Genomic DNA, 53837 nt, shown 5'->3' on the forward strand with positions numbered 1-53837 from the left:
CGAGCAGCTGTCTCAAAGGGTCCATTTGATTTCTCCATAGCAACGCTGCCAGATGAAGTTTCTTTTTAATGCTCATTACTCTGTATAAAAATGTTTACTGTGGGTTATCCGGCATGCTGGTTCAAATTACTATGACTGTAAATTCAAGGATTCAGTGATCGGCCAAAGATCTTTTCATATGCAATAATACAGTTTATTGAAAAAAATTTTTAAATATACAATGTGTTGTTGAGATATCATGGTTTCATTAAAATTAAATGAGAAAAGTCATCACAGCGTACATTCGCTGGCCACTTCATTAGGTTTACGTGTCTAACTGCTTATTAATGCAAATATATAATTAGCCAATCACATGGCAGCACTTTATTTAGGCATGTTGACATGGTTGACAGCCCCCTGAACTTCAAACCGAGCATCAGATTGGGTATGAAAGGTGATTTAAGTGACTCTGAACCGGACGGGTTGCTCTGAGTATTTCAGAAACGGCTGCTACTGGGATTTACTCACACAACCACCTTTAGGGCTTAGTTTGAATGGTCTGAAAAAGAAAATATTCAGTGAGCAACAATAAGTCAAATAACCACTGGTTACAAATAAGGTATGCAGAAGAGAATCTCAGAATTCACAATATGTCAAACCTTGAAGCAGACGGGCTACAGCAGCAGAAACCCACACCAGGTGCCACTTGTGGGGAATATTTTCTTGGCTCATTCTGGGCCCCTTGGTAAACACCACAGCCTACGTGAGTATTGTTACGGACCATGTCAAACCCTTTATGACCACAGTGTACCCATCTTTTTCTTCCAGCAGGATGACACATCGTTCTCACTCTAGGAGTAACTAATGAAGTGTCCAGAGAGTGATTTTTCTTTTTTGCTAAATGATTGTGTTAGATACTTGTAGTTCAAAAACATATATCCTTAGCTTGTGGCTTTATAAAAAATGTGAATACTTATACAAAAGTCATGCAAACAAAACATAACATTAATATTCAAACAGTGGTGATTCTCCGGACATTCTTGCAGTCATCCTCTGGGGGACACATGTTGGCCTGGCTCTCACTTTGTGTAGAAAAGCTGCTGGAGGACACGACATCAGGGACCTGATGAAACCGTCAAAGTTTAGGTTTTACTGAACAAAACTACAACATTTTTGAGCAGAGTAGAAGAACAACAGGTACCTGTGATGTGAAAACACCAAGAAGAAAACTACTGCCTTAAACTAATAGGAACCAGTCATTCATTAATGACCAACAGGAGAGATATAAACAGCAAGACAACTTGCAAGTCTTCTGAGGTGCAATTACAGTATTGACAAGACCAAGCTGGAGGATACATTTGAAGGGTCTGGTCTATACATCTGTAGATCATCATTTATGATACATTATGACAATGAGGGTGATGACAGATGTCCTGTTAACTAAAAATAGTGTCATTATTACTGGTTAATGCAGTAATCTGTTGAGATTAATCTGCATGATGGGAGGCCAGCAGAGGTGCAAGAGTGCATTTCCCTTATGCTCTTTGTAACAGGGAAGGATGTGACATGACGTCCAGCTGCAGAATGACTGGCCGAATTATTCAGCTCCAGTTCATCTCTGTTTCTCTGACTCCTATCCCTCCCACCTTCTCTGTTTCTATCTTACCTTGCGAAAGCTGACAAAGTCCATCTGTCTACGAGTTTCCCAGAATAGCTCACTGTTAACTGCATCTGCAGAGTGAAAAACAGCTTTTTAGCTTCATCTAACCTAACAGCTCCTTCAAGCGGCAACAGCATACTTCGGACCTGAAGGAGACCTCAGTAGGAGAGAGCAGGATTTAGGAGGTTTAATGGCTCAGAGGTTTGGAATGGGTAGCACACAATCGTGGTGTTTTACACCCAGATATGACAAATTATGGTTGCCTGAAGATGCACTGGAGCCACCTACTGTAGTTATGAATTATTAAGGGGTTAAAACCTAATTGACATTTTAAGAAACACGCGTTAAGCTATTTTCAAATACCTTACATACCCAAAGACTTATTTGTAATTTATGTGTATTTATGTAAAGTCATGGTAAAAAAAAAAAAGTACTTATATTCTAAAGCTTTATTCCTGCCTAGCAAATGTAGAAGGCAGGACAAGTAGAAGATCACAGAGAAGATTCATGGATGCAGTGAAGGAGGACATGTAGAGGGTTAGTGTGACAGAAGAGCATAGTAGGGATGGGAGCGAGGGAGACGATCTTCTAAAGGAAGCAACTGAAAAAAATATATACAGAACAAGCATAATGCCATGAAACACAGCATATCAGCACAAACACCTGATTCCAACTGTTGAGCATAGTGGTGGAGGGTGGGTAAATTGGCTTTTTGCAGCAACAGGAGCTGGGCATCCTCTGGTCATCGAGTCAACCATGAAAGTATTCTAGACTCATATGTGAGGCCATCTGTCCGATATCTAAAGCTTGGCCATTATTGACTCATCAATAGGACAGTGATTACAACTGTTGCAGTCAAAGTCCAAATCTCAGTGATTGAAATGTCACGGTGGGACACAAACCTCAATGAACAGAAGTGTTAGGTTTTGTATTGTTGATTGTCATTTATGCTTAGAAATATTTAACCATATATGCTTAGAGGTGTATAATCAATTGTGTAGTGATAGGACTGTGATCTTTAACAGGCTGCAAAGGCTTGGTGTGTATTCCACACTAGAATGCACACCCACATCCTGGGAGCACGAGAGAGGTCGTACCTTCTCTTCTTGTTTTATGGTAGGATTAACGTAGCTACGTCTGTTCTAGTCTAAGTGCTTTTTGTTTAGATGAACTGTTGGATTTTCCAGACCAGCAGGTTAAGGAAGTCGTTTATGGGGTCACACTCTGACCCCACACACACACACACACACACACACACACACACACACACACACACACACACACACACACACACACACACACACACACACACACAGTATTCTTTGTTCACATGTATACCTATGTAAGATGCTATATGTTAATGACCCTATGCATATTCATGTAACCACAATAAAAGGAGTGCTATGGGGAGCCTGGCTGAGAGTCTGATGGAGGTCAGGTGGTGGGACGACGCTTGGCTCCAGCCAGATCTCCCTCATGCATGAGTAAACATGAAGAACCTTGCCTACTTGTGTCTTGCTTTGTAGTGTAATTATATTGTCTTCAACGTTCCAGCGGATGGGTTCAAGCTGCGAACCTATCAGGAAGCACTGTTGTACAGAAGAGTGGGACAAAATTCTTCCACAGCGTGAAACACTGATAAGGTCACAGAGGAAAAGATAAGATTTTGTTTTTGCTGCTAAACTTGTTTATACAAGCTAGGAGTTCATGGTTTATTCATTAACTGCAAAGCGCCCGGGTCCTGCAGCTGCAAAACAAACTCAAATCATCACCACTCCACCATCGTGCTCAACAGTTAGTTTGAGGTGTTTGTGCTGATATCTTTAGCAAATAATGGGGTCTACTTAGTATTTCATGCACTGCTATTGTTTTATTGTTAAATAAATAATGACATCATGTAAATGTCATGTTTTATAGGTCATCTGAGGTTGCTTTGACCTAATTTTAAGACCAGAGCCAGATCCTTTTTTTCCCCGGGGAGCAAAACCTTTGATTTTTTTGTTTGTTTGTTTTAACGGTCTATTGTAAAAAGCCAGTGTGATTGATTTATCTTGTTTTTCTTCCTCTTCCACCACAAATCATGTATAACTTACATTACACATGATCATTTTGCAAACCATGCAGCTGTGCTTTTGAATTCTGCATGAATATCTTCTTCTACTGGCTTACTCCCCACATGGCTCACAAATTCTAATGTTACCTACATTTTGTAATTCTGTACAGCAAACATGAAAAGCTACATTGTTATTGTGGAAAAAGCCAAAGCAGCCAAATCACTCTGCAATAAAACTGCACTGCTAAGTGATCATAATCTGACTTTGACAGAAGAAATTAAAAACTTTATCATATTATAGATTTATTTTGAATTAGTCACGCACGTTTCAAAACGTCTATTATGTGAAAATGAAACCTGCTCAGGCGCCAGTGCTGTAATTTACCGGGAAAGGTCAATACAGAAATTGATCACTGAACACAGCACATTACGCTGAAACATCTCCGGAAGGCAACACAAACACTGAAGTCGTTTAGATCAGTGCGACTGTAAACATATCCAAATGGTAACGACCTGCTGGTCACTCTCACCTGTGGGGCTCTCACTAGAGTATCCCAGGTTAACTTTCCCTTCCGGCGCATCAGCATCGACGCTTCTACTAAACACCGATTGGTCAAACCTGCAATAGAAATGATAACGATTAGCGGAGGTATGGCAGAGTCACATCATCAGAGGCTGTTGTGAAAAGACAATTTTCTTCTCCCAGCTAAGCTGCAGTATATTACAGGCCTCTGTGCTGTTTTCATTATAAAGTACTTGCACATCATTCTTCACTTTATTTTACTATCAGACTGAAGTACTCAACTCTGAATGTGTATTTCAGCTATATGGAAAACAAATGTTGAATAAGTTAGCTTCCTAAAAGAGCTAATGACAGTCCGAATCATGTTAAATTACTACCAAAATAATTACTTTTTAAAGGTGGAATTTCAAATTTGTGCCTTCAATTTTATTTTATAATGATAATCAATGAAAACCTCTTCATTCCCAGAAATAAGCTGCATGAATTCTTAACAGCTAATGTAAAATATAAATGGAGCTCAGTGCACCCAGGACTGTGCTGTAGGTCTCTGATTACAGAAGCTGCTTCCTCCACAAAAAAGTCCCACAGTAGATCTAAGGGTTAGAAATCTCTGTATATAACAAAAGAGCTCTTAAATCTCACCTTAGTACCTCCTGCGGGCTTGTTTCTGAAAAGCAAAAAAGAGAGAGAGAGAGAGAGAGAGAGAGAGAGAGGCATCGAGTTTACTGTAATGAGCTATCAGCTGCTAACTTTATTATTCTCACTGCATTGACCACAGAAACATTATGCTTGCTCATTGCATCTACATCAATATGAAAGCTGTAAATGTCCTGCTGTTTATTAGTTTGGGTTCTGCACTAATATCACAGCCTCCAGCCAGTCTACAATTTAGCACTGAAAGCTGGAGCTAATGAGTTTTGTAACATGGCTTCATGGTTTCCTTTGCCAAAGGTCCTCCTGGCCATGGCGAGAACAACACCAGCGTAACAATGGTACAGATGGCACTTGCCTCGGGAGAGATATAAATGCTTCACTTTCCCTTTATAGGCAGAGAACCAGTCTTTGTCATTATATTTTAAATCCCTGCTGTCACGCTGGCCAACGTCTTTGAGAGCTAGATCCCTTACATTTCTCCCCCATAATTCCAAAGCATACATTAGTCCCTACTGAGGTGGATTACTCAGAGAAGAGCTCAGCAACTCGAAAGCATGCCACATCCCGTAACATTAGAAGCACCCTTATGAATTAACTCAAGGATGTTTCAAAGAATGGAGCAAGGACAATGACGGAGGAGGTATCAGACGTTTCAGGTACTGAATCAACTGCCAAAAGAGAAAGGTCACACCTGCTTTATAATAATCCCCTGGCTCCAAACCATGGCCACGATTTGCAGTGGTCCAGAATCAGTCACAGGGATTACACTGACTTAAAATGTGTGACTCAGGGCCACTTTTTTCTTATCGCACACAAACAGACCTCTTCTGCCTCCTAGAGTGAGCTTCCCCTCGGAGATGGCCTTTGTTATCTGTAGTCTTTAATTACTGTATGCTTGGTGAGTTTTTTCCTTAAGAGTTGTGTGATTAGATTGATAAACCTTTCTTGTTTGTACAGTAAATATGAAACAAAGAGCACAGTCAGTCAGAATAGCTTAACACATAAAAAGGTGTCTCTATTCAAAAGTAGAAAATCCACCTAAAAAGCACATTTTATCCAGTTTGCCTACAATAACCTGAGAATCAAACATAGAAGATGTAACATTTAATGAATTCTTTGAATTGTTCTTTTTCCAAGATAGAGTGATTGTACAAAATAAATATTTAATGACATTAAATAACACGATTTTCTATAATCCACACAGAGCCAAAGTATACATACAGGCTCAAATATATAAATACATTCCCTTTTAATAAGTGGTGCTGAAGGTTTTGCAATGTCTTTAAGCTTGACAAGACCTCTTGTCAGTAATCAATTTGAGCACATCTGGTAGTTTCTTTTAATAGCATGCAGCAGACTGACCAATGCTCGATGCTTTTGGGAAGATCTCTGAGATCCATTGTTGAACACTGAAGACTCCAAGATCATCAGTTTAAACAACTCGAGGTAAAGATTTTTAAGCTGTGTCACCATGTTGGTGAAGTCTGGAAGTAGACCCAAGCTGTCACCCTCAGATGAGAGGAAATGTGTTAGGATGTTCAGGAACAACCACAAGGCTTAAGCCTGTCATGAACTGGAAACTGCTGGAAAACCAGTAACACTGTCCACAGCGAAGCAAGTTTAACATCACCATGGACTGAGAGGGTGCTGGCCAAGAAAGAAGCCCAAAATCAGCACCTTCAAACCTGCCTGAAATTTGCACCTTTCCACATGAATAAGACAAGTTTTATGATCAGACAAGGCAAAGACTGAGTTATTTGGCTACAATAACAAGAGGTAAGTTTGGAGCAGTAAAGGTGAGGCTTTCAAACCTAAGAATACTGTACCAAGTGTCAAGCATGGTGGTAGCATCATGTTCGAGGGCTGTTTTGCTGCCAGTGGTACTGGTACATTGCACAGTGAATGGAATAATGAAAGAGCAGGACTTACTTAGCTTCACTTTGAATTAACAGCTAAACAGGTGAAACTTTAACACAGTTTTGTGTTATGCAGGAAAATGATGCCAAACGCATCAGAACTGGTTTTGGAATAGATGAAGCAGACTAACATTAAGCTTCTGGAATTAGCTTCCCAAAGTCCTGACATCAACCCCCTTGAAAATTTGTGTACAATGCTTAAAAGCTAGTTTGTTTTTTTTGTTTGTTTTTTTTTTTGGGGGGGGGGGGGGGGGGGGTTGCCAAATTTAAATAAACTCCACCAATCCACCAGTTTTGCCAAGAGAAGAGTCAAATATTCAGCCTGAATTATGCCAAAAGCATGTTGATAGCTGAGGGATGTTAAATAAATATTAGTGGGGGTTTATGTACACTTGTAAAAATCGTGTTTTTAAAAGTCTTTATAGATGTATGCAGCACAGTCATTGTACTCTGGAAAAACAACAGTTCAAAGAAGTCATTAAAGGCCCCAAAGTACCATGACATTCATGCCCATAATGAGTGTACTGTATGTTAATTTCTGACCACAGCTGCAGACTTAGCCTTTAGGTTGGCTGTTTTCTGTGTTTCCAGGAATTCTCTAAGCAAATAAATATCCCAATGACATTTCGTGGCTGTGTGTTACTGTGCGAGTCCCTTTGTTTATGTGTGCAGACATGTACCTGAATAGTTGGCGATTCTGCTGATATAAATGTAAGAACGCTTCACTGTGTAAGGGATGTTCTTATAAGAAATACTACCTACCTACTACCTACACTAATCCAACTAAAATCACACTTAGTCTTCCCACTCTGCAGCCATGCACACACACTTCTATAACCTTTCCTGCTGCTGTTTCCTTTCTGCTGAGAACAAATGTTCTGCTTTTGTCAGAAAGAATACTGTGTACCCTTGTTGAAGGCCACCATGGGGCAGTGCCGAGTCACAGCATGCATCCACCCGTCTTCTTCATTATACTTTACTCACAGTTTCTGTGCTGGAAAAGTGTGATGTATGTTCACGGACAGCAGTTTAAGGTAAAGTGCCTACTTGCTTGTCTCCTTTGTCTGTAGCAGAGGACAGTGCAGATGCAGAGCAGGAGGAGCACCAGAAAACCAGAGAGGGAGGCAGTTATCGCCAGTGGGACTGTGCAGTAGCCTCTTTCCTCCAACACCTCGGCGACTGAGGAGAGAAGGTCACATTGTTTAGTAAAGAAAACGAAAGCAGTGTTTCTGTTTTGTCTGCTTTTTCACATTGCAGCTCATCTGCAGATTTGCAGACTTGGTGGATAGAAAACTGTTTAATTTCCTGGTTTAATTTGTAGTACAGTCATGAGGGTGTGTGCAGAGGGAAGCTGCTCTGAGTGAAGAAATTGTTGCAACAGCGAGAACAAATTGAAAATGCTAAGATTCTAAATGCGTTTGTATTTTTAAGATTTGGGCCTCGGAGAGAGGTTTGTAACATCAGCACCCTGTGATGCAGACTCATCCAGCACTGACTTGGCAGCCCTTTTTCTGTACCGCTCTCCACATCTAAAATATCGCTCAGTGATGATTCACATGCTTCCCAATAGAGAGAAGGGGACAGATATAAAAAAAAAAAACATGGAGAACAAAGTGAGGAACACAATGAGTGAAAGATTAAAAAAAGAAACAAAAAGACATGTAAAGAGAACGAAAGCAAGACAGAACAAAAAGAGGCTTGACAGACAACTCTCACTGTGCATGTGTGCATGTGTGCGTGTGTGTGTTTGTATCAGCGAATGAGTGACATGCAGAGAAAGAGCCGAACTGGCATCAAGTGAACAGGTAAAATTGTTTTGAATCTTTAAGTAATTTGTGAGTTTTTATTCAATTATTTAATGTGTTTTAGTGGCAAGATAAACTATACAGACTAAACACAGAGGCATTAATACATTCAAGCACACAAGCAATTAAACACTATGAATTGGCTCTAAAATGTTTGTGGTCACTTTATAATAGCTAAGTTGTAAAAGTGCAGTCACTGAACATTTTGACAATAAACTGTATTTGAATAAAACTGTTTCCTGTAGCCTAAATTATGGCTTTGTACCCGAATAGAACTAAAGATTTTTTGATAGGGTTAATAACATGTCTACTAACTATTTCATGTACAAATTATTGCTGAGAGTTACTCCAAGAACGTCCTTAGTGGCTCTTCATCAGAATGTTTATTTATTTGATTAAATGAAAAGCAGTCACTTTGTATTTTTAACACCTAAAATTCAATGTTATGCCATGATCCTGCCTAACATCCTGCCTAACAACATAAAAGTCTCCAAAAAGCTATGGAACATAATATAAATGCAAACTCTTATATTGCACTCTAAACACAGTAGATGTGAAATGGCAGGAAGAATCAGTGCTCTGTTGCAGTATGCAGAGTACAGATGGAAAATTATCATAGTACAAAAAAACACACTGCCTTTGCAGACTGATGATCAAACACAGAGATAGAGGTCACTGAAAAATGACAAATACTGAACGTTGCTGCTCATAGACATTCAGTGTCACCTAAAGGTAGTAACTGAGAAGTAAGATACCACAGCACTTACATGATTACATCCTACTACAAGTAAATGAAACTTTTAACTTACAAATACATTAATGCAGTTGACACAAATTATGCAGGTTAAGGCGTAAAAAGGTAAGTGAGGTTACCAGGCTGAAAATCTGTATTTTCTGTTTGTGCACACAGTCCAGTAAAGACTCTCTTAGATGTGTTTTTTCAGGCTTGCTACTTCTTCTTTTGTCCTTCACCTCCAGAGATGCTCGTGTGGGAAATTCCCACCCAGTAGATCAGCAGTTTCTGAAATACTCAGATCAAACCATTTTGCACCCGCAGCCATGCCACGTTCAAAGTCACTTCAATCACCTTTTCTTTTCTGATGCTAAGTTTGACCCTTCTAGAATTATACATTCTTAAATCAGCATCAGACTATCCGGTCTTTAAGCAATGACGTGATGAATCCTGCTTTCGGGCCCAAACTACTCTGCGTTTTTCTTATGAAAAGTTTTTCCAGCAATAAAAGCTGCCGCTTTAAGTTTCGTTCCGTGTACGAGTCATGTGTGTTTGGGTCCTACAACCTGCCTGCCACAGCACACCATGACAGAAGTCAAATTTTAAAACCTCATTAATATTTTTGCATAAGTCTCCATCTATGATTAAAGATTTGTTTCTTTCAAATGTTTGTAAGGGCCCCTCACGGTTCTCCAAATACTTCCACAAGTCCAGTAAGTGTTCTTAACATAACATTTTGATGTTATTATTTTTAAGAGAATTTGAACTTATTCTAACTGTTAACATAACAACAGTGACTGAAACCGGTATATAAAACTAGAGAATGCGTTTCCTGTAGAAAATGCAGTGTGAATGGTTTGAGTTGAATTTTTATAATTGCTGAAAACAAAAAAAACTTGTTTAATGGGCTGAAATACGCCAAATCATTCACCTGACAGCCAAAGTGCAGAACTGAAATTCACACAGAAGAATCTGGAAACTAGCTGAAAGGCTTGAAAATGTACATAAGAGAAACATGTCTAATAGCAAAAGAAAATTTAGAGCTAGAACACATGAATGGATATTGAAAGCTCATATTCTTTACATCACTGGAAGAGTGGAATTAATATTTTAAATGTCTAAACTCAACAATCTCAGATGAAAAAAAAAACAGAATATTTTCAGAATATGTGGTGGGTGTGTGTGTGTGTGTGTGTGTGTGTGTGTGTGTGTGTGTGTGTGTGTGTGTGTGTGTGTGTGTGTTATTTAATGTAACTCACCCACTTTTAGACTGATTGTGCTCTTCAGTGGTTGGGGGAGGGCAGAAACAGAGGCCAGACAGTCCACGTGAGAACTTTTTGCTGCCAGCACACTGAGCTTGCTGGTCAAGGTGAAGAGGCTCTCCTTCGACTCTCCACTGCTGATGTTGTATTCACTTGGACTCACCTCCGCACCGTTCCCCCAAGACAGAGAGGACCATTATTATTTATAGTTTAACATGCTTATTAATTTTAATGTTTACAGTCTTGTTTGTTCAGTAAGCACCCTGAATATAACCTGTTTTAAGGGACATTTCACCAGTGAATGTGTGCTGTACAGACAGATTTGTGCCCACTTCAGAAGAAATTGGAGAAACTGAGCAGTTGGAAGGTGACCAGTGTGTCTGAGATTTGTCATCAGAGGAGGCAACTGCACTGTCTCATTCCCTCCCTCAATGGAGGGAGTGTGTAATTAGTTTAGTTTGTCTGTCTTTTTGGATTTATGTTTTTTCAGATGTTGGGTTTCAGATTCAGATCGGGACATGGAAACCTATATTGGCTAAGCATTTGACCTTGGCCTTGCTGAGTGCTCATGTATAGAAAATAAAGATATAGATTTCGAGGCCACATTTTACTACACCAAGTGTGTAAAATGCTATTGCAGGCTCACATTTTACATTTCCCACATTGTTATTCATTTATTATCCCACAACACTTCATTCCAGGCCATTTTCTTTTCCAGATATACTGCTGTTATACTCATTGCCAAAGCCTCTGGCCTCTTACAGTGACATGTTGTGTAGAAAAGGACCTAAATGTGAACTTCAAAGGCAGAACTTGACAAAAAATAAAAACAACCTTTATTCAGCTGGAGTATAAGTCCATAAAACTCTAAAACAGAAAAGAAACTGCTAAATCCAAAGAAGCACAACAAGGCTAGGAGTAAAGGTGGTCAGAAAAAGGGAGACAGAGACTATAAATACACAGAGGGGTGAATGGGGCAGAGTGAGACACAGCTGAAACTAAATCAGACAACAAGACATGGGGACGTCAGACAAAAACACAGCACCAGAGACAAACAACTATCAAAATGACAGAATATAAACAACTTGACAACAGCATACAGGAAACACAGGGGTAAATAAATTGAAAATTCAAGAAGTCCTCCTCATTGTTCCCACATTTCTGTTCATTCAGAGCATGCGCGTCTTTCCACTGGAAAGTCAGAGGATCCGTAAGCTGGAATTCAGATCTCAGTCAGTAAGTTTGGTTTGCAAGAATCATCAGTTGAAGAACTAGAAAATGACAAATAACCTGGTAGGCCAAGGAGCGTGATTCCTTTTATAGACTAGAAAATGTAATCACATAGTGTCTGATCAGTCGAACACAGGGATGGCTGTGTTGTGGCTTGGCATTTATTGATTTATTCACTGCAGACAAAAGCAACAGGATGAGGGCAGATGTATCTCGCAGCATTTGTGTTGTCGGGTTCAGCCAAATGCATCAGAACTCACTGCACAACATTTCATCAGTCAGCACTTCCTAAAGACACGCTGTAGAGCTCTTTAAGGTGAAAGAGGGGAATATCCCTGATTGAGTCCATTATCTGGTCTCATGCACAAGGTATGCAGATATTTATGGGTCAAACATTTCAGGAAGTCACTGAGTGCAAAGGATTTTACAGAAGAAATCTAATCTGATGAGTTTCTTTGATTTAATTTGCCCCTTTTGAAATTCTACATTTGAGGCACTATGTGTTTGTGATGTTAACTACATAAACCTACCTGAATTTAAGTCTTTATATTTTAGAGACAGCCAAAACAGACTTTTTGGGGGAAAATGGCAATATTTTTTATTTCCTTTGTTCCTTCTGATTGCCTGGAGTTCTGGTTACGGTCATCACCAATGATAACGTAGACCTCAGAGGGTTAATGTAGTAGCTACGATTTTATTACTCAAGAAATAGAATAAAGTACTTAACAGTCCCTTTATAGTACCAGATATACTGGCTGCACTGCCTGAGGGCATAGCAGGATATACTACAGGCTGAATAGTAAGAAAAACAAGTTTTAGCTCCGGTGTTTGTTAAAGATAGTGATGATCTTGTCTGATTGATTTTATGTATTTACCTTGTTATTATTCACCTCCCATTTCAGAACAGGCTCAGGGTACCATCCTGCTGCTTCACATTCAAACAGGACTGAATCTCGCTGAAAAGCCAACCTGTTATTCCCAAGGATTTTCACACTGCCCTTTTCTGAAATAAGAAAACAGTCAGTCATAAACCTGAATGATGTACTCTTTGCCTTATTTCTGTTTCACATACGTTTAGTAGATGTCCTTATGTATAAATGTAAGTGAGTGGGTAGGAATCTTTCAGCGCCATCATCAGTCTCCTCTGAAATCCTTCTGTTTGGATGCACGCGTCTCTGCTATCACCTCTTCAGCTGGGCTGTTCACTTACAAAAGATGGATTTCATTCGTCCCAGGTGATTGATCACATGTCTCCAATTCTCAATTGCCTGACGAATGCTTCTCCTTTTCTTTCCCCTTCATCTCCTTCCCTGCCAGCCAAATAAGCCACTTAAAGCCCCGGGAGATACAGTATCTCATATGTGAAGTCTGTTGTCAGGCAGAATGAAAGGTGGTGGAGGCAACACACAATTGCTACAGACAGAAAGATAATTGCAGGAACTTGGGTGCTTTGTCTGAGCGAATGGCATGTCTGTGTTGATTCAGGTTCAAATCCTCACATATTTTATACACATTATTGGCTGTCCCCTTCCTCTAGGAGCATTTATTTGATGCCTGATTTGGTGGCATGAGCACCATACGCACTCCTGTTCTTTAAACCACCCGTTCTGATGGTGGAGTTCCGGTTTTACACAATCTCAGCACCGCCAACTAAAGGTTAGCAGGCAACCAGCAGCCTCATTTGTACTGATTGATGAGCAGCTTCTGGCGATCGTGGCTGATTGATACAACCGAACAGAAAAAGAAAGGCATCGGCACACAAAGCCCCGCCCTACGTGATCCCTGAAATAAGGTTTCATATGGTTTGTTAATCACTGTAGGGAGACTGGTAGTGTGAAGCAGGGGGCTCTCGGCTAAATGTAATTTTAGTGATTTTTCAGCAGGGATCCTCGGGAGACTAAATTGCTGTTCTAAAGGAAGCTTTTTATCATTTGTATGTGTCTACGCGCAGATTTGAAGTGTGCCTGTGCAATTTGTCTTAAATGAACAGTACACACTCTATGCGTGTTTATAAGCTTACTCCAATGAGAATATCTGCTACGCCTCTACAGACCAATTACCACAAGCATTTTCTATCTTCTCTGATTTATCATGTCTCCTTTTCTACAGCCTCGCCTTCACTTCAGTCCCCGTTCGTAGTCAACAGCGCATGCAACCACACTAAGTTGCTTGAGTGAAGGGTTTGCGTAGATGCGCTGCATTTGTGATTTACCAAGCATAAGAACTAAGCACAGAAAGAGCAGGGAGAGGGTGTAGTTATATTTGTATCATCTTCATTTGGGACAATTTGAGAGTGGAAGATAAAGGGGGGGGGGGGGGGGGGGGGAACAGAGTCAAGCAGCTTCGCTGTAAGTCTGCGTCTCTCTTCCAGCCGTACTTTTGAGACCACAGCACACAAATCACATGCAGAGTTGCTGACTGTTAACTGGGCGTGCCAGGGTGCACAATTAATTCAAAGGTTATGTCAGGCCCTAGTGATCCTCTGCATCCAGACTGGAGGGCCTGATTCACCACACACTGCTGTTAATGGCTGCATATGTCAGTGGGGATTTGTGGCACTGGCAGCAATGGGGGCTCTCTCCATGATATATTGGAGGCATTGGGTCATTGGTTTCGTTTCCTGTCGCATTGTGCAGAGATGTTGGGGGGGGGTTAGTTCTTTTTTTTTAGCTGTGCTCTCAGTTCAAGTGCACGCACTTTAGACGCAAATAAACTGAAGCACGTATTGAAGAATTCCCTGAGTTGCCATTTTGTTTGATGCAAGCTACTTCCATGTGAGCTAAAATTGTGACATCAGCAGCTCAGAGGGACCACTGAAACCTCAAATCAAACATGACCATCACAACAGTCGCCAATTTGAACTCTGGTTGTAGACTTAGCAACATCCAAATTTCTGGTAACACATCAAGCTAACAAATACTTCAAAACGCTTGAATTTTGGATAAAAAGATCCATCCTATCACTGGGCAAAAGGCAGGGTACAAACTGGACATGTCAGACACACTCATTATCCTATCACACTCCAACAACCAGAAGACATCTGTCCAACTGTTAGCTGCCTGGGGAACTGGGTCGCCGTGCATATATGGCCATTCCATCAAAGTGAATGCAAAGATTTCAAATAAAATGTGAAGCTACAATTTGTTGCCTTTTAAATAATACATAACTTTATTCATAAAGTACCAAATGACATTATCAGTATCCTCGATGTGCTTTCTATTGTAGGGTAAAGACCCTACAATAATACAGAGGACCCACCAACAATCAGAAGACCCCCCCATGAGCCATGACTTGGTGACAGTGGGAATGAAAAACGGCTTTTAAACAGGAAAAAAAACCTCAAGCGAAACCAGAGATTAACAATAACTTTAAAATACCAGCATTATTACAGAAGAACCTTCTGTTTTAAACACCAGGATGCGACTCTAGCAACTGTTAAAGTTAATACTCACTGGGTAGTATTTGTAGCTCTCATGTGCTCTGGTTCTCGAAAACTGACATTTGGGTTGTGTCACTGAAATAGTTTGCACTATTTGTGGCCTTACAATACATATTTGTTTAAATCTGGGGTGAGAACAAATATAGTATCCTCTGCAATCTTCCATTCATCTAAAAGGGGGGAAAAAAGCCCCTTCTGCAACCAGCCTTATAGCCCATTTGTGTAGACGTTAAAATGTTTGTGATTGGTCTGGCTAAAAATTACAGTAACTTGCTAGATGTATTTTTCCCAAGGTAAATGGTAAAAGGAAAATCCCACTTGAAAACATTTTGGATGATACTGCAGTACTTTTTTCGAATAAAATGACAACTCCATCAGGACTACCTTGATGCATGCTTAACCATCCAGGTAAGGAAATACCACGCAGTTGATTCTGTTCTGGACGTTGCGTTTTCAGCGGGAGAAATGTTTCATCACTCATCCAGTCTCAGTATCACTGAGTGATGAACTGTTTCTCCCAATGAAAACGCAACATCCAGAAGAACAGAATCGGCTTTCTGGGGTATCAGAACTACTGTTAAAATCACAAGCTTTACACCGTCTCTGTCATCACCACACCCAGGCCTCCTAAGCCTTTTGCCTCCTTACCATGGGAACAAAAAGAAGCCTGCAAGTTAAAAAGTCTCAGCTTTTCTTAATTAACTGACTCCCATTCAGTGTAAAGAGACATTTAATCACTCGGATGTATATTTATTGTGCTTCACTAGATCCCTGCATTGCAACAGTTAAAGACAATGCAGGGAATGGAAATGAAAAGATAGTAAGTGCATTAGTGATGTAAGTTAATGTCACCCTAATTGATTTGATCCTTTCAGCAGCTTGATAGTACTGTGATTGATTTTGATCTTTAATTTATAGTTATTTCGCTAGAAAATAATCATCCATCCATCCATTAAATTTATCTAATCATCATTCCCAGAAATAAAACTGCTTTCTGTGCACACCACATAAGATGTTTTGTGATCCATTCGATCTATCTTTGCTGTAGTTTTTTGATCTACAAAAATGACCGATGCTTGTCTTGTCCTAAATCTAAAGTTCTCAGCAAACATGCCTCGCTCTGGCATGGTATACATCCATGCTGTGGATGTATGCTATGCCATACAGTATACAGTAAATGAGGGATGAAGAGGAAATGAGATTGGTTGTAGCTGCAGCCTGTAAATCCTGCGCTGCTGCTGCCTGTTCTGACTGGCATGGAGTGTCCAAGCGTTTCCATCTTGTATTTATGTCTGGGGGCCAATCAGTTCATATCCCCGACACCGCCCACGCTGCCATTAACACAGAGTAATGCAGAGACCATCGAACATGCCTGAGCAACTTCACTCCACCACGTTGGCCCTAATGATTCCCCACCCTTGCTATTGATCTCTTGGGCGCTTGTTCAGCTGCTTTTACGGTAAAGTGAAAACGTGCAATCTTCAGTCTCCCATTTCAAAGCAAACTAAACCAAAAAAAGAGTCTTAATTAAGGCGCGATAGTTGGAAGGCAAAATTCTTTTGCTGTTGTGTTTGAGGCAAAGGTTTTTAAAAGCCTTCACCATCTGCTTTGTGTGTGTGTGTGTGTGTGTGAGTACTTGCAGTTTCTAGTTCACAAGAAACTGAGTATCCTTGAGGGAAAATGGCTTCACAAAAGCCTTTGAAATTCTCTGCAATGGAAAAAAAAAAACCTACCTTGCTACTATCTTGCTTCAGTGAATCTAGGTAACACATACACTAAGATGCATGCATGCACCCATAAATGCACCTACATAGACTCTCCCACAGACAAACGTACGCACGCACACACACGAATGTACAGACCTTGTACAAACAGCCTCGCTGTTTTCCTATCAACGCCCTGGAGATCACAGGTCACTTCTCCCTGGTCGTGTCTCTCTGTGTTATTCAGGACAAGCATCCATCCGTCGTTCTTTTTTTCAGCCATCAGACTCATATTCGTGTTGGGGGATTGCAGGACACCATGTTTATTAGAGATAGTGAGTGCTACCTCACCATTCAGCAGCCAAATCATAGCAGTCCACTGGCTGTTAGAAGGAGTGCAGGTAAATCTGGCCTTTTCCCCTCTCAGGACCGTCAGGTTTTCTGGGAATAGTTTTATTTGAGCTTCAACTGCAAAAAACCAGCATAAACAAAACATTGTCTGTAATTTATTTGTTTATTTTACATCAAGTTTGATCTAGAAATCTGTCTGAAATTATCTTTGAGATAAGTCAAACAAAACAATTCTCCAGAGCATCACTTCTTACCACTGCTGAAGTACTTTTAAAGAAATATTTGAACATTTTGGGAAACAAACTTACTGGCTGTCTTGCTGAGAGTTACATGAGAAAATCTATCGTACTCAAACAGCAAGCAGCCGTGTAGCATAGCTTAACATAAGGGCTAAATTCATGGGGGAGCAAGTAGCTTCACTCAGTCCAAGAGCAAGAAAAATTGTCTGCCAAAATATCTAAAGCATCACACACTGTGTATCATGAAATCCAAGAAATCGCTTTACTTTTTTTGCCTGATGCATATTGGCTGCTTCAAAACCAGAGTTCACATACAGCATGATCACCCACTGGTAGTTCATTATTTAAAATGGAGTCATGAATTAGTCAACTAAAAAATATATTTTTCTTTTTTCATTTCATATTCAGGGGATAAACACAAGTTCAAGATGAAGACATTAAAACATTAAAGAATAAACAAAATAACCAGAAATGTGTCCATTCAGGTTGTCTGAAGAACAAAATCAAGTGTGACTCAAAATTACACAATGATTTCAAAGAAATTGTTGTGGTTTTTTTTACACTCATGCTTTTCGATTTATTAACTGTAATGTCTTACCAGCAGCATCTCAAAGCATTTAGACATTCAGACATGGTCAAGATGACCTGTTGAAGTTCAAACTGAGCATCAAAATATGGAGGAAAGTTGCTTTAAGGGACCTTGAATGTGGGATTGTTGTTGGCGTTAGAAAAGCTGGTCTGGGTATTTCAGAAGCTAATTATCAGCTGGGACTTTCCCACACAAGTATCTCTAGGTTTACAAAGATTGGTCTGGAGAAGACAAAATGTTAGCTAAGAACAGAAAACTGAGGCTACAATTCATATCGGCATACAAAAACTGGACAATAAAAGATTGGCAAAAACTTTGCCTGCTCTGATTTATCCGCGATCTTGTTCTTTTGGTCGTTACCCAAAGCTCATGACCATACAGTAGGTAAGGGTAGGGACGTAGATCGACGGGTAAATCGAGAACTTGGCTTTTACGCTCAGCTCTCTCTTCAGCACAACGGACCGGTACTGTGTCTGCATCACTGCAGCCACAGCACCAATCCGTCTGCCGATCGCCCGCTCCCTTCTCCCCTCACTCATGAACAAGATCCAGAGATACTAAAACTCTTCCACTTGGGGCAGGAACTCGTCTCGGACCTAGAGTTGAGGACGATGGCCCCAGACTTGGAGTTGCTGATTCTCATTCCCTCCCCTTCACACTCAGCTGTGAACTGCTGAAGTTCCACCACCTGATGAAGCCAACAGAACCACATCATCTGCAAAAAGCAGAGGAGATTCTGAGACTGCCCAAGTGGAAGCCTGCCGCTACTTGGCTACGCATAGAAATTCTGTCCATAAAAATCATGAACATTTCAGTGACACAGGGCAGCCAAGACGATTGGCCTACTTCTTCAGCCTGATGGCTCCCTTCACCCCACCATCTGATTGACAGGCAACAAACACCTTGCGATCACAGCTCAGCGCAGCATCTTCAGCAATTGAGGTGCTGAACATGGTGCATTTGGACTCAATGCTCTCACCTCCAGTGTCCCTCAGCTGGAGGTGAGAGCAAGCCAGGGGAATACTACAATACCCACCCCAGCCTCTCACCACGGGCAACTCCAGGAGACTAGTTGCAGAGCCCAAGCTGTGCATTAAGGTGAGCCCGACGATATCTACCTGGTACTTCTCAACCACACGCACTAACTCAGGCTCCTTCTCCACCAGAGAGCTGACGTTCGATGTCCCAATCATTAGTCTCAGTAGGCCTCAGTAGTCCTATCCCAGGCATGGTGAACTGTTCCCTAGATTTTTCACTCATAGGGGTCTTTTGAATCACTCTTTGTCTGGTCCCTCACCCATGAACCAATTTGCCATTGGAGACACTACCAGGGTGAAAAAGACCCCTGATAAAATAGCCCCTGGGATCCCTGGGACACACAAACCCCTCCACCATGATAAAGTACCGATTCAAGAAGATAAAATTGCTAAAAAATGCAACATGTAAAGAGAATGAGTGCGAGACAGTAAGAGACAACACAACTCCCTGATTTTGTTTGTCACTTTGGCAAATTCTTCTTATTAATAAGTTTAACAGTTCACATGTCGACATGTAAACAGTGGACAAAATAGAGATACACTGAGTTAGGAAGAAAGAGGGACACTGAAAAGATATGGTTAAAGGAAGAGGGGTTTTGGATGGTTTCTTTGTCAGTGTGATAGTTACAAAAGTCAGACATTACCCTCCAAAAATAATTGAGCTTTCACCTCAATTTAACACATCATTGGACCAGTGAGAAACGTTTGGGGCATTCACCAAAGAAGAGGGTCTCATGCTAATAGAGATGTAGCCAAAATCTTTCATTGTTTGTCAGGGAATGAGGTCCGGTCCATTGGGACTCACAATAAGAAAACACTGGAGTAACACATTTTAACAATAACTACATATAAAAACCAACAATGATGAGATAAGTGGGACAAAAATAGATGAACACATTCAAGATGAACAAATGTTAGGGCGCGTTTTTCATCTTTCTACAAAAAAATCACCCAGACACAGAAACAAGGATGCAAATAAAAACACAGTTGAATTCCAGAATGTTTTGTGGCTTTCCGAAGCCGAGAGGTAAAAGAAAATAGGAATTAATATTAATGGCGAACCTCGAAACGTGACGTTTATGTATGATGTATAACTTGTTTGTGGTGAGATAACTGCACCTTCTACAGCCCGTGTGCCGAGTTGTGAATTATGCATCCATTTAGGAAATTAGGTCTGAGAAATATCTAGGCCAGCCTATAGAGCAGTTTCTTTTCATTGTTATGAGAGAATGTCAAACTAATGAGCATAATTTCTGCTTCCTCCTGTTGGGACCATGAACTAGTGACTCTGAAGTCCCCTGACCACTGGGTACATCTAATTGTTAACTAGACAGGCAGCCATTCTTAAGAAAATTAATTACAAAGTGAAGATAGATCATTAGGCCCTCTAATTATTGTCTGTGGTTTTAATCTGACGGATGCTGCTAACAAGCACAGCACACCAATGAATGAAGTTGTTAATTCGAGCACATTACTGGTCTCTGTGTCACATCCCCAGACAAACAAACTGTGCTTGTTTTCAGCTGAACTCTCACCTTCAGTCCTCCATGACAGTAGGAGCACTAACAGTGGGAAGGTGTCCATGACTGATCAGTCAGTCCAGTCAGTCCATTATTCAAAGCAGAACGATCCTGAAACAACAGTGATTCTGTTATTCCCTTAATGGATGCAATGGTCAATCATAATTGCATGTTTTTAACCATGACGGCTATCACGATAGTTCATTTTTGACCACAGAGGAATATCAAAACATTTATCATTTATTCATGGTTCCCAGCATATTAACCCTCATTATTATGATGATCATGCAACTTCTAAAGCTTTCTGTTGCCATCTGTTGTGAATATTTTAATGCCTCCTTGATAGATACGTACAAAATTTTGCAAATATATTCATTGTTTTAAGAGGTTGAACAACTTTGAGGCTCATTTGGCTTTTCCTCTCATGCCAGCAGCAGGACAAACACTTTCTTCACGCTTTAAAAATATCTCAGATTCTCTACTAGATAGCTTGGCAGAACAACTCCACGGTTCTTAGAGAAGGAAACCATGACAGCATTATTAGTAACATTAATACGAATTCTATTAACTCCTTTCAGCACCTTAGAAATGCCTGAACCTTCCACAGTTAAATATGGAGGTCAGAAATTAAATACATTCAATTTTCTGCCAGATTCCTCCTTATTGTTAAAGCTCTGATCTGCCTCCACTGTCTGTACTTTCTGTGTTAATTTTAGAACTCCAACACAAAAAATGATGAAAAGAAAATTGTGACAAAATGTCTGTTTGTTAGATTCAAACCCTGTGAATTTACACTTTTTTTAAAAAATGAACTCGGAATTTATTTAAATTGAAGGCATCAATGCAAACAGAGCCAACCCGAGTTACACAAACTGTAAATTAAGTCTGAATAAACCTGTGATAAAGCTCTGTGCTCTCTCTAACACAGGTGCAGCGATCGCTACACGCTCAGAATAAACACCATCTTACCCCTCAGGTACAGTGTGAGCTACTCGATCAACTGCACTTGCCTCCTAACCATTCCTTTCTCAAACGATCCAAAGCAGCATTTTCAAAAATCCAGCTGTGTAATATTTCACTCACCTTGATCTGGAGTTTCTGTGTATGAGAAGCAAACAATGTCATCGATGTTTTCTAATTCCACTTCATGCGTGGTGCTCAGCCATGTCACACCAAACTGTCCCGTTAAATATTACCAAATTCAGTGGGAACTTTGGCCCATGCTGCACACACACATGCGTAAATACACAGTGTGGGAGAGACTGCAAATATTGCCCATTGTAATTCCTCAGATCCCAGGGGCCTTACAGAGTCCCTCCCTTTTCAAATTATTGAATTTAAAGGATGATGTATTTTTATTGGAACACAGTAGATGTTTGATGGATCACAGAATACATCACTTTTTTTTACAAAAGCGGGAATCTTTTGTTTTTGGTCAGATCAAGAGAGCTAACACATCTGTAATTAATATTTTCTTCTTTTTTCTTCTACATAATTATCACATTTCATGACAGTTGTCAGGCAAATACTGTAATTTTTACTGTATTAAATTTTTTAACAGTTTTAGTTATTACAGTGCCCCCCACTCTAACATGCAGATCAATTTATTTATTGAACTTTTATGTACTATGTGCTTCCTTTCTGAACTTTTGGTTGATATTCTGTCTCTCCATTAAAATTAAACATAATAATAAAACACTTTTCCTTTCTTTGTAAGTGAGCAATCTTACAAATGCAGCAGGAGATCATGTAACTATTTCCCCCACTGTAGTTATTCATTGAAAGAATTTATCTGTGGCATTCCTGCACACATTAGACGTTGGTGAATACTGGGCATAGTAATAATGCCTATCCTGTAAAGCCTGTACTGCACATGCCTGACCCTTTTTTGATCATCTATCTAAAAATAACACTGCATGTTCTCATCCACCTCTACAAGAAAATCTCATGGGACAAGGCATTTGTTTTCCTGTTGACCCCTACACTCCCCAACATGCACAATAGCCCATTCTTCTTTAAATATGCCAACAAAAGAGTTTAAATAAAGATCCACTGAGAATGTTTTTACGAGTCCACTTTATTTTCTTTTCCAACATCTCAGCCACATCTCACTCTTCGTTCAACAAAGTGCATTGATTAGACAGCATTTCTGGCAGAAGTAGCTGTGGCGGTGGTGGAGGGGTTTGCAGTCTTGCAGCATGTGTCTATTTCCTTTCTCGCTGCCATTAGAAGTCGCAGTTTGAATTTACACACTCGCCGTTAGATAAGGCATGAAGTTAGGAGCACAAGAACAGAACTGTTATGAAAGAGAGTGACTTATGACACTTTGAATCTACAAGCCAGGAGTCACAAGCTAGGATATGCCAGGATTTCCTTCTTCTTCTTTTTTTTTTTCCCTTCATAGGTCGTCGGCCTTTTGTGTTAGAAAACTAGAACTTCTACAAGTACAACATGGGAAAAGGGTCTGAGTTTAACAAAACCACTGTGCATTTTACAAAAAGCTGCTCATGGCAAACAACCAAACCAACACCGCTAGGCTACTCTGCTCGTTTTTCATTACAGTATGTCTGTACACGCAAAATATAAAAATTAAGTCAACATTGCAGTCAACAGGGAAGGGTGTAAGGCAAATGTGGGTTAGGCGTTTTCAGCTGGGATGGAGCCTTCAAGCACATGACCAGTGGTTTCCAGTAGGGTCATGTGCTGCTTTGCGGAGACGTAGAGGGGCTTTCTGATGGGGCTGAGGGGGGCGGGCCAAGTGTCAAGGGTCAGGAAGAGATGGAACGGGAGGCTCCTTCGGGCTGCGACACAAGAAAAACAGATGACTAGAAATAGGTCACACATTACTGAGTTGTCCGTGGTGGTTGAGGAAGACACCACCATCGCCACGCCTGTGCCACCCAGCGTGCCGGCACCTCCTGAGGCACTTCTGAAGCTCACTTAACAGCTTTCACAAACGAGGCGTGACAGGGGCTCGCAGGGGCTGGTGCACAGCTTAGAGAGGAGGGAGGGGAGGAAGGAGAGTGGGCACTGCCACTCTTTCAGGGCCAGCTCTAAAGCTATTCCTTCAGTGGGACATAGAGGCCTTAAACACACAAAAGAGCTAAAAGAAGATTAGAATTTTTAATCACCACAAATATCTTCATTAGTCCCACTGACTCCGAGGGAAAAACAGGGGATAGTGAGATGCTTTGGTGGTGGATCTAGGTGATCCCCAGGCATGCTGTGTACCCACTGAAGCTGTTTGCAGATGAGTCAACAGTGGCAGTCCTCTGCAAACACGCTGCAGCAAGTGCAGGTTAAAAAGATAACTCCTTCCAAACACCAAGGTGAAGTAAGCAGGATCTTAGCGCTTTAATGAAAAACTTGCCTGTTTTAGATATTAATGCATGCCACTGCATCATGCATACAATACAGGTTGCGTAATTGTATTTTGCACAGAGCTTTGTTAACAGGGTCAAAGAAGCACAAAAAAAGAAGGAAAAAAAATCTGTACTGAATGCAAGTTTATCTTTTTAATTAATCTGGTTACATAAATGCCAAAGAGAAAAGCAACACACAGAAGTTTCTAGCCATTCTTCTACCGAGCCACATAACATCGCACTGCCCTCCAGTGGTAAAGCAGAAAAAAAGCAGAGGGTTTTACCTGGGGAGCAGTAAATCGACATCATCAGCATCGCTTAGCTTCAACTACTCCGCCTCTTCCTCCTGTTAGAAGACAAAATCATGTATTGATAACCAACACACACACACAGAAAGCAGAGACACGTGGCAGTGGTAGAAGGTCGGATTAAAATCTGTTTAAAGTGCCTTTGTGTATTCTATTCTAATGTTTCTAACGGTGCAAGCTTTAATTTGTGGGGAGAAAAAAAAAAAAAAAAAAAAAAAAAAAAAAAAAAAAAAAAAGCGATCCCAATGATAGCTGAGACTCTCTCGTTGTTAAACCTTTTACCTGGATGCGTCTCATCAACCGGAGAAGGATTTGTGGGATTCAAAGTGGAAAGACTGCAGTTGTTTCTTAGTTTGTTGCATAAATAAAACAAAACTATTTGAATTGCAATTTAAAAAAAAAAAAAAAAAAAAAAAAACCCACAGTCTTTACTATGAGTGAGCTACCAAGATGTGTGATGTGTGTTTGTGTCGCACACAAAGATCTTCCCTCTTTACAACACTGGACCAGGCATGGCAAGCACAGGCAGAAGACCACATGTGACAAACTGCTGTAATACTACCTGTGTTTCTTCCAACTCTTCTTCTTCTTCCTCTTCCTCCTCCTTTGAAAAAAATTAAAAAATAAAAAAAGAAGAGGGAGGGGCTATGTGAAGTCATGGCTTAAATAGGGAGAAGGTGAGACGACTTCCCATGTTAGTGGCTGTGTTAAGGATGGGTTAAAAATGGAGAAGATGTCAAGCGTGGGCAGTGGTGATGACAGCAGGGTCGGAAAAAAAACTGAGGAAACTAGTTATGGAGTTCTGTTTTTAATGAGATGACCTAAGTGAGACAAGAGTGGTGCTTAAGCAGGCGCACCGTGTAACATGAGGTTAAACTGCGTGTCACGTGTTTTAAGTGTTACCACTCAAGCCGCGAATGCTGTTCCTGGTTAGTCTTGAAGTAAACAACACGCTCACTGAGGTTATCTATTATTCGATCCTACAACCACTTTATTCCAACAGGTGACCCAAACTAAGAGAGCAGTAAGCCTGGAAACAACGCAGTGTGTCGTCTAACGTGAAATGTTTTTTCTTTTTCTGAGTATTGCATGAGAACAAGATGTGCTCCGTCTCCTCCATCTTCTTTGAAACTTGTCACATCCACTTCACGTCCACTTTCTTCAGATTGCTCTTGGCAAAAAAGGAACAAAAGCCATGGCTTCTTTAAAAAGAAAAAAAAATGTCATCCTGTCAAGTCAGTGCGCCCCATCTCCCAGTACAACAAAACCAAACATGTCCGAGTTATCCTCACGTGCGTGCAGGCCAAGTTTTAAAAGAAGACAACGGAACGTTCAAGCGTTTTTTTTAGGTATCAAAACTAAAAAAGGGAAAACGTCTTGGCAGACTTGCAGAATGTTTCTCTGTGAAAGTTTCATAAAAGTTTGCTCCAACTCTGAACAACCTCATCTTTGTCCTGGCTTGTTTGAGGCCATATGAGTTATACTGCACACAATATTCACTGAACCAATGACAAGTACGATCTTGAGGAGAGAGAGTTCGCCTGAACATGTGCACACAGTCTTTCTCTGCAATCGGATCATGCATGAAAAGAAAAATCCCAGTCTCTGTGTGATTCACACCGTGCAAAACTTATACAAAGATTCTATAATCCAGATATACCTCTTGCACTTCAGCCTCTTCTTCCTCCTGTGGAACACGAAAACAGGCAGTTTTGAAAAAGAAACCAACATTATGGTCCATATGTGACTCGCATATCTGTTACTACATGAAATCCACCTTTAAGGTTTAGGTCAAATATGATCAGGTTTATCATGCTGCAAACCAGCAGGCATGTCCATGGAAAGTGGACCTAAAAGTCCATGCAGCACACCAAAAGAAAGAAGGAGAAAGGGAGAGAAGGGCAAGTCTGTCAAGCTTTAAAAAAATTAATTAATTAATTAAAAAAAAAAAAAAAAAAAAAAAAGTAGAACCACCAGAAACTACAGCACTGCCTTGTTCGTCTTGCTCCTGCAAGAGAGGTTGGACAAGGACAAAACAGATGGGAAGGAAGAGCGGAAAAACGGCAGGGCGAAGCACTGAAGCATAAGCAGCGTAAACTCAAGCAGAGGCTGGAATGTCTCTGAGAAGCAGAGCCCTTTTCACACAGCACTTAGAACCAGACTTTTTTTTTTTTTTTTTTTTTTAAAAACAACTTTTTGAACCAACTGATTATTCATTGTGTTGGTGTGTTGCAGGGGGCAGAGTCTGATTTAGGGAATGGTTAAAGTGTGGACTCTTTAGAGGAGCTACCCTTGAGATGAGCAACGCTGGGTGAAAAACCGGCTGGGCTGACTCACCAGACTTCAAACCCTGTCCACAGGGTGCAGACTGAAAAACAGTGCAAGAGCAAGTGTGTGAGTTTGCTTTTTGAAAGTTGGGTCACATGAAGTTGAAAAGTTTTGGGGATGTGTCCTGACAGGCAAAATCCAGGGCAAAAAAAGGCCCACAAAACACTCTTTCAACATAATGACATAACTGAGGAAAATGGATTATTACATTGTTACCATGATTGTCTTTTTTAATGAGCCCTATATTGGTCATTTCTTTATGAGAATTACTTGAGGTGCTGTATTAATCATCACTCTGGATGATACGTCTTTGACTTTGACTTGTGTTGTTTTTTTGGTCTTTTAGCATTTTACTCTGACCCTTTGTTATCACAGACACGAGGCGACCAATTCATTGTTTCTGGCAAAAGACAAAATATGCTAACAAATAGTGAAATACTAATCATTGAAGGAATGCTTGAGGTGTGAAAGGGATTAATAATCTGACAAAGTAATGAGTCACTAAACAAAAACAACAAAAAGAAAAAAACAAGACAAACTCAGGAAGGCTAGAAGCAGTTTAAAATAAAACATGAATCTACCTCAAGCTGTCGTAGCTCTTCTTCCTCCTAAAAAAAAAAAAAAGAAAAAGAAAAAGTAACAGGCAGCAGGTCAGCCGGCTGTGTGGGGAGCAAAAGAGCACAACAGGCATGTGGTATGGAAATGTCTTATGATTTCAAATGAAACTATGGGAACAGTCGAAGTTGTCAGGAAGCAGCTAGAAAACTGGGAAGAAATGAGGAACGGGATGTTAGCAGAAAGACAGGAAAGGTCAAAAAAAAAAAAAAAAAAAAACAAAAAAAAAAAAAACTTGAGGAGATCGTAATAAAGAGAGAGTAGAGAGAGGGGTAGACAGGTGAAGTCTTCAAAGTTGGCAATTTAAAAGGCAGACCAAGACCCTCCCAAACCCATCTGGACGACCTTCCCTGATATCTGCACCATCAAACCCACACTGCTGATGACTGTATGGAGGAACCGCACAGAAAGAGACGAACAGAGAAGCACAGTTACCTCTGACTGCAAATCCTCTTCCTCCTGGAGGGAGCAAACCAAGAGGGCAAAGGAGTCAAATGTCATACAGCGTGTGTGTGTTTGTGTACACGAGGAACCAGCAGACACAGCTCTGATATTGATGCATCTAGACCAGGGGTGTCAAACACAAGGCCCGGGGACCAGAATCAGCCCCGCAAAGACCTCAATCAAGCTCATTGGGGGAAATGTGAATTAAGGCATAAATATTGGATTTTAAACTGTATTTTACTAAGTTTTGCTGCTTTTCCTACAGATAAAGACCTTTTAGCATTCTTGCATTTACTACAGCAGCATTTCTTTATTGTGCATAAAAACTGAGAAATACTGAAATTAATTTATATTAAAGGGGATTAAATGCGTCGTTAAACTGTATGTGGGCTGTATGTTGGCCACAATGTAAATTGAGTTTGACCCCCCTGACCTAGCCTGTGTGAAATGAGTCAGGTGAGGGATGGGCTGGAACATGAACTCAAAAAAAACAAAAAAAAAAAACAACAACATATCAACTCTGAAATGCTAAATGAGATCAGTCATTTGGTGTTTAACGCGTGAGTCAATTAGGCAGCTTTTTTTAATGTGTATGTGTTAGTCCCCATAGGGAAATAGTTCCTCTGCATTTAACCCATTCACCCAGTGAAGCAGTGGGCAGCCACCAATGCAGCGCCCGGGGAGCAGTGTGAAGGGACGGTACCTTGCTCAGGGGTAGGGATGGGTATCGTTTAGGTTTTATCCGATACCAGTACCAAACCGGTACTTTTGAAACTGTGCCAGTGCTTAAACCGGTGCTTAAAGAATAGAGAACACATAATTGGTCCAAAACACTCATGTTCAGCTGTTTTTTTTTGTAAAAAGATAACAATGTTAGCCTTTTCTGCAGCTATAGGGGATTTATGGCATCACTCTTGGCTGGAAGCAGTGCTTAAACAATGGAAAAAATACAAACTTTGTCCAAAAACCTCTCATGTTTGGCTGTTTTCCACTTTTTCTTTTAGCCTCATTTTAGCCTTTTTGGCCAGGTTGAAGGGAGTATCTGCCATTAAACAAGAAGACAGCCTCATGTAACTACGACGGTGTTTGCTAGTTCACCTTACATGCCTTCATGTAATAACGTGGTTAGCCTACTCAACGTAAATTACACACGAACAACATTAAGCTACTCACGCAGAGAAGAACAGCTGCTGCTGCCATCATCATCCGTCATCATCCTGCTACACTGGCAGGGCTAGGGGCCAGGACTCTACTCTTCGGGTTTTTTGCAGATGTTGCTAACTCCGGGTCCGATAACAGGCATCACACCCGCAGTAGATGTGCTCAATGTGAGGTCTCACAGCAAGCTATCAAATACGGCGCATTTCTCGGCTTTTAAAAAACCCTATACGTCGCCAGGTGTTTCATCAGTTTTGAGATGTTACCTCCTTTGCACAGTATCACCTTAAAGCACTTGTTGCAGGCTGCTGAGTTTGCATATTTTGCTGTGAAGTACAGCCAGACTTTGACCGCTTCGCTTTGGGCATTTTTAATCTGTAGCTCTGCTCTAAAAGAACGTACGTACCTGGGCCCGCCTACTACGCTCACAAAGGTAAAATGATTGGCTGGAATCCAAAGTGTATGACATCTCAGGAAAAAAAAGCACCGAAATAAAGCACCGAAATGTGCGCTTCCTTTCGGTCTGGTTACTACCGTTTATGTCAGAACCGGTGCCGTAATGGCACCAGATACCGGTACCCATCCCTACTCAGGGGTACCTCAGGGTAGCCGTTCAGTGGAGTCGAACCCCCGACCTTCCGATCATGGGGCCACCACTCTACCTACTGAGCTATACCTGCATTCAGCCTATCTCAGTTAGAACTGCTTTAAAACCCCGTATTATAAGTGTTTACACTGCACAAGATTAAAAGACATTTTAAATAGCAGAGGTTTCTTAAGCACTCAGATTTTTGTAAACAGTGAAAGTGATGGGAGACAAAGAGAGAGAAAAATTCTCACTGGCCTTGACAAGCACAGAGTGAGGGAGGTGGTACAGCATGTTTTCACTGCTATTCAAAAGTGTGGGGTCACACAGAAAAATTCACATTTTTCAAAGACTCGCCTTAAACTTTAAATGAATAGAAAATACAGTGAAGAAATCAAGGTTAGCCACAATGAGAAGTTCATCCTTCCAACTCTGGTGTCATTAAACACACCTTTGCAGAGCAGTTTGTTAAAGTAATATGGAAACCTTCCCCCCACGCTTCCTACAGTAAACTAAGTCACTTCCCACAGCAACTCAGGGACTGGTCACTCTGTTATCACAGAATAGCAGCTTACTGCATCTTCTCCAAAGAGATATACCGAAATCTTCCCAGAACAGAGTAAACTCTCTGCTATGAAGTCTTAAGGATCTTAAATTTGGGGGGGGGGGGTCCATTTCCTTGGATGGAATAGTCCTGGTTTTTTAGAACAAGAAGACTTAAGTTTTAGAAAAGGGCTCTTTTGGGGCCGTTATGAGACTGCAACTGACTCATGCAGACTAATGCTTCACACACTCGACTAGCCAAATTTAAATTGTTCCTTTGGAGGTATAATAATTCATTTTTGGAAGTTATTTGATGCTCAAAAAACCTAGAATGTTGTAACTATGCATTAATAAGTGTGTAATTCAATTTTCCAACAATTTTATGTATTCTCATAAACTTAGTGTCCAAGCCCAATAATGTTAGGTCAATTTCAAAGAAAGTTTCACTAACACTGGCTAACAGGGGCTAACAGCAGCTAACAGTAGCAGAAACAGCAGTGCTTACCGATAGAAAAGTTCAATCTATCCTCAACAACTCACCTGGCTATGGCTGCCATTGGACAGAAGTGAGATTCACTGCCTTCTAGCAGACTCCTTTCACAAAATTTTACATCCAAAATAATGTAAAAAAAAAAAAAAGAAAATTAAAAAAATTTAAGTGACCCAAAACTTTTTAGAAATCTTTTATAAGTTTAGCTCATGTCAGTGTCCGAAAGTCTGAATGACTGGCAAGTACACGTGTTTGGGTAAAGGTGAAGACTGGTCTAAACCAGCAATGACTGCTAAGAAAAGAAAGAATTAATAAGCACCCGCTTAAATTATTCTGCATGCGTTGCACAGTATGTTAATAAATTATTTTCCCTCTCAAATAAAAAAGATGAAGAACACATGTCATTTATTGAATGCACATAGTTATTAAAAATGCTGGGATAGTAACTGCTGCTGTTTCTGTGTATTGTGTCTATAAAACATCAATAAAGCACTGTTCCCTATTAAATAGTGAAATAAGTGTTACGTGAATTTTTTTAGATAATCTCACCTGCTCTTCTTCCTCTTCTGCTTGGCCCTCCTGACAGTGGAGATAAGATAGCATTAGAGACATCAGAGACCACACACACACACACACACACACACACACACACACACACGAACGACAGAGTGAGGAGTTTCTGGGGACCCTATACTAACACACCTTGACCAGGATAGTTAACAGTAAGTGAATTGTGTCATCAACTCAAAAACCAAACATAAGACACCTAATGGAATTGACAGAAAGGCAATAATAAATAAATTAAACATCCACTGGCAATGATGAGACGTGTAAGAATGATGATTAGGGATCTCGGCGAGGTGAATTAGTAAATTACTGAGTCCAGGGAAGGAGACTTGAGGAGAAGATGCAGATACAAGGTTGACAGGAACTTGAAAATGAGGGAAACCTTAAATGTGGAGTAAAGGAGGAGATTAAAGGGAAAACAAGGATTCTGAGTGGAAGAAATTGGCATTCCAAGGATGGAGGCAGAGGAAAAACGAAGGGAGATTAGGGTCTAGTTAAGGCGCAATTACAGTGTCTTCTGTGACCTCGTCTGTTTCTTCCACTGCTGCTTCCTCCTCCTCCTTCACTGTGGGGGCTTCGTCTCCTACCGATTCTGCAGTCTCTTCCTTTGCTGCCCCCTCCTGTTCCTCCTCATCACCCTCACCTTCTTCATTCTCATCAGTGGCCTGCTTCACCTCTTTATTTGAATCCCCATTACGATCCTCCACTGGAACCTTGTTATTGTAAGGTGTAAACAATAGTGTGTGAAAGAAGAAATACACAAAGAAATAAAAAAAAATCTGATATACTACTTCAGGCACTGCTTTAGCAGCATTACGATGGTTGGCTCATCAGATGGAAAGGTTTATGAACTCAAAACAATGATGTTATCCTGGTAGGTTGTCATCCAGTTAAAAAAATAAATAAATAAATAAAAATAGGAAGGGAAAGCTAAAAAGTCAAGGTGTAGGTTGTTAGAAAACAAATCCAAAGTTGGATATGCTAAAAATTAATACTGACATTTTAAAATGAGAATATAGATATTTTTCTCTTTTCTGTAAAAAAAATATTAAGTTACAGCTAACGGCAAATTAGCTTAACTTAGCCTAACACGAAACCTGTAAAAGGAAGAAACAAACAAAGAAAAACAGGTAACAGTATTTGTCCAACATTCATTAGTTTAAAAAGTTTACTGCGCCAGATTAAACACACCAAATGTAACGTGTTAATTGTGAAGCACTCATTTGCTAGATTACCTGTTTTTACCATGTCTGCTAAGCTAATACTAGCATAATTTCACATTAAATTTTCAGTTATAAGAGAGGTACAATATGGGTTTTTTTTTTAACATATTGTGTTATATCTCTTTCAAATAGCCAATAAGTATCTTTATCCAAATGTCAAACTATTCTTCTACAAGGCTAAATCTAAAAAAATCTTATTCACATTGTTAGTTCAATTAACCAGAAATACAGGTTTGGTCTAAAGTAGTTTGGCGCTGTCTTTCTGAAGCAGGCCGATGTGAAAAGTGTTCCTGGACTGTCACAGTTAAACGCAGTCATCATTTACAATACAGGTTTTTGGCTTTGTCTCTTATGTGAAGAGACTGATGAAAATTTATTGATCTCATATTGAGAATATATACTGTAACTGGAAATCCTAAATATATTATTAGCAAATTGTTGACTACTAAGTCACGTTTTCTCTGCCATATGACTCTTCTGAAGCATTGCCTACTTCAGAGACTAAAATTATAAAATTGTGATAAAAATGATAAAGAACATGAAATGTAACAGTAAAATGCAATATTGTTGCAAATAGGACAAGAGATCAGTGCTGCAGAAAATCGTTACTCTTGGGGCTAAAATTTGGGAAATTAGAAAGGGAAATCTGGGCTACGGTAGGTAAGCTCTAGTGAACTGAGAACTAGCAGGAATTTTCTCGTGGTAATAATCTTGTCAGAAATAAAGATGTTATTAAATATATCTATTAGAAAAAAATGCTTTTGATAAAAATAAAACCTCAAATTTTACGATTTACACACAATAATACCACAGTTTGGTTGCTTCACAGCCCTTTGGCAGTCTGAACACAGCAATGCAGTGTCACAGTGTTATGATGACAAATCAGAATAGTGTGTTATTATGAGCTCACATTTCTCACTCATGCAACACCAGAATAAGTCGATGTGGTAGATGAGACAGGGCAGCCATGAAGAAATTAGGAATCTCTTTAAGTCACCAGTTATGGACAGAAGGAAAGTTGTTAAGTGACGCTGAAAATTTAAGATGAGACACGGAGAAAAGAAACTAAACACAGACTAAATGAAGGCATTACTATTGTGTCGTCAAGGTTTTCCTCAGCATGGGTGCCATTCTCCACAATGTTATCCTTGTCAGCTTGCTCTGCTTCCTGTACCAAGGAAATTACCAGGTTTAACACAATCGCGTTGACATTTAGTGTCCGGATAACTTGCCAAAATGTCCACGGCATGTTTTTGTTTCTTTTAGTCACTCAGATCTGGTTACCTACAAAACAAGTTCCACTGCATCTAATTTCAACACATTTAATTGTTAAAGAAAAAACAAATTTCAGTTTTAAATTTTAAATTAATTGAATTTTGAAAAATGTGTTCGAATCTCACATCAGTCAAAAGCAGATATATGAAGACTGGAACTTTGGATAAATACAGTTAGGGCCATAATTACCTCCACAGCGGATTTTAAACCAAACAATTAAGATAGGATTGAAGTGCTAAACTTCCGTTTCAGTGGTTTAACTACAGCAATTTAGCAATTACAGCCATTTTTATACACACTTCCCCATTTTCAGAGTCTCAAAGGTAATTAACTGATTCATTTTCACAAATCACCTGCTTGCTTAACACCAAAATGCCAGGGACATCACAGACAGTTAAAATGGATGAATACAACTTTACAACATCGAGAACACTCGTCACAAGGTAGGCATCTCATTGTCAAGACCTACAGTCAAGACCCTTATTAAATGTAAATACAGAAAGTTTACAACAAGTTGCAAACCTCCGGTTACACTCAAGAGCAAGAAAGTCAGGTTAGAGACAGAAAACATCTAAAGGAGCCTGAACAGCTCTGAAAAAATTCTTTGGACAGAAACAGAAACTAAGATGCAAAAGAATAATTGGAAGAAAAAAGTAAGTAGAAGGAGAGAAATACTGTAGATGTTATAACATGGGCATGTATGGCTGCCAGTACATCTGGGTCACTAGTGTTTATGATTATGTGACTGACAAAAGCAGCAGGATGAACTGTGAAGTGTACAGATCTGCACCCTCTGCTCAGATTTAGCCAAATGCTGCAAAACTGATCAAACAGCTTCACAATGCAAATGTATATCAACCCAAAGCGTGCTGCAAAAGAAACCCATGAGTTCCTCAAGGCAAAGAAACATGATACTCACAATGGCCAAGTCAGGCATCTGAGCTCAACCCAACAGAGCAGCTTCGTAGTTATTAAATACAAAATCAAATGCAGAAGAAGCAACAAGTGAAGGTGGCTGCAGTAAAAAGCTGGCAGAGCATCTTAAACAAGGAAACACCACATTTGGTGATAACCATAGGTTCTACACTTCAGGAGGTCATTAAAAAAAACAAAAAAAAAACAATAAACAATCCTTATATTTAAAACTATACTAGTTGTCCGATTACTTTTGAAGATCAGAAAAGTGATTACTTTGTACAAAAAGGGCTGTTTTTCATAAACAGTTAACACTTAACTGATGTTAAACTTCCTGAATTAAAGCCAATAGTCTGCACTTCAATCACATTTTGGCTGATCTAAATCCCACTGCATTGGTGCAAAGAGTTAAAACTACAAAACGTGTAATAGTTCAAATACTTATGGACTAAAGTGCAGCCTAAACTAGGTACACACAACCTAAGTTCTGAAAGAATTTTCCTGTGATGAGCATAAACGTGGTCTAAATTATTTAATATATGAATAAAGGAAGAGAGACTATTTGTTGCATCTTTGTTTTTACTTGTACGTTATGACAGCACAGATGTTCTTATTTAATTGGGAATTTTGTTGTACACATGAAGTTTTGAAAATTCATCATGGTATTTTCAGACTTTTTATTGTTTTATGAGCCATAAATGATAGGAACCCCCTCATTATAAGAAGGGAGTTAAACCTGTTTGTGTCCAAAATGATAGCTGGATACATTGATTTCATCTGATTACAAACCTTTCAATAACAATAAAGAAGAGCATTTATTCTTCTGACATTCTTTTGATTCAAATTAATCACCTTAAACTCTCAAGTCTTACCTGGAAAACTAAAACATAATGTATCATAATGTTGCAATTCATATACAATCGATAAAAGAATATTGTGTATTGAAGAAAGTCAAAGCAGAATTAGTCCAAGCTGAATTGTTGGACTAACTCTGTTGTATCAGTACTGAAGTAAAAGATTAGAGATATTAGAGAAGAAATGTGGCTTTTGCATACGTTTTCCACAACATACAGTAGAAAAATAATACTGACCTTTGACCCAGGAGGAGGGGGCAACCCCAGGAAGGTGTACACTAAATTGTCCTCTTTGGCATCAAAGAATGTGTCGTAGTCCTGCACAAGATTTAGAGATCTAAATCAATACAATAATTTACTTTCCCTCCAATTTTAACTTTGTTGCTACAGTTGTTCCATTACAGACATTAAAGTGCATTTCCTATGCTTTTCTCTCAATATTCTGAAGGTAGACACAAGTTAAAAACATTGGCGTATCTGAATGCGATGTATACTCACCCCACAATAACTCTCTTCGTTGAAGATTTGTGGGGGGAGGGGGATGCCGTTGGCTGGCTTCTTGTCCTCAGGGACGTTCTGCCTCATCCACATGCGGTTGTCCTCATTGCACGCGATGTCCAGTGGAGTGTAGTCAACTTTAAGAGCCTCCAAGAAGCCAACCACATCTTGCTGCTTCTTCTTGATCTGCGAGGCAGAGAAATCCTCCCTGATTGCACTGTATATGAGGAGAAGCCTGGAATATTTAACCTCAGGATGGCAGCTGCAGCATTCTGGGGTTTGGAATATCAACTAACATTATTTAAATGACAGCATGGATTCACATCTGATGCTCTACATAGTGCTCCCTTCCCATCCTCTCCTACTAAGTAAACACAGAAACCACTGACAACAATTTAAAAGAAGTACGAGTTTTACTTTATTTTTTTACCGTACTTGGTTTATTATTATTGTCTATGTAACAGGTGTCCTATCTTCTGTGTATTTTTTACTTATCTTGTTTTCATTTTGTATTTTTTTTATTAATATTTATTGAGCTTTTCTACTTCATCTATCATAGTATATAAGTTGTTACAGGTTGTGTTTTACGCTGTGGCTTAATTTCATTTCCCACGCAACTATCTCAGGCTTTGCAGTCAATGGTCTCAAAATGAGAAAGCAGGTGAGCAGCAGTTGTCTGGGCAGAAATCCATCGTTGATACCAGAGGTCTACCAGAGGCTTCAAGCTGATAGCAAGGCAATGCTAACTAAAAGAAAAAAGAAAAAAAAAACTCTTGTATGCAGAAGAGCATCTTTGAATGCACAGTACATCAAACCTTGAAGCAAATGGACTACAGCAGCAGAAGACCACACCAGGTGCCACTCCTGTCATTTAAGGACAAGAAATTGAGACTACGATTCACACAGGCTCATCAACTGGACAACAGAAGACTAAAAACATCGCCTCGTCCTGTGAGTCTTGAGTTTTTCTGCAATGTTCGAATAGGGTCAGAATTTAGTGTACACAAAATGCTTCCATCCTGCCTTTTATCAACAGTTCAGGTTGCTGGTGGTTGTGTAACGGATGTGGATCTCAGTACAATTAGCCCCCTTAGTACCACCTGAGCACCATTTAAACACCACAGCCTACTGGAGTATTGATTGCTGCTGACCCTGTCCATCCCTTTATGACCTAACAAGGTGTGCCTCATAAAGCGACTCTTGAGTGTATATTATCTGATCTTATTTTATTTTAAGCCCTTAAATAAGCAGAAACACAACATGATTGCTTTTTCCAGCTTCTCAGATGCCAACATATGCTATTATCCTTGTGTTATATGGTGTTGAATGACTAATAGTTTTCTGTTTTGGTCTGTTAATAATCCATAATCCATGTTTCTGGGCTCTGGTGAAGGTTGAATGTCTTCATGTTTGATCTTTTTACTTGTATCTACATCTGCTGACAGATCATATTTAAACTGATAAAAAAAAAACTGATAAAAAGTGTAAAAATGAAAAAATAAATCAATAAAAAAAAATACAAACAGCAGGGTCGAAAAAGGGACAAATAAGAGGATAAACAACGATGCATTTTCTAAGAGTTAATGAGGACTGTTGTGGTCAGTCATTGAGTGTCATCTGCTAATACGGGTAGATGACCATACCCGCATGAAACAAGTCCACTCAAAGGATAAACCCCAAGTAGTGTGTGTTGTGATACAACACTGCTAAGTGGGCCCCAACCACTTTAGCATGGCCAAAAGTGGATGTAAGAAATAAATTCACCCTCCCCTCTGCTGTTATCATCCCACCTAACATATACACCGTTACCTCAATGCGAGTCTGACTTAAAGTTTCATGTTAAATCTCTTTTTGGGGGAGACACCGACGTCAAGCGTCTGCATGTGGAGGTCCTTAACATGCAAAAAAAAAAAAAAAAAAAAAAAACTTTGGGAGCCCCTGTTCTAGAAAGCTCTGCATATAAATCACATCGACCTGCGAGACAATTAAACAAAGAACCAGAGCCTCTCAGGCGTAAACTCAGGCACAAATCAAACCGTGCACTTGCCTGCAGTGTTTAGATATGCCTAATAAAAGTCAAGTCACATTCATTTCGAGGTTTAACGCTCTCGTGTCACTGTATGAGTGACAGTCCTGGCCGGTTACAACCACAAAAGTTCACTTTAAGAGAAATAAATCCTTTGGAGTAAAAAGCTTACCGCTGTGGATCCCGACGAAGACGCGAGGAAAACTTTAATGACCATTTTGCTACAATTTATTTTGTCGACTATGCAACAAGCGGTCTCTTAAAGGAGCAGGCAGCCTTCTCTATTATTAGAGCACACCCTGGACGGAGACATAGCACAGCGATCACTCACTCACTCACACACACACACACGGTTATTTTTGTCTCCAGGCTCCATTAGTGAGGGTCGGCCCGTAGGGGCGCAGCACTACTCACAAACACTGATTGGCAACTTCAGCTGTCTGTCGGTGAGGGAGGGGGCGCAGTGTAGCTGGTTCCCAGCGTCCTGCTGAGTGCATATATGGACAGAAATAGCACTGACCAGCACTATAGGCTGACAGGTTTTCAAACCCGATGTTGTGCCAAAAAGTGATCGGCTGCCAAAAACTGTATTCCGATGTTTCTGTATGTTTTCTTTGCGTGACACCTTTGCTTATATTGGTAAAGATATTGTGGTGAAAAGGTTTTTACAAAGGGATCATACATAAAATAAAGAAATTGTGTTTTTGCAAGTAATCTTTATGACTCTGTGTTACTTTACCTACATGTTAATCCTAAAAATTATTAAAATATCTTATTGGAGCTGTGATGTTATATCTGTTGCGATTTTTGCTTCCCTCTATCAGATCTCTCTTGACAAAGACATTTTTAATGTCAGTGAGAATTTTGCCTGCATTAAAGGCTATATAACCAATATAACCAAAAACTGATTCGTAAGAGATGTTTGAGATGTTTGAAAGATTACAGGCGGTACTGCAAATTTTGGTATCGATCCAATACCAAGTAAATAAAGGGCTAGTATTGTCGATACCAAGATCAGTATATGCTGATTTATGAGAATAATCATCATCAGATTGCAAATTCTTAAACACATTTTAATGACACTGTGATCACTATCATTGTTATTTTACACAAATATTAGTAAACACAATAAACCAACAATTCCGTGTTTCATGGGGTTTTTGGAGATGTGTGGGGTTTTTGCAGATGGGCTATAGGCTATAAATAAAATAGACTTGACAGTCAGTCAGACATTTTTTTATAATGTTTGAGGTATAGTTTTTCATAAAAAACTGCAGTAATTTAAGACAGTTCAGTGCAATACTGAACTCAGAGGATAGAAAGAAAGTATCGATCCTATCATGCTAGTGAACCACTACCAGCGTCGGTATTGATGTCATCGATATTTGGCTCGATCCGCCAACCTGTACCTTTCAGTGTGAAATCCTTTCTAAATTACATTCTGTTCAGTTTTTCCACATGAAGTTTTCATTTTCTAAACTTTAGTTTCATTGTAAGAATGGAGCCAGCTCGAGTAGGCAAATAACAAAGTCTCATACTCAATAACCCTGTTAGAGTCCTTGAACAGTTTTTTTTCTTCTTCGTGAGTGGTCTACATTCCCTTTCATAAGAAATTAAGGACATTGAACATTTATTTTAAAAGAATCCTCTACATGCAGGACTACAATGGTCTTTTTTGTTTATTTTGTTTTTTGCTCAGTTTTTTTTCTAGTTACCGTCACTTTATTGTTTTCTTTTTATTTTGTTTCTTTACCGGCTGGGTACCATGGCAACCGTGGACGTACATCTACAAAAAATAATAAATAAATAAAAAGCCCCAGCAACGAATAGTGAACGAGTTCGTATATAAACAAACTATAGTTTACCCTGCTAAACATTACAGCCTGAAACAGAGAGAGTTTGAGAAGATAGCCACGCATAGAAGCAACTTAGGTTGGTTTATTACCGTTATGGCTGGTGCATTATTTATTTTACCTCGTGTAAATTCTTATTCATGCCAGTCTGGCTTTGAACTGTGCTTTTTCTCTCAGGTAAAGAGGATTCGTGAGTGGGAGGTAGCAGGGCCTGATGATGCAGAAGGCTGTTGCCCACGAGAAGCAGGATGAAGGTATGACCAGCAGCTCTGACACCTCTATATGGTCCAGTCCCTCCGGATCATACAGTAGCTCTGATGATCCACAATACACCTCTGTGTGTGAAGACAAAGCAGATGCCATCCCATCATTTCAGTGGCAAGGATCAAAGCGGTCTAGAAGACTTGTATTTGGTAGTTTTCATATCTCAAACATCTCAATATCTAAATATTTTATATACAATTCCCTCTACCATGAGTAAAGTGTTTGGGGGTGTCCTTCCTCTTCAGGTAATAAAGCTCATGGGGGCAGCATGCAAAAGACAAACCCTACTACAAACTGCTATATGGTTAGCTTGCCTCCAATCAGGTCCCTGGAGACTCCAAAGCCAAGCCTGAAGCGCATCAGGGAGCTTGAGAACAAGGTGTGGAGTCTGCAGCAGCAGCTGTGTGAGTCCAGGGCGGAGAACAAACTCCTGAAGAACGTGCAACATCGCCACATGGTGGCACTGCAGCACTTCCAAGACTCAGAGAACAGTATTGCACAGGTGGGTTTGTGGTTTCTGCCACTAGTCTCTCTTGCTTTTCAGATTCATGTTATCAATTAACTGTATGTGTACAAAATACTGCTATTTTTCCTCATCTTTCTCTTTATAGTGCCTGTATACGTCCCTCTCACAAATAACATCAGTGTTTCTGTTATTGTCATAATATTGACCATATCTGTTCACAGATTGAAACCAAGCACAAAAACGAGGCCAGAGCTCTTCAGCATTTGCTCCGTGAGACCCGCACCTGCCGTGACAACCTAGCAAGGCAGCTGAGGAGCACAGAAGACAAAATGTTGCACACAAGGGAAGCTCTCCAGCACCTGCAGCTGCTCAGCCAGGATCACAACCTGCTGGAGCGGGAGGAGCTCACCCTGAGGCTGGCCAAAGCCTCTGCTGAGCTGGAGGAGAAGGACAAGAAGATACTGGTACGAAGGAGCAGAGAGTAGAATGATGGTGGACGATATAGCATCCTAAAAAAATATGTTTTACATTAAACATTTGCTTCTTTATTGTCTCTTCACTCTATTCTAGGACATGGAGAAGAATTTTGAGTTGTGCCAAGCTTCATTCAAGCGGCAAATAGTCACAGAGCAAAGAAAGATGAAAGAGGCGAGAAAAATACCCATCCACCTGCAACAGCAAGTATATCAGCTCACCAGAGAACTAGCGGTAAGCTGAAAGAGATGTGTGTGGTCATTCTGAGGCACCTCCCCCTGTCGCCATATAAGTCTGGGAGAAGAAAAAGTGAAAAAGTCTTGATTAGAAAAATAGCCAATGATCAACTGTAGAAACACAAGGTCTTATGCTTGGGTGTTACTAGTTAAACTCACTTGTCATTTTTCAATAAATAAATATATATATAAAAAAATATGTAAACAATTTAAAGGCGCTGACTGATGATCGGTGTGCGGTATGTTTTTTACTCATACAGTACAGAGAGCGGGAAATGGGAAAACGTAACATTTACTCCCACCGATTCCAGAACGGGTCGAGCAATAGAGGTAAAAAAACAAAACAAAAAAACAATCTGCCTTATCGCAGCTTGCTCATGCTTGATTGGCTGTCTGAGTGGTTTTGATTTTTAGGCAGGGAAAACAAGATGGTTCAAACAGATGGATTAGGCCTGCTCCCCATTGGCCCTGCAAGTCTTTTGGAGAATGAATATTCAGAGCATGTTCAGAGACTGGAGCAGCAGGAGAGCTCTGTGAACTGGGTATATGGTTCAGTTACTCAAAAACAGAACAACCTTCTCACATACCTGTCTTTTATCATTTTTAAATTATTTTATCAGCAAACCAATTTAAAATCTTTCTCTTGTTTCAGGGTCGTTACGGTCCAGCGCAGAAGTTTTCAGTTATAAAACGTCTAGAGAGAAAGGGTCCTGCTCATTTGTCTTTAAAAGAGAATCACCAAGACGATGCAAAGATATCTGCAAGTAAGTTACTCAATCCTAACAAAGTGACAATTCTCTAACAATATACAATCAAGAAACCAAACACTGTAAAAGGGGGGAAAAAAGAACGGTTGAAATCGTAGTAACAGAGGCATAAGTTGTTTTGGCATTTTGTCAGGTTATTCAGTATTTTTCAAATTGAAATATTTGCTTTCAGATTGCAGTGACATCAGGAGTTCAGACAACAGTCCAGAGCCTCTAAATGAAGAAGATTGTATCAAAGAAAAGGAGGAACCAGAACCCACACGGGCGCTCAATGGACCTGAATCCATAGTAAAACATCAGTTTTCAGACATCTGTTCAGATGAGAGCCCAGAAAATGAAAATAACGGAGAAGCCCCTCAGGTGCAGGAAGAGACGCGACAAACACAGCACGAAAGCACAATGGCCTTTACTTTAGAGAGGTGTCTGAATCGAGCAGCACCGAAGAGAAAAGAAAGCAGATTCCCCAGAATCAGAAGCAGCTACACCTTCAAACAGACCACAGAGAACCTGCACTGTGGAAGACCAGCATACAGCACTGAGGACTTGAGCCCACAGGAAAGCTCTGAGGTGGAGATCCTCAGTAGAATTCCTGAGCTTCATCTACCAGATGAGAAAACTGATGGAGGTGGAGCACACAGCTCTTAGACTGAATAAAGTGCAATTGAAAGGAAAGTGCAGGCTAGCTCATCATATGATTATTATGCAGCTACCATAGAGAAACTCCTTTCTGCATCATAACACACACAGTATGACTTTCTGAAACGTATTAACAGCCTGTAAACTAATGTTTTTCTACTCCAGACTCTTTATTTCAGTCGTTATTTCATTACAGTAATGTTTTACTGCCCAATTTGCTTTGGTTGGCTCATTCCCAGGTAAAGGTAAAATAACAAAACACATCTTTTTTTTTTTCTTCTTTTTAATAAAAATTAATTTCCACATTTCCATACCACTGTTTCAAAGCAATATACACACAATCAAATAACCACATAATTATAAAACAATGATAACAATGATAACACTTTTTATAGTAAACTTCTGCTGCAATTCGAGATCACCAAAATGCACTGCATTATTTTAACGTTCTTTGCTAGGAACAGCTGACTGAAAACGACAAAACAAAAACTGCAGCGTTCGTCATCAAAGGAAACTGTTGAACACAGGATTAGGAAACACTCTAGCTGACAGCATTCAGAGCCAGAGTAACTACTTTGTTGCAAACCACCAACCAGCATGTGATTCCTACTCCACCTGAAAAAGAAAAACAACAAAACAAACAGCTCATTGATGGAGCTTGACTCCAGGCGGAAAAGAACAGCACATATTGATACACTACATGCATCATATTGTATAAAATCTACATATTGCAGAATACCTGCACTGAAGTGAAATGAATTAGGTTTTATTATCAGTGGATAATAAAATCATCATGATTTCTATTAAACTATAAGCTATGTGTAATTTTGTTTGTTTGTTTTATTAATAATGAAGCTGTTATGGATTTACCATCCACTTGATTAGGTATACCTATTCAACTGCTCCTCAACACAATTATCTATTCAGCTAATCACATGGCAACAACTCCATGAATTTAGGCATGAAGCTACGTGAAACATGACATGCTAAAGTTCAAAATGGGAACCAGAATTGGAATGAAAGCTGATTTAAGTGTCTCTGAATGCGACATGGTTAGTGTCAGATGTGTTGGTCTGAGTATTTCAGGGATCAAGCACACTATACCCATCTTTTAATGGCTGTTTCCAACAGAATAAAATGCCATGTCACAAATCATCTCAAACTTTTTTTAAACATGACAGTGAGTTCGCTGTACTCAAATGGCCTCCACGGTCACCAAATCTCAGCTCAATAGTGCAGCTTTGGAATGTGGTAGAACAGGAGAGTCACATCAAGGATGTGCAGCTTGTGTGCATTCAGTGTATACTACAGGCTATGCTATCTAACACAAACCTGCCACTCCTGTTGGGAAAGCCACGAGGCGCTCCACGGGAGCAATCCATCTACTTGGTACCACAGTCACTGGATCAGAGTAATACTTCCATATCAATGAAATCATCAGCGCAGCCTGACAAGAAAAAACAAAACAAAACAACAAAAACACAAAAACAGACATATACTGTCAATAACGGCAAATAAGCTGATTCAGCTACCAAAAAACGATTATCTGGAGGTTTTGGCCAGTGCTATAGACTCACAACTAAATTAAAATACATTCATGCTTCTACTCGAAACCTCCACCTACCTGCAGTATGTAAAAAACAATGCTCACAACCCACTTCATTTTGGCTTGTTGAGCGGTTCTTGATTTGACTACAATAGACAAGAAATATGCAACTGTTAGTCTCAACATATTAATTTTTCTTTATTTTGTAGTGATACTGCCAGTTCCTTTAAATCAGACGGAACTGTCATTTTGTTTCACTTTATTATTTGACCATCCCATGTCCAGGGAACTGAAACCAGGATAAATTCCTTTTTTTAAACCAGTCACAGGGTAACAGGGAAAGTATTAGTCCATTCTTTATATGGTCTTTGTTAATACCAACATTACACAAAGTAAATCTTTGCTTAAATGTAAACAGACAGCACTATTACTTTTTATTCAAGAATCAGGTGAAGACTAGAGTCAACACTTTGAGAATCACAAGACAGTGCGGTCAGAATAAAATCAAAATAGAGAAGAGCCTGGGTGTAATGCTGATTGTACAATAATTTAAAATTGACAATGTGCAGGTTTTGGAATAGGTCAGCAAAGAAACAGTCTTTAGCAGCCTTTGTATTGCTAAGTAAGTTATCACACAGAATAGACAGTGTTTCTTTACCAGATTGTCTGGGGTCAACCAACCAAAACAAGAGAGAATGAACAAGAGAGGTGAAGAGAAGAGGGCAGGCAGGTTGGAGTGGATGGAGACAAGTGTCAGGGGTGATATGTGACAGAAGGATAGCAACAAGAGTGAAAGGGAAGGTTCATAAGATGGGAGTAAGATCTGCTATGATGTATTGTTTGGAGACGGTGGTGCTGACAAAAAGACGGGAGCTCAAGCTGGTGGTGGCAGAACTGAAGATGGGAGTGACCAAGATTGACAGGTCTGCAGTCTGGAGATATGGTTAGAGGCAAGCTAACATGGTTTAGACAAGGTTTTAGACATGTGCAGAGGAAGCTGAGTGGATATGCTGGATGAAATGATGTTTAATATGGAGTTGCCAGGCAGGATGAAAAGTGGAAGACCACAGAGAAGACTGATGGATTCAGTGAAGGAACACATGCAGAGGGTTGGTGTGACAGAAGTGGATGCTAATCCTGAGGCTATGGGGCCAAAAACAGTTACTTACCTCTAAAATCCCCCAAATATGTCTTCTGACTGATAATTTATAACATGTAAATCTACATTAATAGACATTCACATCTGTGGAAGACATAATATATGCCCTTTCAGAGTACCTACTACATATTTTCTGCTGTGTTCCATAAAGAAAAAGCAATTCGTTTTAACTTTTTAGAGCTCATCACTCTGTTGCAGTAAACTTCATTTTGAGGCTCCTGTCACACCATCTATCCTCTGAATGTCAGTAGGCACTTTTAAATCTCACCATGTGTTTTCAGCTTGTCTGTTGTCTTGTTGATTTTGCGCTCCAGTCTGGCATATCTAGCAAACTCATCCATCATGCTAATGGAGGACTGCTCCTTCTTCATCTCTTGGATTTCAGCCCTCATCTCACTCTCCTGCTCAGCATCTTTCTGCACCATCTTTGAGAGCTTGAAGAAGGGGGAAAAATACTATCACTGATCAGCCTGGGCCTGATTGAAATTTTTTATAATTACAGTAGTAGTCCCTATTAGGCAGTCTAATCAGCACCTACGAATGTCAGTTTAACACTTTCCATGAGGATTTCCATGAGGCAACCTTTCGAGCTACAAACAATCTTTAGCCGTAAAGCTAAGCTGTAAACAGTTTCTTAACATTAAAGCAGGACATTTGGCGATAAAGGAGGAAAAGGAATCCCAGTTAAATGCAGCAACTACTGGATTCTCGGTGAAACCCCACCCTCTGGTTGTAGCTCTGCTATAACTGAGGAGGTACAGCAGCTATAAGTTAGCTTGACAGACGGCTAAGCTAGTCAACAACAATCCACCGTGTGTCCGACGAGGACACAGATAATAATATACCGGCATTCAAACAACTTTAACAACAACCATATATGCAAACAATAACTCCTACTCACGAAGGAAGATATGGTCGGCAGAAGGATTTTCATAAGATTGCAGAGAAAAACCGAGCCAAGCACCAGGAGCCATGCATAACCGGCCGCCATGTTTGTTTCCTTTCTCCTCCACTCAGCCTCCTCCTTGTTGCAGCTGTTGAGCGACTGGACTGCTCGGTGCACTGACTTTAATAATTATCCCACTAAAGACGGGACATGCTGTTAGTAATTACGACTCTCTTTAAACACTAAAAATAATGTAACGTGCATATATATGGCGTCCTCTATAATAAATGACTGGATAGGAAAATGGGGGAAATGCAGGATCTATTTATTTATTTTTATATTCTTCTTTGTTTATGTAAACTATATCTCAAACTCACCATTTGCCATGCATTATTCAAACCCTACACGTACACACACAACTAATACACCCTGCGAGCAGGTTATAAGCGGTTATAAAGCGGTTATAAAGTTAGATAAGGCCTGGATTGACTGATTGGCACCTGCCCACACAGGTGAAGATGTTGTGTTTCAAAAATATGCTGCCTCATCCTCAAAGCCAATCACAGGAAGCAGTGGGCGGGGGCTCTGTCTTCCTGGTAGGTTGGTAGGATAAGGGATAAAATATACCGAGAGGGGGATCCAATCCGGTTTGAGCTAGTTCTGGTACTGCTCGGACGTTTATGTTAAGTTACAGACTGCAGCTGGTGGAGGTGTAGGCAGAGGTAGCTGGGCTGACAAAACAACAACAAGTCCTCCTTTTGTTTGTGTAACTGTTAAAAGAAAGGCAGTGTTCCCTTTTTTTTTTTTAAATTCCTGCCGTGCAACCTAAGCAACAATGGGAAGGAAGAAAGTAAGTGGAAAGAAAATGTGTGCTTTACGTTTGGGTCGGCATGATGCAGAAATAGCGTTTTAAGAAACTGTAGCAGTTGTTTTGTGGTGTTAATACACGTATGCAGGAGCAATGCAACACGCTACGGCGTGTCCATGTGCGTGCCGTGGAGTCCACCTTTTCCTGCGCTCAGGTCTGTCTTGTCTCACTCGGCTGATACAGGGAAGTGGCGCCTTTTTACTTAGCACTGCTTTTTTCGCTCTCTTCCCCCAGTCCAGTTTAAAGCTTCTGTTTTGTAAAATGTGTGCCCGGCTGAGTTTTAATAATCACCAACTGTGCGCTGAAACAAAGGGGTGTAACCACCGTCGAGGCGCACAGGTTGGCATTTCGAGGAAATTTCTTTCGTAATTGCCTCCTTATTAATTTATTTATTTACTTGTGCTCTGGGTTGCACGCGTGCCGTTTCAGGTACCAGCTGCACCTTCGGTCACGTGTCGCGTTTTTTAGCCGCATTTGTGGCCAAATTTGGCGGAGATTTTGACCTCAGGCGAGTGTGCGCGCACTGGAAGGCTGGTGCGCGTCACTCCTGAGGTGTGCAGTCCCTTCTCCCCCTCTCTCTGGTTAGGCTCGTTAATGGCAGTTGATGGATCCTCGACAGCACAGCGACACATCTGGCCGTTTTGATGTCAAGCGGAGCTCTGTTAGTAATGGAGGATGGTCTTATTTTTTCAGTTTAGTCACACTGGTGATATAAACAGTGACAGCAGGCGGAGCGAGTCCACTCCTTATTTGTTGTGTCCACGGAGCTGCTGTTGCTCTGTGGGAAATAAACTGGCACCCGCCAGATCCTTTGAGTCAGCTCAAAAACGTGATCCTCCCCACGTACAGATTGCATAATTTCTTTGTGACTTGAAGGGAAGAAGAAGTGCCCATCCCCCCCACCATCCCCACCTCTTTGCGTTACACACCCACTTTAGCTCACTCATGAATGGTTGTTGGTTTTGGCTCATTATGTTTCTTCCCCCCTCACTCTCTTGTCTTTTTCAGGCTACCACTGATGCAGATGCAAGTGCAGAGGTTAGTATTTCCACTAATAAATTCAAAACTAATGCTGATACCCAGAATAAGATTGATGCTTCATAGCCAGCTCAGTGCATCCCAGTCTTAATCGGAGTTTTGAGACCGATCGTAAATTGGATGGGTTTTAAAGTGCAAGTTACATTGAGTTTGTGCAGCCCAAATTGTTCTTGTTTACCTGGTTTGTCTTAAATGAGTGCACAGGTAAAGAGTTTAGTGTTTCTAATACCCTAAAACAGTCAACTATTCGTTCAATTTATTTCATTTAGGGAAAAAAGGAAGGACAAAAAAATACTATACAGAATAAAGCAAATTACACTCTGATAATGCTCCACCTATGCTGATTCAGTATACATATTGAATAGGAGCAGGAAGAAGTGCACACTTGTTTAATTCCACCCCTTCTCCTTAAGTTGGCAATTAATATTTATCCAGCTTCCTTACTGATTATAAACCTAAATAATAGCAATATAGATATTGCTAATGCTAAATTTGCAGCATGAATCAAAACAAACTCCCATAATGCAAAGTTTCATCTTTGCTCCCTTAAAGGACAAATAATGAAGAGCATACAGAGTGCAATTATATCCACAGTGTGTCTTTGTCCCCTGTCCTGTAACCTCGAACCAGTCACGGCAGATGGCCCCACCCCTCCTTTAGCCTTTCTGTCGAGGTTTCTTCCTGTTAAAAGGGAGTTTTTCATTCCCACTGTCATCAAGTGCTTGGAAATTGGGGATTGTCTGATTGTTGGGGTTTTCTCTATTATTGCAACATCTTTACATTACAGTATAAAGAATCCTTAGGTGTCCTGTTGTGATTTGGTGGTATGTAAATAAAATGGCATGTCTGAAACACATGCTGGAAGTTCCTACTTCCCTTTGTGGGCTCATTGTGTCATTGTAGCACCTCTCATTGAGTAACATGTTTTGTTTTTTTTTCCCATCATAAATGCGTGGGGGGGGCTTCTCTTCCGGAGTGCTTAACTGAATTAATGTGGCCTTCTGTGTTTTGTTTTGTTTTTCTTTGTTTTTTCTTCAGCCAAGGAGAAAGTCTCAGAGGTTATCAGAGGTAAGTCTACAAAGCTCAGCAACGGCCTTGACAGATTAATCTGTGTATTTTCTCATTGCTGTGTTTGTAATTTTGGAACATCATTGTGTGTTACAGAAAGAGACGCAACCAAAACCCCAGCCAGAAAAGACAAAGGTAAAAGCCAAATCTTACCATTGCACACGTCCGCTATAACCACATAAAATGCACAGCAGGTTCATGATGCTTGGTTTGTTAATGACACCACAGGCACCCCCCAAGACCAAAAAGGTGAAAGAGGCAACCAAGACAGAGGAGAAAAAAGAAGAACCTCAGGCAGAAAAGGAAGAGGTGCCAGCAGAAAATGGAGAGGCCAAAGCTGATGAGGTATTCTAAGTTTCCCTCTTTTGTGAGCGCCACGTGACATTTACACTGTCGCAAAACAGAACAAAATAAAAGTGTGTTTTCTCCGTTCTCCAGCAGGCCGCAGCCGCAGACGAAAAGGACGCCAAGGCTGAAGAGGAGGAGAAAGCAGCAGAGTAGTCGTGTTGCCACTGAACTAACTCGTCAATGCTCCCTGTACCTCCTTTGTTGTAAAATGCAGAGAATATTTTTATCTACTATTTTCTTAAGACAGCAGTGTTTTTAGGGATATGATTGCTTTTTTTAAGAATAGTATGGTTTCCATTCAGTATCACGGCTTCTGTGAAGGGAAAGTTTATTGTGTCCTTGTGATCTTTTTGTCTTGTGTTTAATTTCTTTGTCTTTTTTAAAGCCTGTTTACCCGAGACATTTCAGAGGTACCATTTTGGAACTTTGTAACCGGTTTTGGAAAATGCATCAAAATTCTGTGCTGGATGGGTAATCGTTTGAAAGTTGTGTTCTATGTTAAGTAATGCCTTGCTCATGTTCATTATCATCACAGGAAGTCGTTGGGTTAATTTTTATGTTATTGTGTATTTGAGACCAATACGATTGATCCATGTTTTCTGCTTTGCTTTAAACTAAATGCATTAGAGTTGTACTTCTGACTTTTTTCCTATTGTGAAATCTGTTTGGTTTGGGGATTTCTCTACTAATGTAGTTTCCTCCTTTAAACAAAACAAGTTTCCTTTTGTTATAAATGGTATAAAATACCAATTAAAGTGAGGACTGATTTAACCATGCATTTCTCAGCCATTGTGTACTGTATTTGGCCAGAGGGATTTATTTTAAATGACCTATTTCAGATGTTTCTATTGTAAACCACTTAAATTATAGATATTAGAAATTCCTCAAACTAAAATGCCTAAGTTACTAATTGTTGCTTTTTCATTTTTTTTAGATTTCTCAGTTAATTTGATAAGAGAATCACTGAAGATCACTTTATAAAGATGGTGACATTTACACTGATCAGGAATAACATTATGACCACAGGTGAAGTAAATAACAGTGATTAAATCTCCATCATAGCACCTGATGGTGGGTGGGTTATATTAGGGAGCAAATTAACATCTTGTCCTCAAACTCGATGTGTTGGGGGCAGGAAAAATGGACGAGCGTAAGGATTTGAGCGAGTCTGTCAAAGGGCCATATTGTGATGGCTAGATGACTGGGTCAGTCGATCTCCAAAACTTCAGCTCTTGTGGGGCATTACTGGTCTGCAGTGGTCCATGGTGAACCAGCAACAGGGTCATGGGTGGTCATGGTTAATTGATCTGCGTGGTAAATGAAGGCTGCCCTGTGTGGTCAGATCCAATAGATGAGTTGCTGTTGCTCACATTGCCAAAAAATGTTAATGCTAATTTTGATGGAAAGGTTTCAGAATACACAGTCGGTTGCTGTTTGTTGCATATGGTGTTTAATAACCTCAGACTTTAAAGGCTGCCCATGCTGACCCCCAAAAGTACCAACAATGGGCGCTTGACCATCATAACTGGAGCACAGAGCAATGGAATGGAGGTGGCTTGGAAACAGTATTCCCAGATAGCTATGGGCTCTTTCAACAGGATAATGAGCCATGCCACACAGCAGAATGATTTGAGGAGCATGAGTTTGAGGTGTTGACTTGACCTCCAAATTCCCCAAATCTCAATTCAATCAAGCATCTGTTTGATGTGCTGGACAACTGTCTGGTCTATGAAGGCCCCACCTAGCATCTTGCAGAACAAAAATGACCTATTGCTAACATTTTGGTGCCAAATACCATAGCACACCTTCAGGGGTCTAGTTGAGTCCATGCCTCAATGGGTCAGAGTTATTTTGGCATCGAAAGGGGGACCAACACAACATTAGGCACATCGTGTTACGACTGATCAGTGTAAATATCTGACCATTGTGCTTGGGGTGTTTGGTACTGAGCTCCTGAGCCCCTACTGTACACACAGTTTGGCCCAAGATTTTCTATGTAATTATTGATTATGTACGTTCAAAGTTGCATTTGCTCATCAGCTAAAAATAATTAAGATCTTGAACCTTGACAGTGGCACAGAACCACTTTAAAAAAAACATTTTGCAATTCTCCACATAGAATAGAATGCCCTTATTGTCACTATACAGTTGTACAATGAGATACAGAGCATCTCCTACGCTATATACATATGGACAGTATTAACATAGGGAAAAAGATATATATATATATATATATATATATATATATAAAATGTACAAATAAACAAGCCGGTTTTTATAAAAAAAAGTAATATGTAATAAATAGTGTTGTGTATATACAGTTGAGTTATTGCACATAGAATTGGCATTGCACAGCGGTGGTCCATAGAGGAAGTGGAAAGAAAAAAAATTGGGGGGGGGGGGGGATGTGTAATCGGTGCATGTGTGAGTTCAGGGTGGTTATGGCTTTGGGGAAGAAACTGTTTTTGAGTCTGTGGGTTTTTGTGTTGATGCACCTGTAGCGCTTCCCTGAGGGAAGCAGGCTGAACATATTGAAACCAGGGTGGGAGCTGTCCTTGATAATGTTTGCTGCTCTGCTGAGGCAGCGGGAGGAATAAATGTCCATCAGGGAGGGGAGAGGGCAGCCGATGATCTTTTGTGCTGTCTTGACTACACTCTGAAGCCTCACTCTATCCGCCTTGGTGCAGCTGCGTACCATACCGTGATGCAGTAGGTTAGCAGGCTCTCAATGGACGAGCAGTAGAAGGTCAGCAGCAGGTTGGAGTTCAGCTTGTACTTCCTGAGGACTCTCAGGAAGTGCAGTCGCTGTTGGGCCTTCTTGACGACCGCTGAGATGATGTCTGTCCAGGAGATGTCAGCAGAGATGAGGACACCAAGGAACCGGAAGGTGTGGACCCTCTGCACACACTCCCCGTTGATGTAAAGGGGGGCCAAGTCGGTGCTGTGTCTCCTGAAGTCAACAATGAGCTCTTTGGTTTTCTTAGTGTTCAGTACATGATATACTTGGCATGCTGGGAAATAGACCAGTCCTTTTAAAGTGCTTTATTACTCTAACCTTTTGGATAGGTTAAAGAACCAGTTGTTATGTACCACTACTAGTAAAAGTTATAATTTTATTTTTAAGAAGAAAATCATGGTGAACAACATCTGTGGCCTGCATCTCTCGGTCAGCAATGATTTTCTTCCTGTGACCTCTCCCTCAGCCACATAAGTCAGTCCTCAAACTATATATATATGACGATCAAAGAAAAGAGACCACAGAGAAGATACGTTGGCTCATAACTTGTACTAAGTGTACATGTCAAAATATACAAACACACAGTCAAATAAACGGTCCTATTTTTATTCCTGCATACACACTTCCATACATACTTTAGAAAAACAAGAGCCAAAAATAATGGGCGCAAGTTTAGGAAAAGATTACCCACATGATCAGAGAGGGCAAATGCAGTAGTTCTGCTATATATGAAAAAGACTGGGCAGGTAGAGTTTTAAATGTAATAAACATTCTTTTTAAAGGAACCTCACCTGAAGCACTTAAGTGGATGCAGTGAAGGAGGGTTGGTGTAACAAAAGAAGATGCTAGTGATAGGGTGAGATGAAGATAAATGTACTGCTATGGCGGCCCCTAAAGGAAGTGAATGAAGAAAAACTGACTGGTTTTTTGTTTGTTTGTTTGTTTGTTTGTTTTTTACATAAAACCCCAAAGAACACGTTCAACTTTAACACCAAAGGCAGATCTTTTATGTGAAACTATAACACATCTGACAATAATGTTGTCTATAATAGCCTTACCAAATCGTTCCAACAATATAGTGTATATGACAGATCTTTTGTTTACAGTCTAGGCTTTCAACCTTGTCATCACCCACTGCAGGTCATGCCCATCCAGAGTGGAACAGAAAGCACGGATGAGTAAGTGTAATTTTCAGCTCTCAGAATGACTCATGTAGAGAAATTTTAAAAGGTATAAGACACAATTAACCAGTACTGAAAATAAAATAAAAATGCGAAAAATGCCATGCATATTTTTTTCTTTTCTTTTAACTTTTTTTTAAAAAAAATTTTCTTTATGTATCTTTGGATATTTTTATTTGCTTTTTCAGCAATTGAAATGACCTTCCGGTATCTGTTGCTCAAGTCAAGAATGAGTTTTGATTCTCAGATTTGTAATACATCATTTTTCGTGTTTATTTAATCCTGACCGCATGCCCAATATATCCTGTCTATAGGCCCAAGAGGGGAAAAACAAAACAAAACAAAACATGTATTTTGCATAAGGAACAATCAATAGAATATTATTATTGCTTCAAAGATTACATAACAATGCAATTTAACAGTTA

The 53837-nt window shown here is 40.1% G+C and overlaps 4 protein-coding genes and 1 long non-coding RNA gene across 36 annotated transcripts; 2 read left to right on the top strand and 3 right to left on the bottom strand.

The window, feature by feature from the left end:
• Nucleotides 1-230: 230 nt before the first annotated feature.
• LOC146653851 (immunoglobulin superfamily member 5-like) lies at nucleotides 231-21905 on the bottom strand. Its single transcript, XM_085380701.1, has 10 exons — nucleotides 21777-21905; nucleotides 20709-20804; nucleotides 17117-17425; nucleotides 12691-12818; nucleotides 10583-10748; nucleotides 7833-7964; nucleotides 4858-4882; nucleotides 4223-4311; nucleotides 1646-1710; nucleotides 231-1102 (listed from the first exon to the last, which is right to left on the bottom strand). Exons 2-10 carry the CDS (start codon nucleotides 20755-20757, stop codon nucleotides 992-994), a joined length of 1074 nt encoding a protein of 357 aa, XP_085236827.1. The 5' UTR covers nucleotides 20758-20804; nucleotides 21777-21905; the 3' UTR covers nucleotides 231-991.
• An 847-nt stretch (nucleotides 21906-22752) lies between these two features.
• Nucleotides 22753-38255, bottom strand: sh3bgr (SH3 domain binding glutamate-rich protein). 32 transcript variants are annotated; one of them, XR_014914780.1, is made up of 13 exons: nucleotides 38058-38253; nucleotides 35860-36045; nucleotides 35599-35679; nucleotides 33411-33485; nucleotides 31604-31807; nucleotides 31077-31106; nucleotides 27742-27765; nucleotides 27273-27299; nucleotides 26701-26731; nucleotides 26024-26050; nucleotides 24926-24967; nucleotides 24340-24401; nucleotides 22753-23494 (listed from the first exon to the last, which is right to left on the bottom strand). XR_014914780.1 is itself a non-coding variant. In XM_085429476.1 (12 exons), exons 1-11 carry the CDS (start codon nucleotides 38100-38102, stop codon nucleotides 24384-24386), a joined length of 744 nt encoding a protein of 247 aa, XP_085285602.1. In that variant the 5' UTR covers nucleotides 38103-38254; the 3' UTR covers nucleotides 22753-23494; nucleotides 24340-24383. The 32 variants fall into 32 exon arrangements, 26 of the variants coding, with proteins under 26 accessions (XP_085285602.1, XP_085285600.1, XP_085285615.1 ...); XR_014914781.1 differs by lacking the exon at nucleotides 24926-24967 and having other exon boundaries at nucleotides 31619-31807; nucleotides 38058-38255; XR_014914783.1 differs by lacking the exon at nucleotides 27742-27765.
• Nucleotides 38256-39952: 1697 nt separating this feature from the next.
• On the top strand, nucleotides 39953-42740 carry LOC146653853 (uncharacterized). The gene is made up of 8 exons (XM_085380985.1): nucleotides 39953-40151; nucleotides 40248-40504; nucleotides 40690-40932; nucleotides 41039-41176; nucleotides 41439-41508; nucleotides 41593-41720; nucleotides 41831-41942; nucleotides 42118-42740. Exons 1-8 carry the CDS (start codon nucleotides 39953-39955, stop codon nucleotides 42588-42590), a joined length of 1620 nt encoding a protein of 539 aa, XP_085237111.1. The 3' UTR covers nucleotides 42591-42740.
• A 93-nt stretch (nucleotides 42741-42833) lies between these two features.
• On the bottom strand, nucleotides 42834-46586 carry get1 (guided entry of tail-anchored proteins factor 1). The gene is made up of 5 exons (XM_085380986.1): nucleotides 46188-46586; nucleotides 45555-45720; nucleotides 44206-44273; nucleotides 43914-44028; nucleotides 42834-43196 (listed from the first exon to the last, which is right to left on the bottom strand). Exons 1-5 carry the CDS (start codon nucleotides 46275-46277, stop codon nucleotides 43123-43125), a joined length of 513 nt encoding a protein of 170 aa, XP_085237112.1. The 5' UTR covers nucleotides 46278-46586; the 3' UTR covers nucleotides 42834-43122.
• A 222-nt stretch (nucleotides 46587-46808) lies between these two features.
• Nucleotides 46809-50270, top strand: LOC146653855 (uncharacterized). Its single transcript, XR_014907348.1, has 6 exons — nucleotides 46809-47022; nucleotides 48049-48078; nucleotides 49117-49146; nucleotides 49243-49281; nucleotides 49375-49491; nucleotides 49585-50270. It is a non-coding gene; the product is annotated as an uncharacterized LOC146653855 (long non-coding RNA).
• The last annotated feature ends 3567 nt before the right edge of the window (nucleotides 50271-53837 follow it).

The sequence above is a fragment of the Rhamphochromis longiceps genome, linkage group LG14 (assembly GCF_057381845.1).
Source record: "Rhamphochromis longiceps isolate RC_006_pf linkage group LG14, R_longiceps_female_GT1.1, whole genome shotgun sequence".
Classification (NCBI taxonomy): domain Eukaryota; kingdom Metazoa; phylum Chordata; class Actinopteri; order Cichliformes; family Cichlidae; genus Rhamphochromis; species Rhamphochromis longiceps.

Excerpts from the sequence above, each read along its gene's own strand:
- LOC146653851 (XM_085380701.1), bottom strand. The coding sequence starts at position 20,757 with ATGGACACCTTCCCACTGTTAGTGCTCCTACTGTCATGGAGGACTGAA. Across the intron at positions 12,819-17,116 it reads AGCGAGGCTGTTTGTACAAG|AAAAGGGCAGTGTGAAAATC; the intron begins GTCTGTACATTC and ends TTCTTATTTCAG. Across the intron at positions 4,312-4,857 it reads AGCCCGCAGGAGGTACTAAG|GTTTGACCAATCGGTGTTTA; the intron begins GTGAGATTTAAG and ends TTTCTATTGCAG.
- sh3bgr (XM_085429474.1), bottom strand. The coding sequence starts at position 38,102 with ATGGTCATTAAAGTTTTCCTCGCGTCTTCGTCGGGATCCACAGCG. Across the intron at positions 36,046-38,057 it reads CTTCGTCGGGATCCACAGCG|ATCAAGAAGAAGCAGCAAGA; the intron begins GTAAGCTTTTTA and ends TCTGCCTCGCAG. Across the intron at positions 31,107-31,603 it reads ACGAGGTCACAGAAGACACT|GAGGGCCAAGCAGAAGAGGA; the intron begins GTAATTGCGCCT and ends CTCCACTGTCAG.
- LOC146653853 (XM_085380985.1), top strand. The coding sequence starts at position 39,953 with ATGATGCAGAAGGCTGTTGCCCACGAGAAGCAGGATGAAGGTATGACC. Across the intron at positions 40,152-40,247 it reads GTCTAGAAGACTTGTATTTG|GTAATAAAGCTCATGGGGGC; the intron begins GTAGTTTTCATA and ends CTTCCTCTTCAG. Across the intron at positions 40,933-41,038 it reads AGAAGGACAAGAAGATACTG|GACATGGAGAAGAATTTTGA; the intron begins GTACGAAGGAGC and ends ACTCTATTCTAG.
- get1 (XM_085380986.1), bottom strand. The coding sequence starts at position 46,277 with ATGGCGGCCGGTTATGCATGGCTCCTGGTGCTTGGCTCGGTTTTTCTC. Across the intron at positions 45,721-46,187 it reads TGCCGACCATATCTTCCTTC|CTCTCAAAGATGGTGCAGAA; the intron begins GTGAGTAGGAGT and ends CCCTTCTTCAAG. Across the intron at positions 44,274-45,554 it reads AGACAAGCTGAAAACACATG|TCAAATCAAGAACCGCTCAA; the intron begins GTGAGATTTAAA and ends TGTCTATTGTAG.